Here is a 72089-nt window from a genome sequence, read left to right as displayed (position 1 = left end):
TTTTGTTTATTTTCTTGGGTATGTGTTCTAGTTGGTATGATTTTTAGCTCATCTATTTTTTGAAAAAAAATTATGAGCTATTAATTGTCATCACCTTGGCGTCGGCGTCGGCGTCCGGTTAAGTTTTGCGTTAAGGTCCACTTTTCTCAGAAAGTATCAATGCTATTGCATTCAAACTTGGTACACTTACTTACTATCATGAGAGGACTGGGCAGGCAAAGTAAGATAACTCTGGTGTGCATTTTGACAGAATTATGTGCCCTTTTTATACTTAGAAAATTGAAAATTTTGGTTAAGTTTTGCGTTTAGGTCCACTTTTCTCAGAAAGTATCAATGCTATTGCATTCAAACTTGGTACACTTACTTCCTGTCATGGGGGGGACTGGGCAGGCAAAGTTAGATAACTCTGGCGTGCATTTTGACAGAATTATGTGCCCTTTTTATACTTAGGAAATTTAAAATTTTGGTTATGTTTTGTGTTTAGGTCCATTTTATTCCGTAAGTATCAAAGCTGTTGCTTTCATACTTGCAACACTTACTAACTATCATAAGGGGACTGTTCAGGCAAAGTAATGTAACTCTGACTGGCATTTTGACAGAATTATGTGCCCTTTTTATACTTAGAAAATTGAAAATTTTGGTTAAGTTTTGCGTTTAGGTCCACTTTTCTCAGAGAGTATCAATGCTATTGGATTCAAACTTGGTACACTTACTTCCTATCATGAGGGGACTGGGCAGGCAAAGTTAGATAACTCCGGCGTGCATTTTGATAGGATTATGTGCCCTTTTTATACTTAGAAAATTGAAAATTTTGGTTAAGTTTTGTGTTTAGGTCCATTTTATTCCGTAAGTATCAAAGCTATTGCTTTCATACTTGCAACACTTACTAACTATCATAAGGGGACTGTGCAGGCAAAGTAATGTAACTCTGACTGGCATTTTGACAGAATTATGTGCCCTTTTTATACTTAGAAAATTGAAAATGTGTTTAAGTTTTGTGTTTAGGTCCACTTTATTCCTACAGTATCAAAGCTATTGCTTTCATACTTGCAACACTTATTAACTATCATAAGGGGATGGTGCAGGCAAAGTTATGTAACTCTTACTGGCATTTGGATGGAATTATGGGCCCTTTATACTTAGAAAATTGAAAATTTTGTAAAGTTTTGTGTTTTGGTCCATTTTACCCCTAAAGTATCATAGATATTGCTTTCATACTTGGAACACTCGCAAACTATCATAAGGGTACAGTAAAAAGACAAGTTGCATAACTCTGGTTGTCATTTTTACGGAATTATGACCCTTTTTTGACTTAGTAACTTTTAATATATGTTTAAATTTTGTGTTTTTCGATCCACTTTACTTCTTAAGTATCAAGGCTATTGCTTTCAAACTTCAAATTCTTTCATGCTATCATGAGGTTACTGTACCTGGCAAGTTGAATTTTACCTTGACCTTTGAATGACCTTGACTCAAGGTCAAATTATTAAATTTTGCTAGAATTGCCATAACTTCTTTATTTATGATTAGATTTGATTGATACTTTGACAAAACTACTCTACCTAACATACCACAATAGACTCCACCCAAACCATCCCCCGTTCCCTCCCCCCCCCCTCCCCCCCTTCCCCCCCCCCCCCCTGGGGTCAAGTTTGACCCTGCCCCAAGGTCACAAAATTGAACGAATGCTTATATAAGGCCTATTTTGTGAACACTTTAAAAATCTTTCTGTCCATAACCGCATGGCATAGGGCTACCAAATTTGGTATGTAATGACATGTAATAGTTATCTTCTTAGTTTGTTCAAACTATGCCCCTGGGGTCAAATTTGAAACTGCCCCGGGCTTATTTTGTGAAAACTTGAAAAAAAATCTTGTCCATAACCATTGGGCCTAGGGCTACCAAATTTGGTATGTAGTGACATCTTATAGTCCTCTACCAAGTTTGTTCAAATTATGCCCCTTGTGTCAAATTTGACCCTGCCCGGTGGGTCACAAAACTGAACATATGCTTATATGGGGCCTATTTTGTGAAAACTGTAAAAATCTTTCTGTCCATAACCATTTGGCTTAGGGCTTCCAAATTTGGTATGTAGGGACATCTAATAAACCTCTACCAAATTTGTTCAAATAATGCCTCTGGGGTCAACTTTGACCCTGCCCAGGGGGGGGGTCACAAAATTGAATAAAAGTTTATAAAGTGCCTATTTTGTGAAATCTTTAAAAACTTCTTGTCGAAAACCATTAGGACTATGGCTACCAAATTTGGTATGCAGTAACATCTTATGGTCCTCTACCAAGTTTGTTCAAATTATGCCCTTTGGGTCAAATTTGACCCTGACTCGCGGGTCACAAAATTGAACATTATATACGCTTATATCTTGCTTATTTGTGAAAACTTTAAAAATATTTTTTCCTTAACTCTTAAGGACCTAGGGCTACCACATTTTGTATGTAGTGAGATATAGTAGTCCTCTACAAAGTTTGCTCAAATTATGCCCCTGGGGTTTAATAAATTTGACCCAGCCCAGGGGGTCACAAAAGTGTACATGTGCTTAAATAGGGCCTATATTTTAGTATTTAGCCATAACGTTGTTTTAATTTAAAAAAATTAACAATGTGCATAAAAATTTCAACCTATTTCATGTTAAACTTATAGGTATGACTGAAAGCAGTATTATTAAGCTATCAAAAATTATTATTTTTAGCATACAAGCAACTGTAACTGACGAGGCTATATAGACAGATGCTGAAGTACCAAAATGTTCACAATTCAAGCCAATATATATGTACTATCTACTATGACAAAAGCTTCTATTTATAACACATCTTATAAAGAAGTTTCCTTATGTTAGATAAATATATGATATTTGTTTGTTTTGAGTGAATATGAAACATTTATTTCAATGAGAAGTGAGAAAATTGCAATATTTTCGCTAGCCCATGGCACTAGTGAAAATATGAAAATTTTGTACTTCGATGCAAAGCTTGGTCTATTCAGGTAGTTATTGCAATGTTTGTGTTATTGCTGGAAAACCGGACTACTATTTAACAATAAACAGCTTATATTAAGGGTGTCACGGTACTCCGTGGGACGGTATATCGTAATAGTCTCCCCTCGGTACGGTTCACGATACGCTTCTAAGTCCGTACGGTACGGTACGGCTTTTTCCATGACGCATTCAAGGGAAGTAAATGTAATTCGCCCAATTAAAGGCGGAAGTTGAATTGAAATCACCTCGAGCGAGCTTCTAATAAAAATATGGAAGCATTTTGTGTTATCAGTAAGAAAGTGGTAGGTGTTTATTTCATATAAACATTTGCTTACATCACGACTTTAGTCGCTACAAATTTCCTAAGCAGGAGCTGTAATTATGTGATTCCGCTGAGAATTTTGCAAATTCTTTGAAACCATTAAAATTAAATTTCAACGACTCAAAAATGTGCTGTGTCGCATACGTCACGAAACAATGTGCAATATTTTACTGGTTCTTCGAATTGCCCTTGGAGTTTTTTACGGCACAAGCAAAGATAGCCAGTTTTACTAGTTGGTAAACACATTTTATTTTTAGCTTAAATAATCTATCGAAGTAAAAGAAACATAAAGCAGTCCGTATTTTTTAAACATATTAATAATTTCGTGTTCATATTTAATCAAAGTTTTAGATTTGTAAATAATAATAATTAATTGTCAATTCGTGTACTTTCATTACATTATAATATATGGTATTTTGTATATTGTGTGACACATACGTAGAAGTCTTAAATAAAATTGAAAAATGGTTTTAAATAGTTTGTATGTTGTTTCCATCTGACGATACGTATCGCGATACGTATTGTATCGCACACACTGTACCGCGATACGTATCGTATCGTAAGGTGAGCGTGTCGTGACACCCTTAGCTTATATGCTATATTAAATCAAATTGTTGTTGGCAGGATTAGAACCTTTTAAAAAATTTCTGGTCTATTGCCTTTACCACTCGGCCATGATAACTTCACATTAGGCCCTATTAAATGAGATATATATAAGTAAACATGTAAATGGAAATAACCGATCATTTACGATCATTGCCGATCTTCAAAGAAATCGCGGGAAATCATTACAGGTGCGCTACCTTAAGTATATTAATATTTTCATCAATAGAGATTTAGCATAAAACAGGACTACTACATTATGAAGTTAACTTTGACTTTTCAATGCCAATTTTAAGTTTAAAACACCGAAATTGTAAAATGTATAGAAATATTTAGTTGAATTTGCTATGATAACATTAAAACCGTAATAATTTAAAGTGACCGTCAACCACAAACGATGAAAAAAAAAGTTCTAAAATACTGTATTCTTTTGCAATTATTAGTTTATATTGATTAAAATATCAAACAACATTCTCTTGAAGATGACATTGGCTTCTATTGTTTTACTCAACTTGCTAAACCAATTGTGTAATAGCACCTTCGTAGCTCCGCCTTTTGAATGTTTTACTGAGATCAAAGGAGGAGTTAACGGTTAAGTGCTCTATACGATGCTCTGATATAGAACATGTGAATCACGCATGTTCAGTCCGAATAATTTGCCAGCGTAATTGACTTATCGCCAACTGTCAATCAGATTCTTACCTAAATATAGATCTAGCTATGAATAAATCGTGCGTGCTGGTTACTAACAACTGTCCGCCATTTTTTAGACAAGTAGTATGCCTAGTTCTTATTTATTCAACACGTTTCATTTATTGTGATCAAAAAAATAGGAAAAGAAATATAAAGAAAGAGTGTAAATAAGGTTTATGTAACTATGGTCATAACCTTTGCAATATTGAAGATAGCAACTTGATATTTGGCATGCATGTGTATCTCATGGAGCTGCACATTTTGAGTGGTGCAAGGTCAAGGTCATCCTTCAAGGTAAAAGGTCAATTTTTTCTAAAATAGCTGCCATGCGGCTTCAAAGCGGCGCAGTAGGGGCATTGTGTTTGACAAACACAGCTCTTGTTTTTAATCATTTGAAGTGTCTGAAAACTAAGAGTTATTACAGTAATCTAATGTTCAGCTACAAATCGTATTTACTGCAGACCAATGTTTTAAGTAATCTGGATGTCACGTGCACCAATAATCACTTGACAGCTCACATCATTTAACTGTCCACTTGTATCAGACCAATGAATGTCATTTGAAGCTTAGCTTGGTGTCTGGTCGGATCTTATTGTATATTTCTACACTTTTAACACAAATTTTAAAGTGTTGTTTTAACACTTGTTCAACAACATTACGCTGATGTTTCATTTCATTGTAATTTAAGTTTGCTGAAATTTCATTATTAAACATGGCAACATTTTCTGTGGGCTCTGTTGCTGAAGACCATGTTGTGGATAAAGAATATTGTTGTTCAATCTGCGAAGAGCATAATAAGGAGATAAATGCAGTTTTTCACTGTAAAAAATGCAATACATTTTACTGTGGACAATGTATCAAGTATCACAGAAAGCATGGTCTGTGGTTTAATAAACAATGTCCTTATGGAAAGGATGAAATAATGAAGTGGCCACTTTCTAAGAAAATGGAGCATTATCTTAGAACATGTGATATTCACAAAGATGAACAATTAACTAAATTCTGCAAGGACCACAGTCGGCTGTGCTGCTCTAAATGTGTGATATAACTCCCATTTATACAAATCATTATTTTGTTAATTATTCCAACCATGGTGGGGATAAGCATGTGCAAAGTAGCAATTAAAGAAGATATTTTATTAAATACAAAGTTTGTTATCATTCAAAGAAATTTTCCGCCATTTCAAAAAAGGGTTTGTCCATGTATCATTCATTCAAAATTTCAGTTACAATAAAAAATTATGCCCGATTCTTCGTGTTTATTTTTAAGTAAGAACAGCGTCTAGTGCGTGCCTATCAAGTAACATGTTAACGTATGTGACAGACGTTCCATTTGGACGTCAATTACATCATTTTTGAGATAAGAAAATAGAAACATGTCCCACAATTAGCTTAAATTTCAGAAAATAATTAATGTTTATGTTTATGACACATTTTATGTTCAATATTAGGAAGAATTAGATTTGTGGTGGGAATGGTATGTGGACGGAAATGGAATATTGTTTGTTAGTTTCCCAACAATTTTAACCTAATGCCCCAATTTTGGACTGAAAAATTAAGGCATGAGTGTTAAATAGATATTTATGCCCCCCTTCGAAGAAAAGGGGGTATATTGCTTTGCTCATGTCGGTCCGTCTGTCGGTCTGTCGGTCCGTCCACCAGGTGGTTTCCGGATGATACCTCAAAGAACCCTTAGACCTAGGATCATGAAACTTCATAGGTACATTGATCATGACTCGCAGATGACCACTATTGATTATGAGGTCACTAGGTCAAAGGTCAAGGTCACATTGACCCAAAATAGTAAAATGGTTTTTGGATGATAACTCAAGAATGCATACGCGGCCAACAGGGCGAACTCTGAACAATATAACTGAAGCAACTGGTCTGTAATCCTAAATCTATGATTATCAGTCCATTGAAACATCATCCTTTGAGTAAAATAAAGTGGATCAGTAAATTATTATCAGAATATGATTTTTTTGTATATTTTGTATATTAAATATTGTGTTAATGTTTAATTTGTTTGATTCATATAAATAAAAGCAGGACAGGGGAGGTAATACCCTATTATATCTTTCTTATATACAGGGGAAACAAATGCAATAAGTTAAAATTTCATGTTTAATGAATAGAGGATATCACCTCCCTCCCAATTTTTTTAAACATCATGTAATAAATTACCACACCCCACATTAACCCCCCCCCCTCTCATTCCCACCCGCTACCCCATCCCCATTTGTTTTTTTATGTCCCCCACTATAGTAGTGGGGGACATAGTGTTTTTGCCCAGTCTGTTGGTTGGTCTGTTGGTTGGTTGGTTGGTTGTTTGGTTGGTTTGCGCCAACTTTAACATTTGCAATAACTTTTGCAATATTGAAGATAGCAACTTGATATTTGGCATGCATATGTATCTCATGGAGCTGCACATTTTGAGTGGTGAAAGGTCAAGGTCAAGGTCATCCTTCAAGGTCAAAGGTCAAATATATGGGTCAAAATCGCTCATTTAATGTACACTTTTGCAGTATTTCAATATTCAAGATAGCAACTTGATATTTGGCATGCATGTGTATCTCATGGAGCTGCACATTTTGAGTGGTGAAAGGTCAAGGTCAAGGTCATCCTTCAAGGTCAGATGTCAAATATATGTGGTCAAAATCTCTCATTTTATGAGTTCTTTTGCAATATTGAAGATAGCAACTTGATATTTGGCATGCATATGTATCTCATGGAGCTGCACATTTTGAGTGGTGAAAGGTCAAGGTCAAGGTCATCCTTCAAGGTGAGAGGTCAAATATATGTGGACCAAATCGCTTATTTTATGAATACTTTTGCAATATTGAAGATAGTAACTTGATATTTGGCATGCATGTGTATCTCATGGAGCTGCACATTTTGAGTGGTGAAAGGTCAAGGTCATCCTTCAAGGTCAAATATATGGGTCAAAATTGCTCATGAAATGTCACTTCTGCAATATTGAAGCTAGTTTAAACATCTAATAAATAACCCCACCTCACATTATACCCCCTCTCACTCCCCCCTACCCCCCCCTACCCCCACCCCCCATTTTTAGCTCATCTATTTTTTGAAAAAAAATTATGAGCTATTGTCATCACCTTGGCGTCGGCGTCGGCGTTGGCGTTGGCGTTGGCGTCGGCGTCCGGTTAAGTTTTGCGTTTAGGTCCACTTTTCTAAGAAAGTATCAATGCTATTGCATTCAAACTTGGTACACTTACTTACTATCATGAGGGGACTGGGCAGGCAAAGTTAGATAACTCTGGCGTGCATTTTGACAGAATTATGTGCCCTTTTTATACTTAAAAAATTGAAAATTTTGGTTAAGTTTTGCGTTTAGTTCCACTTTTCTCAGTAAGTATCAATGCTATTGCATTCAAACTTGGTACACTTACTTACTATCATGAGGGGACTGGGCAGGCAAAGTTAGATAACTCTGGCATGCATTTTGACAGAATTATGTGCCCTTTTTATACTTAGAAAATTGACAATTTTGGTTAAGTTTTGTGTTTAGGTCCATTTTATTCCTTAAGCATCAAAGCTATTGCTTTCATACTTGCAACACTTACTAACTATCATAAGGGGACTGTGCAGGCAAAGTTATGTAACTCTGACTGGCATTTTGACAGAATTATGTGCCCTTTTTATACTTAGAAAATTGAAAATTTGATTAAGTTTTGTGTTTAGGTCCACTTTATTCCTACAGTATCAAAGCTATTGCTTTCATACTTGCAAGATTTATGAACTATCATAAGGGGACGGTGCAGGCAAAGTTATGTAACTCTGACTGGCATTTGGACGGAATTATGGGCCCTTTATACTTAGAAAATTGAAAATTTGGTTAAGATTTATGTTTTGGTCCACTTTACCCCTAAAGTATCATAGATATTGCTTTCATACTTGGAACACTCACAAACTATCATAAGGGTACAGTAAAAGGACAAGTTGCATAACTCTGGTTGTCATTGTTACGGAATAATGGCCCTTTTTTGACTTAGTAACTTTTAATATATGGTTAAATTTTGTGTTTCGATCCACTCGAAGTATCAAGGCTATTGCTTTCAAACTTAAAATACTTACATGCTATCATGAGGTTACTGTACCTGGCAACTTGAATTTTACTTTGACCTTTGAATGACCTTGACTCTCAAGGTCAAATTATTAAATTTTGCTAAAATTGCCATAACTTCTTTATTTATGATTAGATTTGATTGATACTTTGATGAAACTACTCTTACCTGACATACCACAATAGACTTCACCCAAACCATCCCCCGTGCCCTCCCCCCCCTCCCCCCCCCCTAATTTTTTTTTTTTTTTTTTTTTTTAAGATCATCTCACAAATGACCACCACACCCTCACACTATACCCCCACCCCCCCCCACCCCACCCCCCCCACCCCACCCCCCCCTCCAATTTTTGTTTTTGATTTTTTTTTTTTTTTTTTTTTTAAGATCATCTCACAAATTATCACCACACCCTCACACTATACCCCCCCTTCCTTTTTTTTTTTTTTTTCGCTTTTTTGGAAGATAATGTAATTAATGTCCACAACCCCACACTATACACCCCTCTTCACTCCACTCCTCCCTCCTTTGTGATTGAAAATGAGAGTCCCTTCACCTTTAAAAAGAAAATAGATGAGCGGTCTGCACCCGCAAGGCGGTGCTCTTGTTTTAAACATCTAATAAATTACCACACCCCACATTATACCCCCCTCTCACTCCCCCCTACCCCCCCACCCCCAATTTTTTTTTAAACATCTAATAAATTACCCCACCCCATATTATTACCCCCTCTCACCCCACCCCCTCTACCCCCACCCTACCCCCCACCCCCACATTTTTTTGTAAACATCTTATAAATTACCCCACATTATACCCCCCTCTCACCGCCACCCCTCTACCCCCCCTCACCCCCCAATAAACATTTTTTTTTTAAACATCTTATAAATTACCACACCCCACATTATACCCCCTCTCAATCCTCCTTACCCCCCACCCCAATACCCCGGTCCCCCCACCCCCACCCCCCCCCCCAATTTTTATGCCCCCCTTCGAAGAAGAGGGGGTATATTGCTTTGCTCATGTCGGTCTGTCGATATGTCGGTCTGTCGGTCGGTCCGTCCACCAGGTGGTTGTCAGACGATAACTCAAGAACGCTTGGGCCTAGGATCATGAAACTTCATGGGTAGATTGATCATGACTTGCAGATGACCCCTATTGATTTTGAGGTCACTAGGTCAAAGATCAAGGTCACGGTGACCCGAAATAGTAAAATGGTTTCCGGATGATAATTTAAGAATGCATACACCTAGGATCATGAAACTTCACAGGTAGATTGATCATGACTCGCAGATGACCCCTATTGATTTTGAGGTCACAAGGTCAAAGGTCAAGGTCACGGTGACCCGAAATAGTAAAATGATTTTCGGATGATAACTCAAGAACGCTTTTGCCTAGGATTATGACACTTCATAGGTGCATTGATCTTGACTCACAGATGACCCCTATTGATTTTCAGGTCACTAGGTCAAAGGTCAAGATCACAGTGACAAAAAACGTATTCACACAATGGCTGCCACTACAACGGACAGACCATATGGGGGGCATGCATGTTTTACAAACAGCCCTTGTTTTTTAAAACATCTAATAAATTACCCCGCCCCACAATATATCCCCTCTCACCCCCAACCCCCACCCCCCCCCCTAATTTATTTTTTACACATCTTATAATTACCACACCCCACATTATACCCCCTCTCACCCCCTGTCACCCCCCTACCCCCTACCCACCCCCCCCCACCCCCCCAATTTTTTAAGCATCTTAATAATTACCACACCCCACATTATACCCCCTCTCACTCCCCCTACCCCCCCCCAATTTTTTTAAAACATCTAATAAATAACCAAACCCCACATTATTAATGTGGGGTGTGGTAATTATAGGATATTTAATTTTTTTTAAACATCCTATAAATTAACCACACCCCACATTAATTACCCCCTCTCACCCCCCCCCCCCTATCCCCAACCCCCCCTCCCAATTTTTTTAAACATTTATAAATTGCCACACCCTACATTATATCCCCCTCTCAACCCCCTACCCCCCACCTCCCCCCCAAAAAAAAATTCTTTTTTTTAAACATCTAATAAATTTACCACACCCCACATTATTACCCCCTCTCACCCACCCCCTACCCCCCCACCCCCCCCCCAATTTTTTTTTCAAACATATTATAAATTATCCCACCCCACATTATACCCCCCTCTCACTCCCCCCCACCCCCACCCCTCCCACCCCCACCCAATTTTATTTTTATTTTTTTTAAACATCTTATCAATTACCACACCCCACATTATACCCCCTCTCACTTCCCCCTTGATCATGACTGGCAGATGACCCCTATTGATTTTCAGGTCACTAGGTCAAAGGTCAAGGTCACAGTGACTCGAAATAGTACAATGGTTTCCTGATGATAACTTACATTAGGTCAAAGGTCAAGGTCACAGTGACAAAAATGTATTCACACAATGGCTGCCACAACACCTGACAGCCCATATGGGGGGCATGCATGTTTTACAAACAGCCCTTGTTAGATTATCAATTATCCAGCCTGATAGCTCAGTTTGTCATTTGTAGTAATCAACAACAAGTCTGATTATTCTTCCCTTGTCAAAAAAGTGAGCAAAATCCGGTTATAACCCAGTTTTAAACTTGGTTTAACCCTGCGGTATTGGCACCGAGCTAAAAGCGAGTCTTTTAAACACACTTTTTGCTTACCGACTTGGTTTTATCTGAGTTGAATCTTGGTTTAACTCGCTTAAAGCCAACATAGTGGTTTTTTAACCGTCTTAAGTGGGTTTAAAGTGAGTTTTTTTCAGGCATCTGTGTTTAACTCTGCAGCGGGTTTTTCAGACACGCTTTTAGCTTACCGACTGGGTTTTTTAGCTTGCCGACTTGGTTTTTTCTGAGTTAAATCTTGGTTTAACTCGCTTTAAACCAACATAGTGGGTTTTTTAACCATCTTAAGTGGGTTTAAAGTGAGTATGATTTTCTACAAGTTGGTTTTTTGAGGTTTTTTAAACATGCTTAGACCAACTTCTGTCTGTGGAGTTGGTTTTAAGTGGGTAAAAAGTGTGTTTTTTATGTGAGCTATAAGCAGGCTAAACACGGTTTTTAAGTGAGCGAAAAGTGAGCTGAAAGCACGCCTTTGTTAGTTTTTTTCACAGTGAAAACATGCTTTTAACTCGCTTTAAACCTAGTTATTAACAGTATTTTATCTGTGAAAAAAACAAAAGAAATTTGTGGGTTTGGGTAAGTTGATTTTTGTGGGTTTTAACAGTGTTTTAGTGAGTTTTTTTAAGAAAGTAGGTTTTTTGTGAGCCTTTTGTGGGATTTTGCAGTGTGAAAAAAATAATTTTGGACTGATATGTTCTAGAAAAAATGGTTTTTGTGAAGCAATTACAACAGTTCATTATAAGCCCCATGTGGTTAAAAGGGAAAAAAACACAATGTGTACGAAAATTATGTTTATATGACAAAAATAGTACACCGCAAATTTATACAAACAGATTATTTTTACAATACATTATAAAATAATAGACATTTATGGAAGATTTTAAAGCAAAAGGTTGACCGCAATGGACCACTGCGGTTGGAGTATTTAGACCGCAGCTGCTGCAGAGACCTGGATCTCAGCTGTTGGAGGTACCTGCACCGCAGTGGAATGAGGAACCTGGATTTCAGCTTATGGAGGGACCTTGACGGCATACAGTGTTGGGACCTGCACAGCAGCTACTGGAGAGACCTTGACTGCTAGGGGACCTGGAAAGCAGCCAGTGCAGGGAATTAGACCTGATCTTGGCGGGTGGAGGGACCTGGAAAGCAGCTGGTAGAGACCTGGAAAGCGGGCGCTGGAGCGACACGTAGTTGTACCATTGATGCTGCTTGTGTCCTTCTCCTCTTGAGCATCTCTTATGCCAGTTGATCTGCAAAGGATTAATACCATATCACTTTCAAAAGGGCAAGGCATTCTTCAAACATGTTGATTGGTTATGTTTTCGTTCCACTTAACTATGAAATATTGCTGTTATGGTAATCTTGTTGCTTTAATAAAAATAAATTTAAGTTATTTGCTTGTTGTTTTTGTTTGTTTATTTTTGAAATTTTAATCCCGTGATCACATGTGACTTAGCACTTTTCATCAATTATTAAAAGAAATTGCGTTTGGTAGAAAATGCAGTTTGAAAATGTACCAAGATGCGTGGTCTCATTTGGCTGTGTGGTCTGGTGGCATTGTAAATGCAATAACCTGTATAGTTTACCTCTCAACAAATCGAGCTTTCTTGGTCAAGGACAGGGCGAGGTTTTCCCAATCTTGTTCCCCTCAAGTTTGCCAGCTTGTGCAGGGTAAAAACCAGGTTTAAAAGTCCATACATCAGGCAGGCGATGATGCACATTCTTTCCAAAGGATCTTCCCATCGATGTCAATTTTGCCTTGTGGCAAGAGTTTAACCTTCAAAATTAAAATATATAAGTTCTAATTAAGTATGAGGGAAAGAAATCCGTTCAGTAATAACCAGAAATAGATATAAATAAAATTTTAGATGACAATAACCATGAAACACAACCATAATTATTCACTGCACACAACATTTACACTTTTTATACGCCCGTATAAAATACGGGACGTATTATGTGAAACCCCTTGGCGGGCGGCGGGCGGGCGGCGGGCGGGCGGCGGGCGGCGGGCGGCGGGCGGAAGGCATCACTTTGTCCGGACTCTAATTCAAATTGTATTCATCCGATCTTCACCAAACTTGGTCAGCAGTTGCATCTAGTTGATATCTAGGCCAAGTTCGAATATGGGTCATGCCGGGTCAAAAACTAGGTCATAGGGTCAATAAGTGCATTTTCAAAGGGGCCACTTTGTCCGGACTCTATTTCAAATTGTATTCATCCGATCTTCACCAAACTTGGTCAGCAGTTGCATCTAGTTGATATCTAGGCCAAGTTCGAATATGGGTCATGCCGGGTCAAAAACTAGGTCATAGGGTCAATAAGTGCATTTTCAAAGGGGCCACTTTGTCCGGACTCTATTTCAAATTGTATTCATCCGATCTTCACCAAACTTGGTCAGCAGTTGCATCTAGTTGATATCTAGGCCAAGTTCGAATATGGGTCATGCCGGGTCAAAAACTAGGTCATAGGGTCAATAAGTGCATTTTCAAAGGGGCCACTTTGTCCGGACTCTATTTCAAATTGTATTCATCCGATCTTCACCAAACTTGGTCAGCAGTTGCATCTAGTTGATATCTAGGCCAAGTTCGAATATGGGTCATGCCGGGTCAAAAACTAGGTCATAGGGTCAATAAGTGCATTTTCAAAGGGGCCACTTTGTCCGGACTCTATTTCAAATTGTATTCATCCGATCTTCACCAAACTTGGTCAGCAGTTGCATCTAGTTGATATATAGGCCAAGTTCGAATATGGGTCATGCCGGGTCAAAAACTAGGTCATAGGGTCAATTAGTGCATTTTCAACGGCGCCACTTTGTCCGGACTCTAATTCAAATTGTATTCATCCGATCTTCACCAAATTTGGTCAGAAGTTGTGTCTAGATGATATGTAGGTCAAGTTCAAATATGGGTCATGCCGGGTCAAAAACTAGGTCACGAGGTTACTTAGTGCATTTCAAGCATTTAGCATGGTGTCCGCTCTCTAATTGAAGTAGTTTTCATCTGATCTTCACCTAATTTGGTCAGAAGTTGTGTCTAGATGATATGTAGGTCAAGTTTGAACATGGGTCATGCCGGGTCAAAAACGAGGTCACATAGTGCATTTCAAGCATTAAGCATGTTGTCCGCTCTTTAATTGAAGTAGTTTTCATCTGATCTTCACCAAATTTAGTCAGATGTTACATCTAAGTGATATCTAGGTCAAGTTCAAATATGGGTCATGCCGGGTCAATAACTAGGTCTTGAGGACACTTTCAAGCATTGAGCATGGTGTCCAAAACCCTCGAACGGGCGTATCTTGTGACAGTTTGGCACTCTTGTTCATGTGTAAGTTTATCTATTTTTGCTTCAAAATGTGTTGTTTATCCTTTAAATTGCAATACAATAACTTATCCATTTACATTTCCCAGTGACAATACATAAATATGATAATGATCATAATTAATTCAATAAACTAAATAAAAAAAGGGGTAAAGAAATGACAATACAAACCTGTTAAAACTGTTCTTCAGTATTCCAAAAACAACAACAGGCAGTTCAACCTCCTTTCCAACCAACTTATTATTGATTTCCACATTGCAGTAAAAAACACATTGTTTTCATCACACAATACTTCATGCTGACAGAATTTCAAGACATTTTACACTACCATTATAAGTCTTTCACTTCTTTATATTAATGTTGCTGAATTAAATTTAGCTCAATATTCAATTGCTGACACCAGCTTATTTTTCAAAAGTTGTTGTTTTCAAAAAGATAACTTCCTCAGTGCAATAGCCAATCAAAAGCCTTATATCTTATTCCACACAGCCTTATCTCTAGGCAAACCCCATCAGTAGCCTTATCTACCCCTAGATAATCAGTACCCTGTTTAGCTCTGAATGCCTGACAGATTGTTATCTGTTTATTGTTAGTGGTGTGAAATAAGGGTGTTTTTAGGTATTGTCTTGTTATTTTGTTGACAGTTTATGTAACACAGGTCATGTTTGGCATTTTATTATTTTATTGCAAATTAAGAAAATGGATATGATGGTATCATATGCAAATATCAAAATCTTGCATAACTTATGTACAAAAATAAATAGATTATTTCCAAAATAATGTTTCCAATACCATAATTATTTAAATATGCAGATTAACAAGTAAATACTGTTTTAAACAAATATAAACAATCATATGAGATTGTTTTAAAAAAATAAAAAATTAAGACATAAAACAATCATAAGATATTGTTTATAATAAAAACAAACATAAAGAAAAAAATCAAAGTGAAACACAAACTCTTTCATTTTTATGTATAAAACTAAGCTTGACCATTGTTATAGTTTTTGTCAGTGATACTTGTTGTCCATCTGTGAACCTGTGATGTTCTGAAAGAGCCATTTTCATCCAATATTCCGTAAAAATTATGGGGAGCACACAAATGTACAATAGGGACAATGGCAAACAAGCTGTAAAAAAAGCCCCTTTACAATTGACTTGTTTTATTTATGGCTATAAACATTAAACAAAGACCCAGTTGAAGAATTATTGTTTCATTGATGAGTTATATTAATAAACAAAAGACCAACTTGTTGAAAAGTGTGTTAAAGTGAGTCTTTAAGCCTCGTTGCAGCTCTCAACTTATTTACAAAAAGACCAAGTTAAACTCGCTTAAACCCACTTCTGTTTAAAAAAAGACCAACTTCTGTTGTAAAAGACTCGCTTATAAAACAAAAAGACACACTTAAACACACATAAACCAACTCATAAATAAAAAGGCTCACTTTTGACACAAAAAAAACCGACTTCTTACAGAAAAAAACTCGCTTAAACACACATCTTCTTAAAATAACCAACTTTAAACTCAGTTAAGCACAGTTTAGCGCACATAAAACTCACTTTTATTAGCAAAAACCAACTTCCGCTAAGAAAAACTCAGAAAAAACACAGTTTTATGTTGGTTTAAGTGTGTTTTGGTATGAAAGTGGGTTATTTTTTGACAAGGATTGGGTCCATTACTCGCCCGGCCTCATAACTTGTGTGGTCATGATGTCAAATTATACTACAGAGATTATCCCCTTGCCGGTACCTCTGACTTAAATAGTGCAGTAGGCAGTTATTAAAATAAGTATATGCACTGGTTAATGGTTTACCAGCTAATCCATGAAAAGTATGAGTAGCTTAATTCCTGAAATACTGATGAAAAAGGCTTAAAACCCAAACAAACAAATACAACAAACACAGAATCATGAAACCACTTTGCTAAAAATATTTGTGCACACTTTATTGCACTTAAATTGCATAACACTTTAATAAATTATATTGATCAATTTTAAATTTTTAAACATGTTTTTTGTTACATGATTATCTGTAAAGTTGAATGGAAGCCATTCAAACATGCTTCATTGACGCTTCTTGGCCAGGTGTTAGTGTGTTCTCATCATATAATATTTTTGTGCACATAATGCCATTTGCACATTATTGTAAGCAATAAGAAAACAGCTCCAAAGAATAAACATACTGCCTTATATACAGGGACAAGCAAGCAATATATTGATGTGTGTATCTGCTCAACATTGATTTAATGATATATAAAAACTTCACACTCAACAGTCGGTTAGCAAAATGAAATGCTGCATCCCTAAAATTATCATGTTGGCCAATGCTCAACTAGATTTCATTAGTTTTGGTACTCTGTCAGGACATTTCTCTAATATTTTATTGGCTGTTGAAAGGTCAACAAAGATCATAACCTGTCAAGCATACTTGATTGTTGCAAAAAGACTTTTCAAAACAATTAGACCCTTTGTCCAACAACCTGTCAAAACTTGTTTGACCAATGTATAACTTAATATTCTTGTTATCTCTAGCACAACTCATATTTTAATCAAAGTACTCAAAGTACTGGTTGGGCCATTTTGCTCAAATTTTGTGGTTGTTAAAACACTTAACACCGTGATGCCAACCAATCACCTTTTTTGAAGAACACAGATGGAACTAAGAAAGGGTGACAGGCTTTCAACATTATATGATTTATTAGCTATTGGAGTTAAATGAAAATACTGCTTTTTAAAGCAAGTAATTGTCGTATTTGCCAATTGATAGCAAAACTGGGAAGATATAATACACTTACCCAGTTCCAAACTTGACATAGATTTGATAAATAGAGGATATTTGTTGGATTCGATGAAATATCGATTTTATTTCACGAGTGTTCATATAAAATAATATTTTCACAAGTGGCGCAGCCACAAGTGAAAATATGTATTATTTTATGATCACGAGTGAATTAAAATCGATATTCCATCGAATCCAACAAATTTTCTTTTTATACGCCCGTATAAAATACGGGACGTATTATGTGAAACCCCTTGGCGGGCGGCGGGCGGGCGGCGGGCGGAAGGCATCACTTTGTCCGGACTCTAATTCAAATTGTATTCATCCGATCTTCACCAAACTTGGTCAGCAGTTGCATCTAGTTGATATCTAGGCCAAGTTCGAATATGGGTCATGCCGGGTCAAAAACTAGGTCATAGGGTCAATAAGTGCATTTTCAAAGGGGCCACTTTGTCCGGACTCTATTTCAAATTGTATTCATCCGATCTTCACCAAACTTGGTCAGCAGTTGCATCTAGTTGATATATAGGCCAAGTTCGAATATGGGTCATGCCGGGTCAAAAACTAGGTCACGGGGTCACTAAGTGCATTTCAAGGATTAAGCATGGTGTCTGCTTTCTAATTGAAGTAGTTTTCATCCAATCTTCACCAAATTTGGTCAGAAGTTGTGTCTAGATGATATGTAGGTCAAGTTCTAATATGGGTCATGCCGGGTCAAAAACTAGGTCACGAGGTTACCTAGTGCATTTCAAGCATTAAGCATGGTGTCCGCTCTCTAATTGAAGTAGTTTTCATCTGATCTTCACCTAATTTGGTCAGAAGTTGTGTCTATATGATATGTAGGTCAAGTTCGAATATGGGTCATGCCGGGTCAAGAACGAGGTCACGAGGTCACATACTGCATTTCAAGCATTTAGCATGGTGTCTCCTCTGTAATTGAAGTAGTTTTCATCTGATCTTCACCAAATTTAGTCAGATGTTACATCTAAATGATATGTAGGTCAAGTTCAAATATGGGTCATTCCGGGTCAATAACTAGGTCTCGACACGGACTCTAGATTTCAATATACATTCCGTGGTCTCGAGGTCACTTAGTGCATTTCAAGCATTGAGCATGGTGTCCGAAACTTTCGAACGGGCGTATCTTGTGACAGTTTGTCACTCTTGTTAATTTATGCTTTTTTACCGTTTACTTACATTGTAAAAGAGTTTAACTAGATAGTTTCGCTGGATTTATTACGTTATTTTGTAAAAAACATTACGTCATTCCCTATTAAAACAGTGAAAAATATTGATATATTTTTCACTGCTATTTTTCACTGTTTAAAACAGTGAAATACCAGTTTTATTTCACTGATATTTATCTATAAACCACCGCAAAGCATAATATAAAGACAAGCATTGCAGTAATTTCTAATTAGTACAGTAAGGTTTATGGATCGTTATTGTCTAAGTACAAGGGCCGTGTGTGTCAAAGTATAAAGTAAATCCATTCAGTATCAAGTAAGATACGGCAAATGTTAGTTTTTCAGCAATTGGATGCTAAAGGTCAATGTCAGCCATGGATCAAGCTTAAAAAATCAACAGAAAGGTATTGTCCAAAGGGGTGTTCTGTCAAAGAATTAAGTAAATTCATTCAATAATAGGGAAAAAAGTATTATCCAACGTGGTCCTCGAACCCAAGACCAGTCGTCGAAATTCGCACTAGTCCGACAGCAAAAAACTAATATTTTTTCTTTCGGGCTTGTAGGAAATCCAATATTACAAGGAGACGTGCTTGTACAATTCATTAAACATAAAACGAGTTCCACTTTCATTTTCAATATGTGTAAACAAAGTTTTGAGCCCCATAAATCAACAGCCGCTTATGTTTTAACACACTGCGCACACGTGCTGGGCAATCAGCCGATAATTGGATTACTGCGCATAAAACGCATGGTTTTGTGGTTTCCGGATTACTATTATGTAAAATAAATGTTTTGCGTTGCGTTCGGGACACAGAGTTGATGTCATTCAAGTACGTCGTTGAGGAATGCGAATCTGAGGTAACTGTGATTGACGCATTTGTCAACTGGCTTTTTGTGGAATAACCTGGCACTTAATTGCTTATATTTTTTCTGGTGGTTCAGGTCTGCTCTCTCTTTCACATGGATATATTGTAGTGAGCTGGTTTTTAAGTACAAAAATTGTTTACCTTTTAAATACTTGTGTGTACAGTGACATTCGGTTGGTCTGGTGTTTTTACAAACATAATAAGTAGAATATGCATATGAATCTGATAATACACAGACCCACTAACATATAAATCAAACCATGTTTGTAATTTACCATTTTTGACCAAGAATCCTGCCACTGTTCTTTCTTGTAAAGTTGACTTGAAAACGGTCCGCTCGTAAACACACTTTTACTTCAATTATCTATGTTTAACACTGAATGTTTATAGCTTAAAATAACTCTCCGTGCAAGTTGAGTACACATATTTCGCGAATCTATGCTTGTTATACGTATATCTTCATTATTTGTATTGTTATTTGTAATGTTCAGTAGTAATCGGCGTGTGATTTTTCCACTGTCCGCCATCTTGGAATGTCGACTTGTGGGTAATTTTTGCATAGCAACACACAGCGATGTAAAAATAAATCTCACCGGCGCTATATTTAAGCTTTAGGTAAGAAAGCTGCACTATTTTTAGCAGACGTTAGGTCATTATTTAGTTCATATAGTCTGTTTTAAGTTGTTTTGTCATTTAAAGTCTATTTTATTATTTATAACTGTTAAGCGTGCGAGCGTTCCTTAATTGGTCACGGCAGTTATTGTGACCCGTTTTTGGTCACACTGTGACCAATATTTGGTCACAGTGACCAATTTCTGGTCACAGTGACCAATTTCTGGTCACAAGTGGAACGCCGCGGCTATATAAAGTGACCAAATTTTGGTCACAGGATTCATTCTAGTCAAAACCTTAAGGCAGGCAACATCCACGCCAAATTTTTTCTTAAAAAGTACTTTTTCTTTTCGTGAGTAATTTAAGTAACTTATAATAACAGTAATACCTTTGTAAGCAGATAATAAAGCGAACATTTAACATTTTTCATTTAACTTGAGAATTATTTAAAGTATTCAATCTATTTTTGTTATGATCGTTGGCAAGTGTCATTGTTCCTTAAATTCGACGAAGTCCCGTTTACGAGTGTAATGTCCATTGTCAAAAATATCTTTTTTGACGTGCAGTTTACCGTCGCAAGATTGAAAGTATTGTAAAACCTTAATAAAGGTTGCAGGTCATTTTGTTGTTGGAAATATAACATTTTGTTGAGTTATTCGTGGAAACTGAATAAAAGTTGTATGAAGTTGAATCGGACTTTGAGTTAAACATTAACCACCATTGATAAGGAGCGCACTAACGGAGCGTAACAATATGGGATACATTTCTGCTAATTTTTTACCTAAACGTTATGTACATACTTATAATTGTGATTTGATTGAAAACCATGTGTGAAATTAATTTTTTCTTATTTCAGGATCCGAAAGAGGCTGGCTCAGATGACGAGGAAGCTAACTTGGATGAGGATGAAATTAATAAGAGATTTGTATTGTATTCTAAAGATTGAATTAATGAATGCTTCTTTGGATGTTTTATGTTATGTTTATCTGCATTTTTAACAAAAATGTTTGGGCTAGTAAAATCTGACTAGGGCTTGTTTAAATTCCCATAGTACTAGCCCGACTTGCTTGTAGATTTAAATCTGAATTTCAATGACTGCAAGACCACAAGTTCAACATTCTGGTGCTCTACCGACTGAGCTAGCTGGGCGGACACATTCGGTCCCACAATATGTATTAATAAAAAATCAAACAATTTCCGATAGCTTTGTTATCTTCTGATTGGTCAATTTTTGCAACGGAAAATACCAATGTACTTTGTCACAGTGTTTTTGTGGCGCATTAATACTAATACCATGCGATCGGAGCTATTTTGTTTGTGAATGCAGAATAGGGGATGCAAAGTGGTTTGTTGCAGTAATGGACTTATTTCATCGGTATACGTATATTATGTTACCTATGGGGCGAAGTGCAGAAGGCAATCACCCCAAAAAACTGTATTTTAGTTGTTTTTACACACATTTACATAAAATAATACGTTATGTAATATATTAAAATAATATATAACTATATAATTGATTTAATACCAATCTACAAAGACTAGGATCTCACTTAATAAATGGTACAAAAGGATTTTTTTTAATGTTTATGTTATAGGTTTATGAGGCATCGAATAAGCTTTTCATCATAGTTTATTATGTTGTACGCTTAATTAATTTTCAATTTTTTTTGTCAACACACTCACCTCTTGGACTGCGTGTGCCATTTGTTTCATAACCCATAGCTGTGTTTGATTGTTGTAATAAAGGTTATTTTAGTAGAATGAGGTTGTCAAGTATGTCACATGCACCTGGTGACTTCAAACGGTAAAAACTATTTGTATTTTTTTTAGAGCATGAGCACAACAAAAAATTGAAGAATGTGAACAAACAACAATATAGCTGATTTATAGTAAAATGCTGCAATTTAATAAATTTTTCTGTCAAATACAATAACATATAGGATTTTGTCTTTAAAAAAAGCAAGTGGAAGGTTGGACCAATTCTTGCTAAATGAATATTGTACCACTTAAACTTTGTCGATCATGGCAAAAGTGGAGTGTAACCGTGGAGTTAAAAGGCGGGCTTGAATTCTGACTAGAAGATTTGCTTGTTTCTCTGACAATATTTTACACTGAAGCAGTAATTTTACGTCCAGCGTTGTGCTACAGAAGTCATTTTATGAAAACGTGCTGTTTTCTGGTTGAAAAAACTTTTTTCCACTAAGTAATTGGTCTTTTTCAGACGACGTCATATATTTTCGCGAGTCCGGAGAAATTGCCTCCCTTTGATTTTCTGACTGATAGTGATAGTGATACTTTATAACAGTGATTATTAGTGACTATAATATTGATTATAAAAGCAGTGCATCTTCTTCTGTTGACATTCTGCACAGGTATATACTATTATAGACACCATTATTATACTCGTGTATACGTGAGAACTTGTCAGACTAGATTACTGTTGACAATGGAGGCAGCACAAAGTAAAGACTATGTTGACAATATTATGACAATATTATGTCTGCCTCACAGCCAATTCCTAAGCATTCTGATTGTTCAGTGTCAACTTCGACCTCACGGAAAAGACATTCTTCAGATACGCCTCTTGACACAGTTTTCAGCAAGAAAGTAAAATAAACCCAAGATGAGACTGATAGCGTTATGGCATCCGCCAGACGCACTTTGTATGGGCAGACACCTAGCAAACCATGTGTTGAGGGCCAAGTAATAGGCAACAGTGGTATAGCTGTAATTTTGCAGAAACTAGATAGGTTGTCGGAAGAAGTTAAAGAAGTGAACAGATCCCTGACTGACCGTATTGACACTCTTGAGAATGAATTAGAGAGAAAACTTACAGAAAAACTACTGGATAAGATGGCACAAAGTATAGACAGACGTGTGAACAACGAGATGAATAAAATTCATAAAAGTCTTGATGAGAGAATCGACACTTTGCGTGCTGATATCACTAATGAACTTGATACATTGTCAAGCCGAGTGAATTCAATGACGGATGTTCTTCAGACTGACCAGATTTGTGATAGATCATTAAACTTGGTTTTCCGTAAAGTGCCAGAAACTGTTAATGAAAACATTGTTGATAAAATTAACACTATCATAAAGGACCACATGCACGTCAATGATGTCAAAGCTTCATCTGCCAAAAGACTACCTGTTCGTGGAAATGACCCAATGATCCCAGGCATTGTAGTTGCTACCTTCACAGACAAGGAGCAGCGGTCAAAGATTCTGAAGGCTAAGAAACAATTGAATAACTCCATTTTTAAACAAGTTTTCGTGCACGAAGATCAGTCAAAAGAGGAGCGACTTGCTGCTGGGAATCTTCGAGCTATGGTGAATGCTGTAAATAGAGGCCAACATCTTTCCATACGAGGAAACCGTGTCTACACAAACCAAGTGAATCGTGGTACCCATAATAATGGTACAAACAGTGCAAACAGTGGCGCCCACAATGGTTCAAATAGTGTTAACAATGGTGCCCATAATAATGGCACAAATACTCAACCCAGCCCTAGTGGTCCAAGACAGACAGGTCAACGAGGTGGAGCACAGAGTCAGCGTGGATTCAGACCAAGAGGACCAAGAGGCGGCTACAGAAGAAGTTAGGTCACCTGCGGGTTCTGGAACATTAATGGCTTTAGTGCAGACCTCAATAGTGATAACTATATTATACGCCAATCATGTATTGATAAATTAGACATTGACATTATAGGCATCAGTGAAACTAAACTTACAGGACAGAATGTTATAAACTTACCAGGTTATTTATGGTTTGGTAATAATAGAAAACTTACGCATGTCAATGCTAGGACAGGGTCTGGGGGTGTTGGATTTCTTGTAAAACAACATATTGCTAATTATTTTTCTATTAATATCGTAAATGACAGTTATGATGGTATTTTATGGTTAGAATTTTCTGATAAGTGTACTAATTATACTTTCTATGCTTGTGTTTGTTACTTGCCACCAAATAACTCCTCAAGACAGGTTGATGTTTGTGATTTTTATGACACTTTGCTTACTAATGTATATGAATATCAAAACTCTGGCACTGTTTGCATATGTGGTGACTTCAACAGTAGAATTGGGGAGAATGAGGATTATATTGTTGGTGTTGATGAGATTGCTGTGAGAGATGTTGTGGATTTTACAACAAATTCCTATGGTGATAAACTTATCGATTTTCTTATTGACAGTAACATGTGTGTTCTTAATGGTCGCAACTTTGTTAAAAATGATTTTACCTCGGTGTCCATAAAAGGCTGTGCAGTGGTTGATTATTGCATTATTCACCATGATAATCTTCATCTGTTTCAAGATTTCAAAGTCACACGAAGCACGGAAATTTTAAATGAGCTACATGCTCAATTTGGTATTTTACCCTCATCTGTTCCTGATCATTCTATTTTGTCATGGACGTATATTTTAAAAGGCCAGGATCAATTTTATGCACATAATTGCTGCACTGATGACCATCAATCAGGTCATAATGCCTCATATGATAGATTTAATGTAGATAATATTAATAATGAATTTCTTACGGCAGACAGTGTGATCAAGTCATTACATGATACTGTTTTTAAATTAGAACAGAGTATCAGATTGCAAACAGATGTCGATTCAGCCTATATTGATATATGCACTGTTATTAGAAAAGAAATGTATAGCAAACTAGAATATAAAAAAGTTAATATGCTTTTTAGTAAAGATAACAAGAAAAGAAGAATAGGCAAACCGTGGTGGAATGAACAACTGTCTAACTTATGGAATTCACAATGTAAGGCAGAAAAGGATTGGTTAAATTGTAAAGAGGCCAATGCCAAAAATCATCTCAAATACTTATTTGTAACGGCAAGACGTGCTTTTGACCGTGAAGTTCAGAAAAGTAAACGGGCATACTGGGTCTCATTTCAAACTAATCTCGCCTCTCAATGTGAAGAGAATCAGGTAGAGTTTTGGAAATCCATTGGAAAAATTGGTGTTGCTCAATCCAAAAATAAAGCTATCCATTTAGAAGTGGTCTGTGATGATGGCTCTATTTCAGATAATATTGACACAGTTTTGTCAAAATGGAAGAATGATTTTAGCAGTCTGTTTTGCAACAGTAACAATTCTTTTCAATATCAAACATGGTTAGGAAATAGCAATGTTGGGAACAATCTAAATTGTGAAAGTTTAAATGAAAATATTACTCTATCTGAAGTATGGAAGGCCATTACTAAAGCAAAGTGTGGCAAAGCATGTGGTAATGACTCAATACCTGTAGATGTGTTTAAAAATGATGTCTGTGTTTCTTTTCTACATATTCTTTTTAATGTTTGTTTTAACTCTGGCATAGTACCATCTGAGTGGGGTAAAATAATTATAAGTCCCATTCCTAAATCAAGTACAACTGATTTACGAGACCCCCTGTCCTACAGAGGCATTGCATTATCCTGTTCCATGTATAAATTATATAGCTCCATTCTAAATGACAGAATATCACAATGGTCTGAGGATAATGATGTCATTGTTGATGAGCAAAATGGCTTTCGGAAAAATAGAAGTACAATTGATCATTTGTCGTCTCTAACTAATATTATTGAAACAAGAAAGCGTTTAAGGCAGTCTACTTTCTGTGCCTTCATTGATTTTAAAAAGGCGTATGATTTCGTAGAAAGAGGCATTTTGTGGAATAAGTTGACTTCAGTGATAGGTGTTAATGGAAAAATTGTCATAGCTATCAAATCGTTATATAATAATGTAACATCATGTGTACGAATTAATGGCCTTTATACCGAAAAGTTTGAGGTTCAATGTGGCCTTCGACAAGGCTGTGGCCTGTCACCGCTTCTTTTTAATCTGTTTATTAACGATCTAGCTGTTGCAATTAAAGCCCTGGATAAAGGAATATCCATAAGTGATAATGAAAAACTATGTATATTACTTTATGCAGACGACATTGTTCTTATCTCTGATAATGAGCAAGATCTACAATCTATGTTAAATGTTTTAAATACATGGTGTTCTTTCAATTGTATGGTTGTGAATCATGATAAAAGTCACATAGTGCATTTTAGACCTAATTGTAGAAATAGAACAACAATCTCATTTACATGTGGTGACTACAATTTGCAAGTTGTGAACAAGTACACGTACCTTGGTATCCTATTGGATGAGCATCTAGATTTTGGTGCCACTGCTAAGTGTGTGGCACAAAGTGCTGGCAGAGCGCTGGGTCTTTTAATTGCTAAATGTAAATCAGCAGGCGGTTTGCCATATAAAGTATTTACCAAATTATATGATACGACTGTCTGGCCTATAATTTCATATGGTGCGGCCATTGGGGCACTAAATCATTTTCGTGTATTAATGCAGTAGAAAGTCGAGCTATTCGATTCTTCCTTGGTACAGGCCGATACACACCTATAAATGCTTTGTATGGCGACACTGCCTGGCAACCACCACATGTTAAACAGTGGAAATCTATTGCACACCATTGGTATAGACTTGTTAATATGGACAGTGGTAGAATGAATCAAAAAGTATTTTTATTCTGTTCCGTCAAAAGTAGCAGAACTTGTAAGAATTGGCAGTTTGAATGTAAAACTCATTTTAATGATATCTGTTCGTTAAATCCATTGAATGACTGTAGAGACAGAAACCTGAGAGATTTCTGTGAACAAGTGTTGTCCCACACCATGCATAAATATGTTAGCATATGGACAAATAATGTTAATGCTGAAGTTGGGCCATCTGGTAGGGGGCGTAATAAACTTAGAACGTATAGACAGTTTAAAGAAACATTTGCTGTAGAAACGTATGTTACATCTACACTACCCTTAAGGCATAGATCTGCTCTTGCTAAGTTTAGATGTGGAACTGCTCCACTTAGATTAGAGACTGGAAGGTATGAGAATATTCCCGAAAATCTGCGTATCTGTCCATTATGTAAGCTAGATATTGAAAATGAATCTCATGTTTTGTTTCACTGTGATGCCTACAACTGTGTTAGGATTGACCTTATCTCTAAAGCTAATGAGATAAACAGATCTTTTAACTCGCTCTGTGATAATGATAAACTAGTGTTTGTACTTTCAAATGAAAACATGGTAAAAGTCAGTGCCAAGACCTGCCATATGATCTTAACTACACGAACACAACTCTTGTATAAATAGCATTTTAAGCCTTCTCTTAACTTTTAACAAGACCTATGTTTTATCAGATTTTAGTGATGCTCACATATAAATTTGTAAATTATCTGTTAATGAGTTCAATTAAAAAAATCCTATATATAATGTGTGTGTGTATATATATATATATGTATGTATATATATATATATATATTTATATATATATATATAATATGTAATCTCTCATGCTGTTTTAAATTTGTCAACTGGGGCTCATAACCTTAGTATCTGGGTGTCTAGTTGATTTTATAGTGTATATATATATATATATAATATGTAATCTCTCATGCTGTTTTTAAATTTGTCAACTGGAGCTCATAACCTTAGTATCTGGATATCTAGTTGATTTTATAGTGTATATATATATATAAATGTTATCTCTCATGCTGTTTAGAAACTACATGTGTTTTAATTTGTCAACTGGAGCTCATAACCTATCTGGTTGTTAAGTTGATTTTATTTTATGCTATGCTTATGTTTTTGTTTTGTTTTTTGTTTTTTTTTTTAGTTAATTTTTATTATTAGCCGGATTTTTTTCGAAAAAATCTCGGCTTATAGATTGATGTTGTCGGGCGGGCGGGGGGGCAGGCGGGCGGGCGGGCGGCGTGCTCGAAAATGTTAAAGTTCTTATTTCATGGTATAACTTTGGTATGCTTGGACCTAGAGTCTTCAAACTTGACATGAAGGTTGGCCAGGATTAACAGATGACCACTGGTCATTTCAAGGTCATTCATTTGAAGGTCAAGGTCACTGTGACCTTCAATATAAAAAATGTTAAAGTTGTTATAACTTTGGTATGCTTGGACCTAGAGTCTTGAAACTTGACATGAAGGTTGGCCATAACTAGTTAGTAACCACTGGTCATTTCAAGGTCATTCATTTGAAGGTCAAGGTCACTGTGACCTTGAATGTAAAAATGTTAAAGTTCTTATTTCATGGTATAACTTTGGTATGCTTGGACCTAGAGTCTTCAAACTTGACATGAAGGTTGGCCAGGATTAACAGATGACCACTGGTCATTTCAAGGACATTCATTTGAAGGTGAAGGTCACTGTGACCTTCAATATAAAAATGTTAAAGTTGTTATAACTTTGGTATGCTTGGACCTAGAGTCTTGAAACTTGACATGAAGGTTGGCCAGAACTAGTAAGTAACCACTGGACATTTCAAGGTCATTCATTTGAAGGTCAAGGTCACTGTGACCTTGAATGTAAAAATGTTAAAGTTGTTATAACTTTGGTATGCTTGGACCTAGAGTCTTGAAACTTGACATGAAGGTTGGCCAGAACTAGTAAGTAACCACTGGACATTTCAAGGTCATTCATTTGAAGGTCAAGGTCACTGTGACCTTGAATGTAAAAATGTTAAAGTTCTTATTTCATGTTATAACTTTGGTATGCTTGTACCTAGAGTCTTCAAACTTGAAATAAAGATTGGCCAGTACTAGAAGATGACCACTGGTCATTTCAATGTCATTCATTTGAAGGTCAAGGTCACTGTGACCTTAAATGTTAAAATGTTAAAATTGTTATAACTTTGGTATGCTTGGACATAGAGTCTTCAAACTTGACATGAAGGTTTGCAAGCACACTTAGATGACCACTGGTCATTTCAAGGTCATTCATTCTAAGGTCAAGGTCACTGTGACCTTGAATGTAAAAATGTTAAAGTTCTTATAACTTTGGTAGGTAAAAAAACTTTGTTGTTCATGTATATGCATGCATTCAAAACATAACACAAGGTTTGCTCATGCCTTGAAAAGTACTTACATTTCATTTTGACCTTTGAACAATATTTCAGTAATTTAAGTATTGCATTGACAAAAACACGAAAGGTACTTTCCTGTCATTTAAATAAAAAATCCGGCTTCAATGCGGTCATCTCCGACCGCGGAACTCTTGTTTTTTATTTCTCTATGTATAAAGTATTAAATACCTATGTTTTAGATAGAGAGCTGTCTCTTATAACTCTGTACTGAGTGGCAATACACTTGTAATCTATGAATAACTTGTATGTGTATATAGCTGTCAAATATGTGTATTGAAGAGACGTTAATAAACTATTAAACTGTTAAACTGGCAATTGGGCAGACTTTTTTTGGGGACGTCTGTACAATTACACGTACTAATTGTTGGTCAGAAACTGATCCACATGATTTTGTGTTTGTTAATATAACTTTTTCAAAAACTGTGTAAAATGTTTCATAGACAGCAGTCACAATTAATAGTTAACGTTATTTTAGCACACTTGCTAAAAGTTTGACGTACATGTAGTTGCCAGAATGGTTGAGTGTGTATTGTGAATGTTAAAGTGCGTGTAAGCTGTCTGCATCCACCTGAGCTTTTGTGGACTGTAACTTTTTTTTTCATCATGAAATTTGAATATGTAACACCACAAATCTTGAAAATGTTTACATTTTATTTTTAATAAAAAAAATCTTGAAAATTGACAGTGTTTTCAATATTATATTAACTCAGGTTAGTTGAGCCTGTAGAGATGCTTTTGGACATTAACTGAATGCTCCAATTTGTTAACAACAACAAATTTTTGGTTGATTCCTTTGGAAACCTTCCATATGGGAATTTGAGAAAGCCCTTTCGGGAAAATATACCTTTTTTTATGTCCCCCACCATTATAGTGGGGGACATATTGTTTTTGCCCTGTCTGTTGGTTTGTTTTGAGTGTTTGTTTGCTCCAACTTTAAAATTTGTAATAACTTTTGCAATATTGAAGATAGCAACTTGATATTTGGCATGCATGTGTATCTCATGGAGCTGGACATTTTGAGTGGTGAAAGGTCAAGTTCATCCTTCAAGGTAAAAGGTCAAATATATAGCTTCAAAGCAATGCAAAACACATATGCTGTTTGGTAGTTAGAATGGCATATAGCAGTCGCAGTCTGTATAGCATTTTGTCCATCCATCTGTCTGTCAGTCTGTACATCTTTCCATCAGTCTGGCATTCTATTTCTGGAAAAAAAATGCATTTTAAACAAGAAATATCTTTAAAAAAGATATACGGCGTAAATAGTTTAATGAATGAGATCAAGAATAGCGAATGTCTTTTTCTGTGCAGTTCTTAGCTGCATCACACGCAGTACGGGATGTTACGCGGAGTTTTTGCGGCTTATTTTACATTATAACATATGTTAACCTATAGATACAAAACAGAAAACCAAAAGAAGAATGGAAGTGAAATTTAAACATATGAGTCAACCGGCCACACGAGAAGTATCCGTATTTATAGGCGCGTTCTTCGAACAAACCTGTTTAAGAGGTTTGTCGGGCATTGCTATTTGATTCGATTATTAACAGTATCGAGAATCATCGTGCTCATGCTTAAAGTGATATTATGGGCATTTTGCACTGTTGAATTGAACTGAAAAGAACTGAAAAGAATTAACAGGTCAAAATAGTTAGTTAAAATGTGGTTACTGATCAATTATCTGCAACTCACCTTGCTACCAGTTGTTTATAAAAATAAAAAATTATATTCGATATTCTTACGTGACCCACCCAGTCCTGTAAGCCGAAATGATCCGTAAAACGATATTGTGTCTTTATGTCGTATGAACAAATCTGCACTAAAACTAAATTTAAGTTCAACTCGTAAACGCCTGATCAGTTGTCAAACGAAAGTACGGTTGATATTCAAATGCATTATTTTTCTCTTTCTGGTATATTGTTTTAGTATGTTGATGCTGCATTAATTAATATAAGTGTATATGAAGTAGAAACATCAAAAATAATCAACGGTTGCGATAGACACCTATAAACTGTTACATGCTCATAATATCACTTTAGTACATTAGGCAATATGGTGGAATAATTATTGTTAAATTTATCAAAAATAATATTTATCATTGTATTGTTGAAAACACATTAAGAATCTATTATTGACATACCATAATTATATTGCTGAATATCTTCATTTAACATATTTCTGGTCTAAAGAAAATTCGAGGTCACCTAGTTCACGGATAGCGTCTTTATTATATAACGATTATTTTACTGGCCGCGAACTCCGGTGATGACCTGTATATAAACTCTGAATGTCCGCGAATTGACCCGAAAACTCGCGAATTGAAATGCAATGCTTTAAAGTGAGGCCTCGCTTCCGCTGCTCTTTATACTTTTACATGTTAACATGTTGACAGGAATATGGAAGTAAGTACTAAATATGAGAACATAGCCTTTTAAGTATAAACGCTTTTGCGCTGGTAATACTCTGAAAATAAAAGGTGTACGCACAAACTGTATTGATGTCGAGAATTGAGTGTAAAACTGTTCTATCTATTAAGCCTTTTCATTAAAGATAAAATTGTTTCATACAGTAAAACAGTGTTACAAAGACGCGGATATGTTTCCAATGTTCTGGTGGTATACTCAAATCAGCCAATGGAATAAATGAAGTGTATTCATTCGTACCTAGCCGCGGGAAATTTTATTTGAATTTTATTGGACACTTACAAAGGTCAGGCTAAGGTGAAAAGCTGGCTTATGCAGCTTACGCCGAAAAATAACAACTTTCATGCATTTTTATGCCCCTATTTCGAAGAAGAAAGGGTATATTGTTTTGATGGCTGTGATGTCGATAGACCTGTCAGTAGACCAGTCTGAATGTCGGCAGACCAGTTGGCTTGATACTTCACATGCGCATTGGCCTTAGACAGTAGATGACCCCTTTTGAAATTGGGGCCACTAGGTCAAAGGTCAAGGTCACTGTTACACACTAAGTGTGAAATCGTTTCGGATCAATAACTCTTCAACTGATTCACCGATTTGATTGATACTTCTCATGTGCATTGACGTTGGACAGTAGATGACCCTAGAAAAATTGTGGTCACTAGGTCAAAGGTCATGGTCACTGGCACAATAAGTGGGAAAAGCGTTTCTGATCAATTACTCCTCAACGAATCAACTGATTGGCTTGATACTTCCCATGCTGTTTGGCCTTGGGCAGTAGATGATCCCTATCAAAATTGGGGTCACTAGGTCATAGGTCAAGGTCACTGTCTCAATAAGTGTGAAAATAGTTTCTGATCAATAACTCATCAACGAATTGACCGATTGGCTTGATACTAAACATGCGCGTTGGCCTTGGACAGTAGATGACCCCTTTTGAAATTTGGGGTCACTAGTTCAAAGCCTGTTTGGGGGGGGGGCATATGTGCATATGTCTCCTACCGCGTAACACTTGTTTCCAATGCTTTTAGATACTGACAATATTTTTTGTTGTGCAAGTCTACCTGCATGACTTTCAGATCAAGGTCGAGTTTTGTTATGGTCCATTGTAATCAGCTTTGAAATGTTCTCGTTACTTTGTCGAATATAAATGCGCTGTATCTTTGTCATGATGTTATCAATTGCAATATAGCTGCTGTGCATATTTGTATTGCAGTTAATTTTTAACAAACACAGCTCTTGTTGAGATTTGGAAAAAGGGCCAGGTAACTAACGGTCCCAGATTTTAACAAAAAAACACCTTTTTTCAGAGCTGAAATGTCAATGTCTTAGTGATCAAAAGTAAAAATGTTGAGAAATTCAACTGAAACCTAATCACTTCTAATGCTATTTATTAATAAATTGTTGCAAATGTCCTCCAGATGGATTAGGCATTACATATGCAAGCCTTCACTTTTTGTTTAAATAGTAAGTTCATGCTAACAGGGCAAAGATCAAACATGTATGTTCGAGATTAATTATTCGTTTAAAATAAGCTTGACATGTTTTTAAGAGGTATCTAAATACATTACCAGAAATTCTAAGCATAATGAGGATACAGATCGGAACACATAAAACCAATTTTGTACATTAAAATCGAGATTAGCAATGTCCTACCTTTACAGAAAAAAAGTTTTTACAGGGGTATTAAGGCAAGGAACTCTTCTTAGCAATTTAATTGATTTGATCTTTACACTTGTGTTTACCATTGTATCTTTAGCAATTTATTGTGCACCCGGTAGGGTGGCATATAGCAGTTGAACTGTTAGTCCGTCTGTCTGTCTGTCAGACTGTGCGTCCGTCCGAAAACTTTAACATTGGTCATAACTTTTGCAATATTGAAGATAGCAACTTGATATTTGGCATTCATGTGTATCTCACGGAGCTGCACATTTTGAGTGGTGAAAGGTCAAGGCCATCCTTCAAGGTTAAAGGTTAAAAAACAATCCAAGGGAAGTAACAAGCTTTAAAGGGAGATAATTTCTATTTTTACATCATTTGGCAGGTACAGATCATTTTCACAAGGGAAGTAATATTTTTTAAAGGGATATAATTTAAAAAAAAATAAAAACTGCACAGTAGGGGGCATTGTGTTTCTGACAAACACTTCTCTTGTTAATGTATGAATATCTCTGAGCCTGTGGTATATTAAAAAAAAAATTAATCTTGATTGTTATGACGATTTTATTATAGAAATTGTGTTTTTCAGGCAGTGCAATCAATTGAAAGTTCTTTCTGAAGTCAAAATGCAGTCATCAGATTTAAAGAAATTGTCAGTCAGAGTTTCAAATACTCTTTCAAGACTAAAGAAGCTCCAGAGGTATAGGGAGGACAGCAGGAAGGCTATGCGGAGCTCCTATGCTGAATTTGAGCGAAACAAGGTGAAGAAAATGCGACTGAATATACAATCTTTCTTAGTCCAATGTGACGACACCTCCATTAATGAAACATTTGAAAACGTGGAATATACAGTAGATGTAATTCGTCAGAAAGTAAATTTATTATTAACAGAATTTGAAAATAGCTCTATTAAAGCGCAGAGAAAACAGCTGACACTCAAACAAGCTCCTCTCATCAGTTTGATCAAAACCTGCATCAGACATCACGGTGAATTGTTGCGACTCCATGAAGCCATGCAGAAAGTGAAGTATCAACCAGAACTCTCCTTAATAGCCCTTTACAAATGTCTGGACAAAATACAACAGTGTGAGATATATTTGAATGAGAACTTTTCAGACGAGTTGTTCTCTGTGAAAGGGGTGTCTAAGTACAAAGTGAGAATATCTAGGGATTTATATACATGCAACATCAATGCGGTATGTGCTCTCCCAGATGGGCAAGTCTTGGTTGCAGACTGGAGGAATCGCAGAGTCAAGCTGCTGAACCAGCAGTACCAGGTGGTGAGTCACCAGGTGGTGAATGACAATGCATTGGACATGTGTCTTATCACACCCAGTGAGGCTGCAGTGGCTTTGGACGATAATGAGGTCCAGTTTATCACTGTCATCCAGAGCAAGCTAGTTCCTGGCAGGAGGCTTCAGTTACAACATAACTGTTATGGTATTGCCCACTACAAGGGAGACTTGTTCATCTGCTCTAAAACTGCCCTGTACAAGTACGCACTGAGTGGGACACTGATCTGCAGACTGTATGAGGATACATCAGCTTCTTTTACAGGTAAGAATCATGGTGGTTTCATCCTGATATCATCAAGAATATGTATTACAAATTATTGTGAAACTTAATATTTGTAAAATGTGATTGTGTCAATGAATTATAATAACAGCAAGAAAGTTGTTCTCTGTTATGGATTTATATATATGAGTAATGCAGTATTTTGACTGTCACTACATGACATGTCTATAAATAGAAACTGAGTTCCTGGCAAAGACACACTTTCTGACCTATCATTCAGTTTTGTGGTTGTCAAATTACTGTTCATATGCAATATGTTTTGTAAATAAAAATAAATTATGATCATATAAAATGGATACACTTTAAATTGCTGAAGACGGATATTAAGAAGTTTTCAAATGTACATTGTATGTATGTAATTATTATTATTCATTTTAACATCTTGCTTTTGTTGATAGAAAAGCGTCAATATTTTTTTCGTTTGAAAAATTATTGTTCTTGTTATAAACACTTTGCATACGTAACTAAAGTCTTAACACAGCACATGTATGAAGTATGTCTGCTTGTGTAAGTTTCATGTATGTCAGTACATTGTTATCACATGTGTACAAGGGTTGGAAATCTATTATTGCTGCATATAGTAACATTCATATGCACATGAATGTTGAACTGTGTAATGATTTTCATCTGTGTAATTGTTTCCATGTTTGCCATTGTACGTTACACTTCATTTCTACCTCACCAGTCGCATTTCAACATATCACTTTTACACAATAACACTGAAATTTATTGCCACACATAACTATTAAATAATTCAAATGTATGCATATGTTAACATATGTTTATTGTCTATTTATAACAACCAACACATATGTAATACAATATCACTGCAGTATGTTTAATAAGATTATTTAACATTTACAGTAATTCAATATCTTGATGTTACTCTGTTTTGCAGTATACAAGTGTGCTGTGAGTCCCACAGGAGACAGGCTGTACATCACCAGCCCTGACCAGCACAAGCTTCTCACCCTGGCCAGGGATGGCACACTCCTGGCTACATACACAGACTCAGCACTAGATGGCCTATATCATCTACATGTGACCCCTGCAGGCCAGGTGCTGGTCTGTGGATACTGGTCCAACACTGTACTACAGGGGGGCTGGGAGGGAGAGAGTAAGCTGGCTACGCTGGCTACTCAGAAGGATGGAGTGTGGTACCCAGGGTCAGTCTGCTACTGCAGCACCACATCATCCATCATTGTGGGACAGGATGGGGACAACATCCTGGTGTTCAGAGTGGAATAGTGTGTACATGTATGTATTAGTTGTTGTAATTAGTGATTAGTATTTTAATTACAATGTGTTGTTTAGCATACGAACATAGTAGTGTGTGATGTTACAATACAACATTAAGTGTGTAGTTAAAGATACAAATGATTTATGTGAACATATTGTTATCTGATTACACAATGTGAGGGTTTTTGTTGGAACATAAGATGTAATGCATATTATGTTATGTTGTCTTAACATTTGTGTCATTTTGGTCCTAACATTTAGTTCTTGTAAACTTTGCATGAAAAAACAAAGCATTTCAACTGAAAATTTAATATTTCTACATATATGCACATGTACATAGCAACTGAGGCTATTTTTAGACTTTCATTTCTATAAACACCATGCCATGTAAGAAATGTATATGGATGAATACTTTTTTAATAAAATATGAAATTGTTTAAGTAATCTTTGGAGGAGTATATATTGATATTTTACGCAACGTTTACAGAAAGGTTACACTTGATGTGAGATTTATTAATTTGCCATATTTTATGATGTTGAACATGTCTAATTGATTGTTATTACATTTATATCAGTGTGTGCGAGTCCTAAATATACATACAAGAAATACATCAAGCTATTCTGCTGCTCCAGTTGCTGCTGAGTCGGGACAATGATGCTGAGGATGTGGGGGACAAGCATGACGCAGAAGGTAAAAGAGACGCTTTGTCAGGCCTTTTCTTGGCCACTTTGGGAAAAAATGCAATTTTGGGATTTTGAATTTGTTTTGTGCTAAAAGTCCATTGATTTAGGAAAAACACATTTAATATAAGTTTTAATTATACTTCAAATTATAGGAATAAAATCCTATTATAATAGTTATAAACTTTGTTAGATATAATTGAAATATAATTGAAATATAATTCTCATAAGGAACAGCATATAACACGCTTTGGGTATGGGTCCGTTAAACAGACCCAGGAAAAGCCCTGCTTGTGTATTTCCTGTTTATTAAGGTGAGGTGGCAAAGAATGGTATGAATTTACATAAGGTAAAATATCCTTTTAAATTGTTTGTTTATTGTAAAATCATATATATTCGTCCGCATGTTATTTCGTGGTTAAAAAAAGACTTTCATGGACGTGGTAGTTAATGCATGACTTTCTCAGTTTGGAAACAATAAATATGGAATTTGTGTAAGTTATTTTCCAGTGTGTTTGTATTTAATTTGTGGATCGTTCAACCCTTAAAATCAATAAAAAACTAGAAATGGCGCGGCAGAGGCCAACGCGTATCCCCACGCCGAATGTTTGACCTAGGTGTGCCCCAGGGTTGGTAATGGGGCCATGCATAGCTGAGATTGACCGTATTGTCATAAGAGAAGTTCATCATCAATTAGAAGTGAATTGGTGTAGAAATAAAGAAGTTATAGTAAAAGGCAATTTTGGGTGGGTGTGACATATGTGGGCAGGGCGCCCCAGGGTTGGTAATTGTGCCATGCATAGTTGAGATTGACCGTATTGTCATAAGAGAAGTTCAGTATCAATTTGAAGTGAATCGGTGTAGAAAAGAAGAAATTATAGTAAAAGGCAATTTTGGGTGGGTGTGGTCTATGTGGGCGGGGCCCCAGGGTTGGTTATGGGGCCATGCATAGTTGAGATTGACTGTATTGTCATAAGAGAAGTTCAATATCAATTTGAAGTGAATCGGTGTAGAAATGAAGAAATTATAGTAAAGGCAATTTTGGGTGGGTGTGGTCTATGTGGGCAGGGCCCCAGGGTTGGTTATGGGGACATGCATAGTTGAGATTGACCCTAATGTCATAAGAGAAGTTCAGTATCAATTTGAAGTGAATCCGTGTAGAAATGAAAAAATTATAGTAAATGGAATTTTTTGGTGGGTGTGGCCTATGTGGGCGGGCGCCCCAGGGTTGGGATTGGGGCCATGCATAGTTGAGATTGACCCTAATGTCATAACAAAAGTTCAGTATCAATTTGAAGTGAATCCGTGTAGAAATGAAAAAATTATAGTAAATGGAAATTTTTGGTGGGTGTGGCCTATGTGGGCGGGGTGCCCTAGGGTTGGGAATGGGGCCATGCATGGTTGAGATTGACCGTATTGTCATAAGAGAGGTCCAGTATCAATTTGAAGTGAATCGGTGTAGAAATAAAGAAGTAAATGTAAAATAACCTAAAAAAATGAGTGATAATTTCTGACGCGGCCCCACCCCAACCGCTATAACTTTTGACCCAGGGGTCAGATCAAAATTCCAAATAGTGCAGGGTCGCACATATGCTCATAGCTACCATGTGTGTAAGTTTCAAGGTTCTAGTGCTTTTAGTGTAAGAGGAGATAGTGGCCAGGACGGACGGACAGACAGACGGACGGACGGCGGAGATAACCACAATATCCCCACCTTTTTTTCAAAAAGCGTGGGGATAATAATGTCCCGCGAATAATAGTGTTTTTGCAGTGTATAAATAAGTGATGTGTACGAGAATGATATGATATGATTTCACAGAAGGTAAAATGGCGTCTATTCTTGTGTATATCGTGTTTTCAGTACAACTTATTTTACTTGATGATCAATAACTCAAACCCTTCTCCAGCTAGATGCTTTCCAACTTAACCGATACAGACACCTCAGAAACACAACACCGCAATAATTTCTGTCATCCCCATGCAGGCCTTGAGTTTTTGTAAAGCTGTAAGATATTTAATTAAGCCTATTTGATTGGAATCTATTCCATCTAATGCCGTATAGAGTCTTATTGCGAGGAGGTGTTAAGTTTTCATTGAGTATACAGTGTTGTTTTTTTAGTCAAAACAGGCCCCGTCACAAAGGAGCATGATTTTCATAAAACCACCATTTTTTCACAGGATATTATGCGTTCTTGTTAGTTTCATGGAATAAATGCGCTTTCTTTCATGGAGTTAACGAATATTGAAAAGTGTAAAGAAAAATAATTAAATTGGAAAATTTGTATGGGAAAATAATTAAAACAAGCAAATTCGTTGAATTGATAGCACACGCCAATATGCTTCTGGACACAAAAGTATTATATTTGACACTCAAAACAACAATGTTTCAAGATACAAAGGGCCAAAACTCTGTTATGAACAGATGGTGTACATTGCCATTTGGCGTGCATCATCCTTTTATCCATATATATTCTCATTTCATGTTTCAATAAAATCGGCCAAAGCACTTCAAAAATATGGCTCCGGACACACAAAAAGCATTTTCAAGATACAAAGGGCCATAACTCTATTATTAACTGATGATGTACAATGCCATTTGGCGTGGATCATCCTCTTATCCATATGCATACTCATACCAAGTTTCAATGAAATCCACCAAAGCACTTACAAGATATGGCTCCGGACAGACGGGCGGACGGACGGAAAGACGGACGGACGGAAGGACTGGCAGACAACGCAAAACAGTATCCCTCCGCCTATGGCCTAGGGATAATAAAAAGTACAGAATCTCGTATTGAGCACATCTAAACTCACAAATTCGCACTGAAAGAAGCCCAAACACGTTTTAATAATATTATATTTCTTCTTCGATAAAGCATATAAGAAGTTTACAGTATATTTACTGTATTCTGTTATATAAGTTAATATTATTTGCTCTTGAAAGCCCTTTATAAATTTAAGCACCGACAATGGAAGCCATATGTCTTATCAGGCATTATTATAATAATTTTCATTGTTCAAACATTTCTACGTAAAGGATCAATCTGAAGCTTGGCATGCACATTGAGGATAGATGAAAAATGATAAGGAAGTGCATATTTTTTGCGTTTTAAACAGTTCAGGTTGTTTTATAGGTTACATTATACTAAATAATCGTTTCATGTAGGGCTGTACTGACTAAAAAAATCATATTTTACTTGAAGCCATGTTTTACACTTTAGACTGGTGTTCTGGCTTTATCTCTTGGATATATTGGAAGGGAAAGAAAAGGTGCTCAGTATTTAATCCCTGACATATGATAAAGTTAGAGACTAAAGTACAAGTTTGACCTGAAAACAGTTACATTGCACTAGAAAATGGCCGCAAAATTTAAGGCGCAAAAGAAGTAGAGTTTGATTTGAGTAAAGTTAATGTTTGGTTTTAACATGACATATCTTTTTTATTGCTTAAATTGATTCAACTTAGAATGAACTTTCAGTAAAAGTTTGGTTATGGTGGTCTCTATGTTCAAAATGTTGCATTTATTTTCTCTTTAAGTTGACGCTTTTACATTGAATTATATAGGGAAATCATTTAGTATATTGTGGCCTTTAATTAATTAAGCTTACACTAACAAGGGAGAGAACTGTCAATATGTACCAGCAGTGAGTTGTTGCCATTAAATTGTTTCATATTTTACTAATTTGTAATATATCTTACAACTTTTATGACATGATGGTTTACTTTGGAACTGTTGTCTAGTGTGAATTTAAACAGAGTTTAACACCAAAGACCTGTAAAGGCATGGTAAAAATGGTGTGTGTGTTTTTGTAACTTTGGGAATACATTAATATGAAGTTGTTGCCTCCCATTTATTATTATCCCCCGCCATAGGTGGATAGATATTGTTTTGGCGTTGTCTGTCCGTCTGTCTTTCCGTCCGTCCATTCGTTCGGAGCCATATCTTGGAAGTGCTTTAGCGGATTGCATTGAAACTTGGTATGAGTATATATATATTGATAAGAGAATGATGCACGCCAAACGGCGTTGTACACCATCTGTTTATAACAGAGTTATGGCACTTTGTATCTTGAAAAAATGCTTTTTTGAGTGATAAATATAACACTTATGTGTCCAGAAGCATATTGGCAGGGGATATCAATTCAACGAATTTGCTTGTTGAAACTTGTATCAACAGTAAATCCTCTGTGAATGAATTGTAAAAGTTAACCGTTTATGATTATGAGAACAATAAACCTTTTATTACTTTTAACAAGATGATTTTCCATTCTTTTTTGTTGTTATGCAGGAAAAAACTGGCTTAAGACATGAGCCACGCTGTGGAAAAATAGGGCTTAATGCATGTGCTTAGATTGTAGTCCCAGATTAGCCTCTGCAGTCCACACAGGCTACTTAGGGACAACAATTACCTCTTTAAAGGTATGTTTTGTTGAAAATAAGTATCTTCTTTTGTGAAAATCCAGTATCGTCAGAAAGTGTCCTCCCTGATTTGCTTATGTGGATTTTACATGCTAAAATGGGACGAAAGCTTCTAATATTGATGAGCGGCAATTTGGCTTATAAAATTACACTGAAAGTTAAGTAAGAATAATATCTATGAATTTACAGGTTATTAAAGCATTAGCCAACACTTTTAATGTTTTAATACGAAATGGTTTAATTGCATTAATTTTCATTAATTGCTATTTAGGACAAGGCACCAATGAAATGCCAAATTAGAAATTCAGATAATTATGTTTTGCTGTTGAAAACCTTCACATCCAATCAAGAGGCATATATGTAGTGTATTATACATTGTAATATAAAAATGTGTTACATGTTCATATCCCCCAATCTAGTGTTGTTGTTTTCAGGAGAGCACCAGCATTGATATCGAGTTGGCCAACCAACAGCACCAGTCCGGCCTGCAGGAGCCCCAATACAAAACGATCCTTTCCCTCCCCTGATCCCTAGCTCCTCCCACTGGACCTCCGGCTTCAAATGGTCAGCATCGTTACACAAGTCTGTTCTGCAATAAATCCTCAGCACGTCAAGTTTTCACGCGCTGTTATGAACAACTGAAATGTCTGTGTCGAGATTTTCCCAAGCAAGCCCGAGTAGTTTTGTTTAGCTCTAGTGCCCGAGTAGGATGAGTGTTACAGAAGCGAGACGTTATAGCAGTACTTATGGTAACGCTAACAGTTAACGCTAACAGTTAGTTCTCGCTGTGGACATCACGAAGAATCTCACGAAGAATGAAACGTTGAATAATTTGTTTAATTCTTTATAAGACAGCTATATATTCAGCGAGGAACGGGAGCAAATCAAGGAACAATCGAGACGATTCATTCAGAAGAATATCTGCTGTAGATAGGACAGTAGTAGCGTTACGGACTGTCCTCAGCGCACAATATATTCATGTGGTGCACCTCAGACGCAAATTCCCCCCATTATTGAAAACAAGTTGCTAAAAGTAAACACGTCCGGTTTTGCACTCCGAGCCCAAACGGCATCGCATTGAATTGAGACTAAAGGAGGCTTAAAAACATGACACCAGTTTTGTTGTAAGGTACGCCCTTCGACTCTCAACCCGAAGTTTATCAGAACTCAAACTTGGCCCTTAACAATATCTGCAAAGCCAGCATATCAGCTCAGCTTCTGAGCTTCAGGTGAGACCTTACAGTGTTATTAATTTTGTCAAAGATTGGGCCTAAATTCAGCCCCATTCCTCAAAAACTCTTTAAAAAAAATTAATATTTAATACTGGTTAAAATTTACAATGCAATATTTGCCAAAAAAAGTGTTTGATAGGTTGCAACAATGATTTACTTGCCTTATTAAGCTGTATAAGTTGAAACTTAGTACAATTAAAATACAAATAAAAAATTCTAAATTGTTAAGTATTTGTGTTCACGTATAACTGATTATGATCTAATATGATTTTTATTTAAATTAGAAGCCGGATGTTTACAAAGACAAAATCACTATACTGCTTTCATATCTTTATGCACACACTTTCAACGCCAGTGACTAAACTTTACATCTAAGGTCTGTCTTACAAAAACAATGGCATAAATGTAGACATCAACTAGTATCGATTCAATATCACGTACATATAATAGATTTAACCATAATAGGCTATAATTACTAGTATAATGGCCCCTGGTAGCAAGACAGAGTATCATATACTTAATTCACCATACACTTTCATCTGTTTTTGCATTTCTGTCTAATCCATAGGCAATACGTGTTTGATCAAGTACTCATATACGTACAGTATTGTGTCTTATGACGTGTTGTATTGTCTAACATTTAAAGTTGTTTAGTCTCGCGTAATAAGTTGTGCACATTTAAATGTGTACAGTCTCATATTTTAAGTTGTTTAGTGTCATGTTAAAAGTTGTTTTGTTTTACAATTAAATTTGCCAAGTATCACATTTAAACTTATGTAGTCTTACATTTTAAGTTGTTAATTCTCACATTTAAAGTTGTTTAGTTTCATAATGAAAGTTGTTTTAGTCAAAACTATTAAGTCTCGCACTTAAAATTACTGAAGTCATGCCTGTTTTTGTTTTTTTATGCCCCCGGTAGGGTGGCAAAATAGCAGTTGAACTGTCTGTCAGTCCGTCAGTCTGAAAAATTGAACATAGGCCATAACTTTTGCAATATTAAAAATCACAATTTGATATTTGGCATGCATGTGTATCTCACGGAGTTGCAAAATTTAAGTGGTGAAAGGTCAAAGTCATCCTGAAGATAAAAGGTAAAAACAAACAAATCCAATGGAAGTAACACGCTTAAAAGAGAGATAATTTATATTTATCATTTGGCAGGTACAGATCATTTTTACATGGGAAGAAATATTTGTAAAGGGGTATAATCAAAAACAAAAATATATAATCAAAGCGGCGCAGTAGAGGCATTGTGTTTCTGACAAACACATCTCTTGTTAAAAAAAGTATTACACATTGCTATGAACTGTACTTTACTATGTATTTTTCGCGGTTTAAAACCCAAAATTTTCAATATTAAGTTTTTTGGGCATAACATTTTGATACAACGCTATTCTGAGTTCTTATTGGTGAATCATTAATTGCGATATTCTAAATATCAATTATAGACGCAACGTTTGGCATAAAAAAAGCAGGTGTGTAAAGTATTTTGTTGCAGGGCAAATTCATTTGTCACTAAAACTTAACCAATCGGGTTTTAGTTTACCTTCTATTTTATTTTCAGCAAACACTTTAAGCCGCCAAGATAAAAACATTGTTGAAGTGAAAGTAGATGACTATCCTGACCCCTTCGCTTAAGTAATTCAGCACAAAAACGTCTTGCGTCAGAGTAGCAAACCTCCAAACATCTTCTCCCATGTTGGCTACATCAACACTTCTTACAGCGGAGCCTTGACGAGTTTGACTTCCGTCCCAGCATCGATGTTGCTTAGCAACAATTCAATGCTGGGAATTGACAAATTGTTCCAGACGAGTCGCTTACACAGAAACTACTTGATCCAACAGATAGAGAAGGCGTTGCGTGACTTGTTCCTTATTGCGACTGACCTCGATAAGTTGCTCTCGAATAATGTGAACCTTATGCCAGTATGTGATTGACGCCATTTAACAACAGTTGCTGTTGAGAATTCCCGGGTTTGAGGTGGCAACTTTGGCGTCGGGACTCGCTCCTTCTCTGTCTATGGCCCGGTCGAAGCAGCAGCAGCAGCAGCAATAAGAACAACAAGTAGTATCTGAGCGGTGCTCTGGGATACGGGGCTTCATGTATGTGCTTAAAGTGTCATCCAAGAATATCCTGTGCAGATTGCACATACATCAAGTCCTATTAAAGTGTCATCCCAGAATATCCTGTGCAGACTGCACATACATTAAGTCCTATTAAAGTGTCATCCCAGATTAGCCTGTGCAGACTGCACATACATTAAGTCCTATTAAAGTGTCATCTCAGATAAGCCTGTGCAGACTGTTCATACATTAAGCCCTATTAAAGTGTCATCTCAGATTAGCCTGTGCAGACTGCACATACATTAAGTCCTATTAAAGTGTCATCTCAGATTAGCCTGTGCAGACTGCACATACATCAAGTCCAATTAAAGTGTCATCCCAGATTAGCCTGTGCAGACTGCACATACATTAAGTCCTATTAAAGTGTCATCCCAGATTAGCCTGTGCAGACTGCACATACATTAAGACCTATTAAAGTGTCATCCCAGATAAGCCTGTGCAGACTGCACATACATTAAGTCCTATTAAAGTGTCATCTCAGATAAGCCTGTGCAGACTGTTCATACATTAAGCCCTATTAAAGTGTCATCTCAGATTAGCCTGTGCAGACTGCACATACATCAAGTCCAATTAAAGTGTCATCCCAGATTAGCCTGTGCAGACTGCACATACATTAAGTCCTATTAAAGTGACATCCCAGATTAGCCTGTGCAGACTGCACATACATTAAGTCCTATTAAAGTGTCATACCAGATTAGCCTGTGCAGACTGCACATACATCAAGTCCTATTAAAGTGTCATCCCAGATTAGCCTGTGCAGACTGCACATACATTAAGCCCTATTTTCCAAAAATGAGGCTCATATAGTTCACTTAACATCAGTCCTTTTTCTGCCTGATTGAAGAAAAGCTCCTAACATCAAATGTGAATTATTCGTTTTTAAATTGATCAAACTTGGTTAATAAATAATAAATAAAAGTTGATCTGATATCAGTTTTAGTCATAGAACGTCAGAACATAGTTTTGTCTATTTTTGGGCCAAAATTCAAACCCTGAACCAAAAGTGTCTCCTTGCATAATTAAAATATCTGCTTAAATCGAATTGTTGAATTCTTCTTAATTTGAGTAAAAAAATATTTAATTGCATTCAGCACATTTAAAAATTATTTTCTTCATTTATTTTCAATATTTAATTTAATTCCTGCATTTTGTTTTAAGAGCCTGTTCCTCCTGGTCCAGGACCTTTGGACAAATGTTCAAATAGTACTACCCACAGGATGAAGCCACTCTGAATCCGGGGCTCCATACTTTCTTGGCCAGGGGCCAAGACTACCTCGTCAATAAGGTATGTTGGTAATGTAATTTACCATGTATAATAATGTGTAGTGTTTTACTCCAAATGTCAATGAAAATAGTTTGTGTGTGTTTAATATTAATAAAACTCTATTCTTACTGCTAACTAAAACAAATCATTTATGTAATTGTAAACTATTTATAATAGCTGCCATTTGTATTGCCTTGAAAGGGCTTGGTGGGAGTGGGAGCATACAAATTTGTCCTTGTCTGTAATTCTCCCTGTCCTTCCTTTCATCCTTATTTAAGTCCCAAAGGGACATATAATGTTTGTATTAAGTGTTTAGTTTATATCTCATTTGTATGAAGATCCATCAAACATACTTTATTTCTTAAATATATTTTTAATCAAACAACATTGATTGACTTCTAATATAACTGATGCCATTATTGAGAATAATCAAAAAGGAACATTTGTTTGCTTTTGGGGTAAGACAGTCAATTATTGTTTTCAGTGGAGTGAGGAAGTTTACATGTTTCCGCAGGTGCTCGTAAACATATCTATTTTCTTACTTTGCTGAGAAAAAGAATTCACAGTATTACCCCAAAAGCTAACAAATTTCCCATTTAAGTTAAATTTACAAGGACTATTAACCCATTTATGCCTAGCATCTGGAAAAAAGGCCTTGGTCAGCAGCGTAGACCTGATTAATAGAATAAGTACAATAAAAAAATATTAAATGTTTAACCAGATGGTTTTCCTTCTTTTTGTTATGCAGCAAAAAAATTGGCTAATAGATAAATAAGCTGTGATGTGGAAAAAAGGGGCCTTATGCATGTGCTTAAATTGTTGTCACAGATTAGCCTGTGCAGCCCACACAGGCTAATCATGGACAACACTTTCCTCTTGAAGGTATTTTTTGTTGAACAAATAATCCTCTTTATGAAAATCCAGTCTAGTCAGAAAGTACCCGCCCTTATTAGCTTGTGTGAATTTCACATGCTAATCTGGGACGACACTTTCTAACATTAGTGATCCGCATATTGGCTTATGAAAATACATCTCTGAAAATGGAGTAAAGATAATAGATATAAATGAACAGATAAGTATAGCATAAGCCAACACTTTTCTTGTTTTTATACAAAATGACTTAATTGTATTTATTTTCATGCTATTAAGGACAAGGAACCAATAAAATGCCAGATTAGAAATTCATGTTGTTGAAAACCTTTCCAGCCAGTCAAGAGGCATAATTTGTGATAGATTGAAAAATAATTTGCAACAAGTTCCTATCACCCACTGTGTTGTTGTTGTTTGAAGCAGAGCACCAGCATTGATATCGAGTTGGCCCAGCAACCGCACCAGTCCCGCCTGCAGGAGCCCCAGTCCAGAACGACCGTTCCCCTCCCTTGACTTCTAACTCCTCTCCCTTGACCGCCTGCCTCAAAAAGTCAGCATCGTTGAACAACTCCATTCTGCAGGAAATTCTGAGCATGATTCTGTTCTGAACAAACGCAATGCCCATGTCACGTTTTCCAAACATAAGCCGGGGTAGTTTTGTTAAGCTAGAGTTCCGCGTGGGCCTGAAAGGGACAAGTGTTACAGACACGCAAAGTTATAGCAGTAGTTATGGGAACGCTAACAGTCAGTTGTTGCTGTTGGACATCACAACAAATATCATGAAGAATAAAAAGTTCAATAACTTGTTCCAATCTTTATGGGACAAACAGAAATTGAACGGAAGAAAATCAAGGAACAATGAAAGCGTAAGCTTTCCTAGTGGGATACATCTGCTGCTGATAGTTTGAACAACAGTAGGGTTACGGACTGCCCCAGATTGTCCTCTCAGCGGCCTGAATATCATAATAGAACGGACTTTTGGCAATATTTCTGACAAAGAAAGGCAATAATGACTTGGTTGTGAATACCCAGAGCACGATACATCCATGCTGACAAAGAACCCGGTAATGACTTGGTTGTGAACACCCAGAGCGGGATACATCCATGCTGACGCAGTAAGGCAGTAATGACTTGGTTGTGAACACCCAGAGCACAATACATCCATGCTGATACAGAAAGGCAGTAATGACTTGGTTGTGAACACCCAGAGCACAATACATACATGCTGACACAGAAAGGCAGTATGACTTGGCTGTGAACACAGAACACAATACACCCATGCTGACACAGAAAGGCAGTAATGACTTGGTTGTGAACACCCAGAGCAAGATATTTCCATGCTGACACAGAAAGGCAGTAATGACTATGCTGTGAACACCTTGAGCACAATACATCCATGCTGACACAGAAAGGCAGTAATGACTTGGTTGTGAACACCCAGAGCACGATACATCCATGCTGACACAGAAAGGCAGTATGACTTGGCTGTGAACACAGAACACAATACACCCATGCTGACACAGAAAGGCAGTAATGACTTGGTTGTGAACACCCAGAGCAAGATATTTCCATGCTGACACAGAAAGGCAGTAATGACTATGCTGTGAACACCTTGAGCAAGATATATCCTTGCTAACTCATAAAGGCAGTAATAACTATGCTGTGAACACCCGGAGCATAATACATCCATGCTGACACAGAAAGGCAGTAATGACTATGTTGTGAACACCCAGAGCAAGATATATCTATGCTGACACAGAAAGGCAGTAATGACTATGCTGTGAACACCCAGAGCACAATACATCCATGCTGAAACAGAAAGGCAGTAATGACTTGGTTGTGAACACAGAGCACAATACATCCTTGTTGACACAGAAAGGCAGTAATGACTTTGCAGTGAACTCAGAGCACGATACATCAATGCTGACACAGAAAGGCAGTAATGACTTGGATGTAAACACCCAGAGCACAATACATCCATGATTACACAGAAAGGCAGTAAAGACTTGGTTGTAAACACTAAGATATCCATACATCCATGGGGTGTGCCACAGACGAAAATTACGCCCACCATTTTGAACAAGGTGCTTAAAGTGAACACGTCTGGTTTTGTTATGAGCACTTAGCACTCCGAGTCCAAAAGGCCTCACATTGAATTGATGCAAGAGAAGGCTTTGAAAAATAACAGCAGTTTTGTTGTGTGGTCCAGTACGCCCTTCGACTCGCAACCTGAAGAAAGCAGAACTCAAACTCGGCTCTTAGCAATATCAGCAAGGTCAGCATGTCATCTCAGCTTCTAGAGCTTCAGGTGAGACCTTACAGTGTTAATTATTTTGTTGAAATTTTGGGGCCGAAATTCAGCCCCATTCTTATCTCAAAAAGTCTATATTTATGATAACTGGCTTAAGTTCTCAATTCATGGTTTTCCAGAAGAAAAAGAATGTTTTGATAGGTTGCAACATTGAGTAAATCAGAACTCAAATTCCGCCTTTGGCAATATCAGCAAGGCCAGCATATCAGCTCAGCTTCTTGAGCTTCAGGTAAGATCATACAGTGTTATTCATTTTGTCGAAGTCGGGGCCAAACTTGAGTCCCATTCCTAATCCTAAACAGTTTATTTTTTCCATAATTACTGGCTAAAGTTCTCAATTCAAGGTTTGACCCCAAACAATGTTTTAATAGGTTACAAATTGAGTTTGTTTCCTTATGCAGCTCTATACCGGTAAGTTGAACCTCTATAGTTCAATTTATCTTGATAGCACTTATTCTCAATTTTTAAATTATATTTATCAAAATCTACAACCGTTTTCCCAATTTAATTCAAAACACTATGATTTTTTACGAATTGTCCCAATCCAAAAATGGTTAAAATTAACTCTGACCAGAATTAACCCCTAGTTATAGCACATTTTAAAGTTTTTATCAAAATAACTGGCTTATTTATACCCCCACAAACGAAGTTTAGGGGGTATATAGGAGTGAACTTGTCTGTCGGTCTGTTGGTCTGTCTGTCGGTCCGTATTAAGTGTCCGCTCTCTAATTCAAGTAGTTTTCATCCGATCTTCACCAAACTTGGTCAGAACTTGTATCTACATGATGCCTAGGCCAAGTTAGAACATGGGCCTTGCCGGGTCAAAAACTAGGTCACGATGTCACTTAGTGCCTTTTAAACATTCAGCACGATGTCCGCTCTCTTATTCAAGTATTTTTCATCCGATTTTCACCAAACTTGGTAAGAAGTTGTATCTAGATGATCTTAAGGTAAAGTTCAAACGTGGGCCTTGCCGGGTCAAAAACTAGGTCATGGGGTCACTTAGTGCATTTTTTAACATTCAGCATGGTGTCCTCTCTCTTATTCAAGTAGTTTTCATCCGATCTTCACCAAACTTGGTCAGAAGTTTTATCTAGATGTTTTGAAGGCAAAGTTCGAACATGGGCCATGCCAGATCAGAAACTAGGTAACAGGGTCACTTAATACGTTTTACACATTGAACATGGTGTCCGCTCTCTATTTCAAGTAGTTTAAATCAGATCTTTACCACACTTGGTCAGAAGCTGTAACTAAATGATGTGTAGGTCAAGTTCGAACATGGGCCATGCCGGGTCAAAAACTAGGTCACGGGGTCACTTAGTGTGTTTTAAACCTCACCGTGTTGTCCGCCCTCGAATTCACATAGTTTTTATCCAATCTTCACCAAAATTGGTCAGAAGTTGTATCTTGATAATGTCTAGGTCAAGTTTGAATATGATTCATGCCAGGTCAAAAACAAGGTCAGTGGGTCACTTACTGCATTTTCAACATAACAATGTTGTCTGCTCTATAATTCAAGTAGTTTTCATCCAATCTTCACCAAACTTGGTCAGAAGTTGTATCTAGATGATGTCTAGGTCAAGTTTGAATATGGGTCATGCCGGGTCAAAAACTATGTCACGGGGTATCTTAGTGAGTTTTAAACCTCACCATGTTGTCCGCTCTCTAATTAAAGTAGTTTTCATCCAATCCTCACCAAACTTGGTCACAAGTTTTATCTTAATGATCTCTAGGCCAAGTTAGAACATGGCCATTCCGGGTCAAACTTGGTCAGAAGTTTTATGGAGATGATCTTAAGGCCAAGTTAGAACATGGGCCTTTTTTGGTCAAAAACTAGGTCAAGGGGTCACTTAGTGCGTTTTAAAAATTGAGCATGGTGTCCGCTGTTTTTTGTGAAGATGGCATGCAAAATATTATGTGTCAATGCGGCATGTGGGGGTATTCGTCACGTCTGTGACAAAGCTCTAGTTTGCTTATTTCACTAAGTTTTATTACTATTTTGAACTCACATCTATTGTTTCTTATTAAATGCCATACAGTTGTATTGTCTCACATTTAAAGTTGTTAAGTCTTAGGTATAAGTCATAAACTTTCACATTTAAAGGTGTGCAGACTCACACTTAAATATGTAGATATTAACATTTAAAGTTGTGTTGTCTCACATTTGAAGTTGCTGAGTATCACATTTAAAATTTTGTAGTCTCACATTTAAAGTTCTATAGTCACATAATTAAAGGTGTACAGTCTCACATTCTAAATTGCTCAAGTAATGCCTGTTTTTGATTTACAAAAAATAAATAGTACACCTTGCTACAAACACAAAAATTCTAATTTCAAGTTGGTGCGCGTAAAACATTGATACTACGTTATCCTGAGTTCTAATTAGTGCAAAAAATTAATTGCAATATTCTAATTATCAATTATAGGCACAATGTTTGGCATTTAAAAAACAGGTCTGTAAGGTAAGGTTTTCAAGGCTTATTCATGTGTCACTAAACAATCCGGTTTTAGTTTACTTTCCATTTCCTTTTCAGTGAACTTTACTAGCAAACATGACAAACGTCATTGAAATGAAAGTCGATGACAACCCCCTTCTTGCACAAATACTACAACTTGCTTAAGAAAATCAGCATGAAGACGTCTTGCGTCAGACTACCAAGCCTCCTATCAATATCTCCTCCCATATTGGGTACATCAATACTTCCAACAGCAGAGCCTTGGTGAGTTTGACTTCCGTCTCAGCATCCATGTCGCTTAGCAACAATTGAATGATGGGCGTCGACAAATTAGGCCGGACAAGTCGCTCAAACTGAAACGATCTGATCCAACAGGTAGAGCAAGCGTTGCGTGACACGTCCGTTAATGTGACTGACCTCGATATGTTGTTCTCGAATAATGTGAACCTTAGGCCTGGAGAGCAGTATGCGATTGACGCCATTCAACAACAGTTGTTATTGGCAATTCTCAGGTTTGGGGTGGCGACTTCAGCGTCAGGACTTGCTCCATCTCTGTCTATGGCCCAGTCCCAGCAGCAGCAGCAGCAACAAGAACAATAAGTAGTATCTGAGCAGTGTTCTGGGATATGGGGCTTCATGTATGTGCGTAAATTGTCATCCCAGACTAGCCTGTGCAGATTGCACATACATTAAGTCCTATTAAATTGTCATCCCAGATAAGCCTGTGCAGACTGCACATAAATTAAGTCCTATTAAATTGTCATCCCAGATTAGCCTGTGCAGACTGCACATACATTAAGTCCTATTGTTTCCCAGAATGAGGCTCATATAGTTCACTTTACATCAGTATTTTCCGTTGTCTGCCTGATTGAGGAAAAGTTCATAGCATCAAATGGGAATTCTGTGTCTTTATATTGATCAAGCTTGGTAAATGAATGCAAATAACACTGGATTTAATATAAGTTTTAATCTTAGTATGTCAGGGCATAGTTTGTCTATTTTGCGGCCGAAATTCAGCTCCTGAACCAAAAGTTTCTCCATGCATGAAAACTTTTCTATTCCATTTTAGTAAAACAATTATTTAAATGCTTTCAGTACATTATAAAATTATTGTCTTCATTATTTTTCGATATTTATTTAAATTCTTGGAATCTGTTTTAAGAGCCGGTTCCTACAGGACCCGATGCACTGATTATGCACATGTGACTCTTGTACGCAGCTGAATAAAAGGCTCTCTGGTCAGCTGGACCCGGACGCCAAGGGACACTTCCTGCCCAAGTACCGTGAGGCAAATGCTCAATGAGTTCTACCCGAAGTGTGCAGCGTCTCTAGACCTGTGGCTCCAGACTGTCTTACCCAGGGGCCAAGATTACTTTATCTGCAAGGTACATTGGTAATTTATCATGTATAATGTGTGATGAGTTTTTTACTCCAAATTTCAATTTAAATAGTGTGTGCGTTTTATATATTGATTAAACTATATTATAGCTGACAGTTATTATGATATTGGTAATATTTATAATAGCCGCCAATTTGTATTGCCTTGAAAGGGCGCAGGAGAGGGGCGTAAATATTTGTTCTTGTCTGTTATTCGCTCTGCCCTTCCTTAAATCCGTCCTTATGTCCGTCCCACCTTTTTTGAGTTACACGTAACTTAATAAATATTTTAAGAAAGGGATAAACAATTATTTAGTAGGCTAGGTTTGTATCAAGTGTACAACATATAGAAGTATAGTATCTAGTGTTTTATTGTGTATCTCTTTTCTATCAGAAGTCTTCAAATTTAATGTATTTCTTATTATTGTTTAACTCAAACAAAATTGATTCAAATATAACTAATGCCATTTCAGAATGCATTGAATTATTTGGTTTACAGGGAAACATTTCTGGGATGCCCTGAGATCTTTTTTTTCTGTTTTCAGAGGCCTCATACTCACAGGTTCCCCAACTACAACTCAGCCACAACATCCTAATCGGAAAGTCCTGTTGCCATGGCAAAACGGGTAACTTTGGCAAAGCATTCAGGAGACCCTGGCTTAACAGCCTTAGACTTTAGATGTAATCAAGTTTTAACAAATAGTTAAAACTCAATGCAATTTGGGGTTTCTGCTCTTCAATTAAGAAGACCAGTACAAATTATTTCATTTCAAGGGTTCATCAACAACCTTATTTGACTATTTTGAAATTCGAAGAAGATGCAACAGTGTCACGCTAATCCCTGACATTCAGACTTGAATTAAAAATCCAGAGCTTTATTAAAGCACATAATAACATGGAAAACACACACTTTTTCAGCAGGTTCCAATATATCTAAATCGTTAACTCTACAAAGTCAGGTTCCATTTTAAATGTAAGTATGTTTATAAAATTGCCATTGATACCTAAGAGGGGTCACTGATGTTTGTAGCTTTGCATAAAATGTTGATTTGTTTTGTGGAGATCCGAACATCTGGTTTAGAGACTAATTATAAATTATGAACTATTGGATTATAATTTTAATGGTTTACAAAATCACATGTAAATACAAGTGTCCATAGCTTGTGTATTGAGTGCATCGGGAATTTCCCATATGGATATTTCCCCGAGAAGACTCCTAAGTGATATGTTTTGGAAATTAACACATTTAAATATATATATTTTAACTGAATTGAGCAAACATTTCTCAAACTGAGTAATTGTGATCACCCTATGTCATTGAGCGTGCTGTGTGCTGCTTCAACTGTCAGCTTGTTTAAGAATCTAAAGGCCTGAATGTTTATTGAATCTTGATGAAACTGGGTCAAAATGTTCTGACATTATCAAGGCAAAAAGTTTATTTTGACAATAGTTAGCCTGAGTTTAAATCAAGGCCACTTGTGTAACAATACACTAGGTCTCACATCTCAATTATCATGACTCAATCATGATCAAACATGGTCAGAATGTTTATCTTGATATGTTATAGGTTTAGTTTGAATCTGTCACATTGCTTCCAAAAACTAGGTTACCAGTTTAAACCTTAAAACAAACTTGGTTATCACCCACTAACAATCACACATTAAGTCATCAATTTTATACGTCCAGAACCCACTAACAATCACACATTAACTCATCAAGTTTATACCTCCCGAACCCACTAACAATCACACATTAAGTCATCAATTTTATACCTCCCGAACCCACTAACAATCACAATTTACTCGTCAATTTTCATTTTTATTATTCCATTCACAAGTTGAACCTTTATGTCTTTTTGTTGGGTTTCTATGTCCATTGCGAAATGAAGTCAATATTTACACCATTTGCCATTCATACTAAATTCAAACAAAAATAATAATAAGTTAGAGGATTTTTATGTTACAACTTATGTTCACTTTGTGTTGTTATTATAAGAGTTAAAAGGTAGCTTTAAAAACATGAATTAGCCTTGCTCTGGGAAACGCAATCTGCACAGGCTAGTCAGGGAAACCACTTACCTCTGGGAAACGCAATCCACACAGGCTAGTCAGGGAAACCACTTACCTCTGGGAAACATAATCCGCACAGGCTAGTCAGGGAAACCACTTACCTCTGGGAAACGCAATCCGCACAGGCTAGTCAGGGAAACCACTTACCTCTGGGAAACATAATCCGCACAGGCTAGTCAGGGAAACCACTTACCTCTGGGAAACGCAATCCGCACAGGCTACTCAGGGAAACCACTTACCTCTGGGAAACACAATCTGCACAGGATAGTCAGGGAAACCACTTACCGCAAAATCTGGATTTTTATAAGAAAATGCTTCCTTAAAAACCAAAATATCAATAAAGGCAAAAAGTGTTGACACTTATTAACATCTGCTATCCGTTTCAAAATAAGTTTTATCGGATCATGATGAAAATGTTCAATAATGTTTTTGGGCATAATATCTTTTACAAGTTTAGTAATCAGCCAGATCGCATTTTCTTGTTTAATGAAGAACATAGACCGTTAAACATATCTAACATTGTACACACGATCAATGTGAACCAGACCGTTAAACATATCTAACATTGTACACACGATCAATGAAAACCAGACTTCTAACCGGGAGTATTTTGTTGGTTTTCGTTCTTCATGTTTTTGGTGTGTGAAATGTTGGAAAAGTTGCGACTTGACTAAGCATTAATGCCACCAGAATTAATGCAATTGGCGTAAGTTTCATGACAGTTCATACACTTAAGTTTGCTGCTCATGTTACAAAACTGTGTAATGCTTTGTACAATTTATATCATATGTCTAATTTTGTCACATGGTTACTTGCCTTAAGTAAAGGACATTCTAAGTGATGAATAGAATTATCTCTTGCTGATGCTACTGGAGTTTAAGTTTGTTGATATTTTATTTTACAGGACAACTTGTCAATCAACATGGAACAGTTCCCAGAAAATTATGACCATCTAATGAACTGTGTAACTGCACCAAGCGTGACCCTTCAGGAAAGGGGCTTCCATGCCGAAGGTCAAATTGGTACCGATCTGGGCTCAAGCAGCAGCCTCAGTCGCGGGGGGCAGGTGATGATGCATGCATAATCTAAATAATCTATTAACATTCCAATCTCACAGTCATATTACAAAAACATGACCTGCAGGGTGGAGATGTGAATACAATGAGTATTAAATCCCACAAACCATGCAGAGGTTATATGGGAGTCAATGTTCTGTAAGTTGGTCTGTTAGAGGGGCGTTTCGTCTGCATTTTATGTAAACATAGTTTTACCTCACTACATATGTATATGTCTACATTTCTAAAGGGAATCAGATGAAACTTCAATCATGTGAGCCCCATGAAGTCTGGGTTGAGGTTTAGTTATCATTTTGTGACAAAGCTCTAACTTATCATTGGCCAAGTAACTCTCTTGTATAATAATAATTTACTGTTTCTGTATTTCGTCATGCATGGATTTTCAGAGGCTGTGTTACTTATATTTTATTCAGAGGGATTATCTAATATTGTGCACAGAAGTGTGTTAATATTTGTGTATAAAAACAACGAAAGCAATAAATCCCTTGAACCACTTGTCATCTTTGATTACATTATAACAAATTATCCAATATAACTTATTTTTCAGTGGCCGTTGTTCAGTGTCAAGCGGAATCCGAGCAACCAAGCCACGTCAGCACAGCAGCAAAAACAGTTTCAGCAGCAGTCGTATACTAAACATCAACAACAGTGGTGCATATGCATTAAACTACGAGAGGTATGAATGCAAATATGTCTGTATGATATTAGTATATTCTCAACCATTTAATATTAACTAGTTTGTTTTGTTTAAGAATATATTTTAGCATATTGCTATATTCAAATTTGCTTTTATTATGTTTTATTTTTATGGCACTCTGCCTCTTCTAATCATGTTAAGGATGGCCCGCACCCTACCCCTGTACTGACCTGTGGGTCATGGCCCGCACCCTACCCCTGTACTGACCTGTGGGTCATGGCCCGCACCCTGCCCCTGTACTGACCTGTGGGTCATGGCCGGCACTCTGCCCCTGTACTGACCTGTGGGTCATGGCCCGCACTCTGCCCCTGTACTGACCTGTGGGTCATGTTAAGGATGGCCCGCACCCTGCCCCTGTACTGACCTGTGGGTCATGTTAAGGATGGCCTGCACCCTGCCCCTGTACTGACCTGTGGGTCATGTTATGGTCATATGGGCTTGGATGGTCATGGAAGTAAGAAAGTGTAGGATTTTAAAGAGACTTGTTCAAATATGTTGTGAGAAAGTTGACTGACATAAGTCAGTGACATAACTAAAAGAAATAAATACGCCAACACATAAAAACAGATTTACCGGTAACTACAAATTATACCAATATATTGCATTACATATTGTATGGTATTGTGATATGCTTTGGCTGCTTTTAATTTGATGATTATTTAAAGTAGGCTTTTTTTTAAATATACAAGCGTATCTTTGTTTAATATGTATTTTATTTTATTCCATGATCTTTATTAGTTCCGTTTGAATAATAATTGTTAAACATATTGCACACGTTTAAACCAATTTATGTAATAATATTCCATCTTTATCTGTAAATAAAGGGACTCTTACACAGGGCATTAGCAAGAACAACAAAAAACGCTCCTTTAAAAATTGCATACTCTTTCTCTGTTTGCAGAATATATGCAGAAAAACTAGTGTCTTATTGAATGATAAGGGATTTGATTACAGCTAAGAAATAATCTTTAAACGTTATCTGTAAAATGTTGTTTTGCCATTTGCAGTAAACAAGTTGACTGCGTAATGTGGCATCAAAGTCTGCAAGGAGAAACCATGCAATTGAGGAAGCCAGGAAACCATGTGATAATTTCAAGCAGCTTACCTACTCTTGTAAGTATGTGTTTTGTTTTAACGTACGCATTATTTATTTTTATTTGAGTACAGATTTATGTTATTGAAATAATAATTGGTTTCCATGCACAAATGAAAGATGTTATGTTTTTCACTAGAGTAAATATATAAACGCAAGTATTAAAATATAATATGTCTGAAGAATATCCACAAAACATGTGTTTGTCATAAATCATATTAAATTTATTGATAAAGATGCACACATTATGACTAGTTTTGTCCACCAATCTATAATTTAAACAAAGTTTGACGTTTTTTACGCACATTTCAATGACGTCAAACTGTGGAATCACTTATTTTAAGGAGATATCATTTTCGCGCACCCACCATGTCTCAGATTTATGACCAATGCCCATATTAATAGAGTTTTCAATTAACAAACAGGTGTCAGTTTGACAGGATTCAATACAACTAGGGTGTGTATATTATAACTGTTGTTTCATGCGACCCCTATTAGAAGTATAGCCCTGTCTAGTAAGGGCATATTCCGGAACCATCGTGAGCACATGTTTGTTGCAATAAACAGTTTTGTGTTAAGTTCAACTTTTCTATAAAGTATCAAAGCTATTGCATTCAAACTTGTTACACTTACTACATGTATCATGAGGGGAGTGGGCAAGCAAAGTGAGATAACTCTGGCTGGCAGTTTGACATAATTATGTGCCCTTTTATACTTAGAAAAGTGATATTTAGGTTAAGTTTTGTGTTTATGTCCACTTTATTTCTAATGTATCAACGCTATTGCTTTCATACTTGCATCAATTACTAACTACCATAAGGGAACTGTGCAGGCAAAGTTATTTAACTCTGACTGGCATTTTGACAGAATTATTGCCCCTTTTATACTTAGAACATTGAAAATTTGGTTAAGTTTTGTGATTTGGTGCACTTTACTTCTTAAGCATCATGGCTATTGATTTCGCACTTGGAACACATGCTCACTATCATAAGGGGACTGTGTAGGCAAGTTATGTAACTTTTTTTTCATTTTTGAAAGATAATGTAATAAAAGACCACATCTTCACACTATACACCCTCTCCACCCATCCCTCCTTCTGTTTGATGAAGTATTGAGATAGGTCCCTTCACCTTTACAAAAAACAATATATTAGCGAAGCTCTTCTTCTTCTTATACTTAACCATAAAAGCAAAATCTGTTGCAATTGGTGAATGTTCAAAAAGTGTTCTAGAACAATTTATATATAACCCTGGTCTTTCTTACACACCACTTGATATTTGTGTTTTGTATAAACACCATTGAAATAAAATTTGGTCTTAAAACCAAATGAAAGTAATTTATAACATCTACATAGTTTAATTTTATTTCATTGAACGTGTACACAGTTTCAAGTGGTACCCAGCTTCGATACATCCTGGGCACAAGGCGAGCTTTAGTTAAAATATGTGTGCTCGTTTATATGAAAGTTTATATCTTATTAAGACACTCACAATTATGTTACCGGGTTGAGCCAGTTTTTTATCCTTGAAAAAGCTAGTGTTGGCTTCAGTTTTGTTGTTTCATTTTGCACATGATTTACTTTATTTCCAGGAAACCCGGATAGCAAAGCATTGAGATTGTTCTGGAAGCATTTGTAGTCACAGCTCATTAAGCATCCCCCTGAAGCAGGACCCTCAGTCTACGGGTGAGTTTTCAAGCGATGTGTTTATTTTTGGCAAGCCCCTGAATTCAGAGATGGGTGGGTGCATGTAGATTGACCCTTGTTCGTCGATACATCCATCCAGCTGTACGTTCTAGTATAACCTCGAACCTCGAAAAGTATTGCTTCTTGTGTGATGAAACCAAATATATTTATTATCATGTGAAATTTCCTTCTTGTTTATTTGGATTCATGTTTCCTTTGACATAAGTAGTAGAGTTTTGACACAAAATTGGAATGTGGGTTCATGGTGGCCAAACCATTTTCTTACTTCATAAAAATCATCTGAGTTTTCTCAGAAAAACTCTCGCTGAATTCATGTTCTTGGGACTATCGTCTAGTAGGCCTTTGCTTATTGTCATTATTGATGAGGTAGTATTTGATAATAAAAAGGATCTTTATAAAAACCCAGTCCAAATTATTTGGTAATAAAGAGGTTATACTTTATCTAAAATAATTATTATTAATTATTATTGTATCAATAGTCCCAGGTCCATCATTTTGCTTGATTGGTCTTTGTCAGCCCGGGTACTACTTAAAAGTACCCCGGGTACTCTTAAACATACTACAATGTACCCAGGGTATGGAAAATGTACCCAGGAATACTAACGCTAAATTGGCCGTTGTTTGATCATTTTCTCAAGTTAGTTAGTATGTTCATATTTATATCAGTGTTCTGTAAAATTGCCCCAGTATAATCGAAACTCATACTCTCAAAGAATGTTGAGTCAGTTTTTTTTCAAAGATAATTTAGTTTCGTAATTCGTTAGCGCATTATATCACATCGGATTTTGGGTAGGAGTAAACCTCGAGTACAGTGAAATATTGGCTGGGTGCATTTAAGCGTATTTTCTGTACCCGGGGTATATTGTAGTATACTTGAAGAGTACCCGGGGTACTTTTAAGTAGCACTCAAATCCACATTGACCAATCGAGCCATCGTTTCATCTATGGATTCAAGTCATATAAGTCGTAACACCCTATGCAAGTTTTGTTTTTCGTTTGGTATCAAAAATAGACGGAAACACATTTACAGTATCACGTTGTTCTTTTTTTGCAGACGCCAATTGACGAAATAAAACTTGTCATTCAGCAACACAGCCAGTTGCAGCAGTTGTTACCATATTGACCCCAGTCAAAACTAGGAGCTCAGAGATAACACAGCCAGTTGCAGCAGTTGTTACCGTATGGACCCCAGTCAAAACAAGGAGCTCAGAGATAAATACTGTTTAAGATAGATATTCTCTACATTCCTCATGGTCAGGCAACACAGCCAGTTGCAGCAGTTGTTACCATATTGACCCCAGTCAAAACTAGGAGCTCAGAGACAATCAGCAACACAGCCAGTTGCAGCAGTTGTTACCGTATGACCCCAGTCAAAACTAGGAGCTCAGAGACAATCAGCAACACAGCCAGTTGCAGCAGTTGTTACCGTATGACCCCAGTCAAAACTAGGAGCTCAGAGATAAATACTGTTTAAGATAGATATTCTCTACATTCCTCATGGTCAGGCAACACAGCCAGTTGCAGCAGTTGTTACCATCTTGACCCCAGTCAAAACTAAGAGCTCAGAGACAATCAGCAACACAGCCAGTTGCAGCAGTTGTTACCATATTGACCCCAGTCAAAACTAGGAGCTCAGAGATAACACAGCCAGTTGCAGCAGTTGTTACCATCTTGACCCCAGTCAAAACTAAGAGCACAGAGACAATCAGCAACACAGCCAGTTGCAGCAGTTGTTACCAAATTGACCCCAGTCAAAACTAGGAGCTCAGAAACAATCAGCAACACAGCCAGTTGCAGCAGTTGTTACCATATTGACCCCAGTCAAAAGTAGGAGCTCAGAGATAGATCAACACAGCCAGTTGCAGCAGTTGTTACCATATTGACCCTAGTCAAAACTAGGAGCAGCAGTTGTTACCATATTGACCCCAGTCAAAACTAGGAGCTCAGAGATAAATACTGTTTAAGATAGATCAACACAGCCAGTTGCAGCAGTTGTTACCATATTGACCCCAGTCAAAACTAAGAGCTCAGAGATAAAAGCTGTTTAAGATAGATCAACACAGCCAGTTGCAGCAGTTGTTACCATATTGACCCCAGTCAAAACTAGGAGTTCAGAGACAATCAGCAACACAGCGAGTTGCAGCAGTTGTTACCGTATGACCCCAGTCAAAACTAAGAGCTCAGAGACAATCAGCAACACAGGCAGTTGCAGCAGTTGTTACCGTATGACCCCAGTCAAAACTAGGAGCTCAGAGACAATCAGCAACACAGCCAGTTGCAGCAGTTGTTACCGTATGACCCCAGTCAAAACTAGGAGCTCAGAGACAATCAGCAACACAGAAAGTTGCAGCAGTTGTTACCGTATGATCCCAGTCAAAACTAAGAGCTCAGAGACAATCAGCAACACAGCAAGTTGCAGCAGTTGTTACCATATTGACCCCAGTCAAAACTAAGAGCTCAGAGACAATCAGCAACACAGCCAGTTGCAGCAGTTGTTACCGTATGACCCCAGTCAAAACTAAGAGCTCAGAGACAATCAGCAACACAGCCAGTTGCAGCAGTTGTTACCATATTGACCCCAGTCAAAACTAAGAGCTCAGAGACAATCAGCAACACAGCCAGTTGCAGCAGTTGTTACCATATTGACCCCAGTCAAAACTAGGAGCTCAGAGACAATCAGCAACACAGCCAGTTGCAGCAGTTGTTACCGTATGACCCCAGTCAAAACTAAGAGCTCAGAGACAATCAGCAACACAGCCAGTTGCAGCAGTTGTTACCAAATTGACCCCAGTCAAAACTAGGAGCTCAGAGACAATCAGCAACACAGCCGGTTGCAGCAGTTGTTACCATAGTGACCCCAGTCAAAACTAGGAGCTCAGAGATAAATACTGTTTAAGATAGATATTCTCTACATTCCTCATGGTCAGGCAACACAGCCAGTTGCAGCAGTTGTTACCGTATTGACCCCAGTCAAAACTAGGAGCACAGAGACAATCAGCAACACAGCCAGTTGCAGCAGTTGTTACCAAATTGACCCCAGTCAAAACTAGGAGCTCAGAAACAATCAGCAACACAGCCAGTTGCAGCAGTTGTTACCATATTGACCCCAGTCAAAACTAGGAGCTCAGAGATAGATCAACACAGCCAGCTGCAGCAGTTGTTACCATATTGACCCTAGTCAAAACTAGGAGCAGCAGTTGTTACCATATTGACCCCAGTCAAAACTAGGAGCTCAGAGATAAATACTGTTTAAGATAGATCAACACAGCCAGTTGCAGCAGTTGTTACCATATTGACCCCAGTCAAAACTAAGAGCTCAGAGATAAAAGCTGTTTAAGATAGATCAACACAGCCAGTTGCAGCAGTTGTTACCATATTGACCCCAGTCAAAACTAGGAGCTCAGAGACAATCAGCAACACAGCAAGTTGCAGCAGTTGTTACCGTATGACCCCAGTCAAAACTAAGAGCTCAGAGACAATCAGCAACACAGCAAGTTGCAGCTGTTGTTACCATATTGACCCCAGTCAAAACTAAGAACTCAGAGACAATCAGCAACACAGCCAGTTGCAGCAGTTGTTACCGTATGACCCCAGTCAAAACTAAGAGTTCAGAGACAATCAGCAACACAGCCAGTTGCAGCAGTTGTTACCATATTGACCCCAGTCAAAACTAAGAGCTCAGAGACAATCAGCAACACAGCCAGTTGCAGCAGTTGTTACCATATTGACCCCAGTCAAAACTAGGAGCTCAGAGACAATCAGCAACACAGCCAGTTGCAGCAGTTGTTACCGTATGACCCCAGTCAAAACTAAGAGCTCAGAGACAATCAGCAACACAGTCAGTTGCAGCAGTTGTTACCATATTGACCCCAGTCAAAACTAGGAGCTCAGAGATAATCAGCAACACAGCCAGTTGCAGTAGTTGTTACCATATTGACCCCAGTCAAAACTAGGAGCTCAGAGACAATCAGCAACACAGCCAGTTGCAGCAGTTGTTACCAAATTGACCCCAGTCAAAACTAGGAGCTCAGAGACAATCAGCAACACAGCCTGTTGCAGCAGTTGTTACCGTATGACTCCAGTCAAAACTAGGAGCTCAGAGACAATCAGCAACACAGTCAGTTGCAGCAGTTGTTACCATATTGACCCCAGTCAAAACTAAGAGCTCAGAGACAATCAGCAACACAGCCAGTTGCAGCAGTTGTTACCGTATTGACCCCAGTCAAAACTAGGAGCTCAGAGACAATCAGCAACACAGCCAGTTGCAGCAGTTGTTACCAAATTGACCCCAGTTACAATTAGGAGCTCAGAGACAATCAGCAACACAGCCATTTGCAGCAGTTGTTACCGTATGACCCCAGTCAAAACTAGGAGCTCAGAGATAAATACTGTTTAAGATAGATATTCTCTACATTCCTCATGGTATTTTAAGCACAAACTCTGACAGATCTCATCTTTGAACTTTGTAACGGGCGAAAAATAAATGACCTTGTTCAGAATGAAATGGCAGAATGACAAAGCACAACAATTTAAGGGGAAACCATAAATTAATGTAACCAGCAAAGATGTGTTCAAAGCAAAACAATATGTCATGTCTTTGGGGACTGAATTTTGATGGTGTCATTCATTAAACATTGAATATTTTTGTTAAATATAGTTAAATATAATGATATAAAGGATATTTGATTAAGGCGTGTATGTTAATTATTACTTTAAGCACAAATATAGCACGTCTATCAATTACTTATGAAACTTGCACCTGATAATGATAAATGCATGAAAATTAAATTGTACTTAAGACATTATTTCATACGTTGAGCTTAAGAAAATTGAAAGCTGTTTAAATTATGCTGGTAACATTATATACAAAATATGTATTGGATTATATTCATGTAAAAAACAAGTTTCAGTTTTCTGTTGTAACATGCAATATAGAAGTATTATCAAGAATCGTGTTAAGTATGGCACTATTCGAAATGAATATTCATTAAATAAAGACAAAATCATTTAATCTTCTTTCAATTGTCAATTCTGTATGTACTACTACTACCTTATTTATTTGACTTGATATGGTTTGTTAAATTATAAGATAATGCCTCTTTATTTGGAAAGCTTTCAATGTTTTGAAACTGAGTATTTAAAAATGAATTATTAAAAGAATTATGAAAAATCATGACTGATGTCAAAGTTATGTTTGATTTTGCCAATTTTGTGTTGATATTTAATATACATGTACTTACATGCTCATAAGTGTTGACATTTGTTTTTGAACATAATAGTTTTTTATGTTTTATATCGTGTATATACACATTTACAAGTCCAAATTTTCATCCTCTCAATCACTCAGTAACTTTACCAACAATAAATGTTGGATCTCTGTATATAGGTAAATTGTGCAATTGATATATAGAGCAACTGCAACAAATCAGTCAGTTACAAATCAAGGCAGAGTGATGTAATATGCTGGCAATTGTTAAGTAGTGCAGTTGTCTCTTTTGTTCTCAGGTTAGAGCAATGTTGTTTGCTTCAAAAATAAAAACACAGTCTTCCTTGTAAGAAAATTAATGTGTTCACATCTCAACATAACAAGTAAATTCATAGAGAAAATCAAATTATTTACATGATATACTCGACAATTAGTCTAATGGAATTTGTAGAATAAAAAATAACATGTAATTATGACGATTATAAGTGAATGTTTGACACAAAATGTCTCTTCAGAAATGTGTATATTTTAATGATAAATCTATACATTGTACTTGCTATACTTTTTATAGTATATTTTATGAACGTGCAGCTGATAAGTGAATGTGACAATTTACGAGTTATGTTACAATTTGTTACACGTTGACATGGCCACATAAGCTGTTAATGGAGTGCATTCACTGCGGCCAGTTTCCAGAAATCTCCCAATTAAAAAACACCAGAAAATATCTTAAGATCAGATAGTTTGGTTGTTCACATTAGTTTTAATTTATTTATTGATTGTGTTATGCCTTGTACTCTTAATTTGTTATCAAATATTTAAGTTTATATGACTTGAAGAGACTTACATGTTTATTTTATTGATGTGTTTGTGCTGATTTCTTGCATTCTAATTAAAGAATATTCAATTGGAAAAAGAATATTATTATGCATTGAAAGTGTGTTGTTATTTTAAATAAAAATACTATGAAAATATAGTTCAGTCGTTTGATTACAAAGTTATTACAAAGGTGATCAAATGCTCATCAAGTGTAGGTGTTTGCATACGGACATAATATGTCTGTGCTTTATATGTATATAATGTAGATCCCATTTACCAGAACATATTTTGATGTGCTTAAATGTGCTAATAGCCTGATGAAATTCGTGTTGACTATGCGTTTTACATTTTGCCATTTTTATTTAAAAAATGAAAAACAAATGAATTGTCAGTGTAAATAAATACTGTATTGTTGTTCAATCAGTTAAACTATTTCACTGTTTTCATGCATATGTTCAAATCATTTTCATTTTTGTTCAATCTTTAAGATGCAACGCTTGTGTAATTTACTTTATGAAACTTATATATACACAAAAATGTAGTACAGATGTATATCAAATGACTGCTGTGGGCTTGTGGTAAACAGAAAACCATGCTTTAAATTGAAAAACCTTGTTATATGCCATGTTTTTCATTTAATAATATTAAAAGCACTCTTGAAATGGAACTTCTTGAAAATATGTTTCATTGTTTTGTAAAAATATCTTAAGTTATCTATTCTAAATTATCTATTCTTATATAAGAAATACAAATTAAAATTGGTTATTGGAAATAAGTCAATTAAAAGTCAAGGGATAATGATGTAATGTACTTAAAAATGTCAAAACTGCTATTGTCTCTATTTGTATTCTAGATATGTTATATCCTTAAACAAACAAATACAATGTTGTCTCCTTGTTGAATAGGTGTTGTGTACCTCTGAACATGTCAAGTCATTTACTTTAAGTATTTTAAACTAGTTCTCACTATCTACACCCATAAGTCACTCATGACTTTTGTGTAATAAACATTGGATAAATATATTTTTATATAATCAATTATAAGATAAGGTGAAAAGTGTATGTGCGTTATTAGTTATAAACATTGGATAAATATATTTTTATATAATCGATTATAAGATAAGGTAAAAAGTGTATGTGCGTTATAAGAAATAAACATTGGATAAATATATTTTTATATAATCGATTATAAGATAAGGTAAAAAGTGTATGAGCGTTATTAGTAATAAACATTGGATAAATATATTTTTATATAATCGATTACAAGATAAGGTGAATAGTGTATGTGCGTTATTAAATTCATCAGGTATGACCATACTGTGCTACAAGTTTTGTAATTGTGACTATTAAAAGTACATGATCTGCAAAAAATGTCACTTAAACAAATGTGTATATGTTTATCATTATTAAATTCTTTCCAACTAGATTACACTTGATAAGTTTCGGCTTAAAGCTGAAAAGTTATTGTTACATTTTATCAGCGTTGAGCTCAACTAGCATCCGTAGTGAATACTGTAAAATTTAAGCTTTCTCAGAATGAGTATGTTGAAAATATCTTGACGACGGTTAGAATCTGTGTCGCATGTGTCAAAAAACTAGAACTAAAGGTCAAATCTTAGAAAAAAACTTGTTTTCACTGCAGAGGCTTCTTTTATTAATCGATCTGCAGTCAACGTTCTCCGAATCCTTATATTGACGATATCTAGAATGAGTGCGAATCTGGGTCACGTGCATCCAAAAACTAGGTCACCAGATCATGTCTAATACGATTATTATCTCATTAAGGAATCAATATTGATGATACCACACCGAAGATGTGGACCATTGTTTCTTTAAATGTTTGCGTTATCAGGACGTTCGTGTGCAAATGTTTATAAACACGAGTATATTTCATCCAATTAGTGCATAAAAACTCATGTTTGGCATACAAACGTTGACCTAGGAAGAAAATTGTAAGCTCGTTCAAGAAGTTCAGTTATTAATCAAACGAACGAGACGATTTAAAGGGGCCTTTTCACAGATTTTGGCATGTTTTGAAGTTTTTCATTAAATGCTTTATATTGATAAATGTAAACATTGGATCTAAAAAGCTCCAGTAAAAAAAAACAAGAATAAAATAAAAACATGCAAAAAGAAGCCTTTAGCAGGGCTCGAACCAGTGACCCCCGGAGTCCTGGAGTAAAAACCAATTAGACCGCTCGGCCATCCTGCCAAGTATGTATGAGAGATGTATTTTGTACTTTATATAAGCAATCTTAGTAGTTTCACAAAATTACACGACAATAACAGAACTCTCCAAATTATTAAATCGGTTCGCGTTGCAACGCTTAATAATTTCAGGTTTTTAAATCGTCAAAGATGCATATAATGGCTATATTAGACAATGGTAAATGTTCAGTATTACTGTTTACTCACAAATATCATAACTAAAACGAAAATTTGCGAATCTGAAACAACTTTTTTCAATTTTGTCAATTTACCAAAACTTGAAAAGATCCCTTTAAGTGCATGCTGTTCTGGTTTTATGCTGTTTGCATGTAGTCATTTTCACTTTGCTTCTGAACAGAAAATGGTAAAAAAAAGGCCAAAACTAAATACTGTGCTAATAAGAAAAGTTCATGGAATATAATCCTATATAAAGATAAAATATGAAATCTGGGCTTAATGCATGTTTGTAAAATGTCGTCCCAGATTAGCATTAATGCATGTTCATAAAATGTCATCCCAGATTAACCTGCCCAATCCACAAAGGCTAATCAGGAAAGACACTTTCCACATAAACGGGTGGCTTCTTTTTAAGGATAAGTCCTTAAAACAAAAGTACATACAAGTGGAAAGTGTCGAACAGCAAAGGCCAATCTGAAACGACATTTTCCATATAGACTTGCTGATAATTTAAACTATAATTCCCTTGAAAAATTCCATACAAGCGGATAGTTTCGCATTGAACAGGCCAATCTTGGACCACAATTAACGCACATGCATTAAACCCGGTTTTCCCAAGGCGCGGCTCATATTTTTTAATCCAGATGTTCGACCATTTAAGTTTTAATGACCAACATTATACAATTTGCTAATAACATACGCATTGAAACTATCAAATAAAAGGTACTTAATATAATGATCCATCAAGTACGTAATATGATATACCAAGAAAAAAAATTGACTAGCAAGGGCTCTATAACTTCACTACGGAATAGATTTTACGGTTACTGACGCACGTAGGTCACCTTGTGACGATATTTCTATCTGAAATATGTATGAGTATCGGTGGTTTGGTACATCATAACATTTGAATAGTAACTAGCTATAAGAATATTATTAATTTGAAACAACTGAACTATTTTATGTTGCTGAAGATGAACAAATATGGACACACACAACCGCTTTGTATATTCGCCTTAGTTTAGTTTAGTCTAACCTATTTAGTTTAGCTCAATTGCATGGAAAGCCTTAAGCTTATTTGAAACGCTCCTGAGTCCATTTCCTCGGACTAGAACTAGTACTTGGTGTCTATGGGGAGATTTAAAGAACGATTCGACAGTGGGGATCGAACACGTGACCTCCCGATCTCGAGGCGGACACCATATCTACTACGCCACGGCGACTGTATGTTTGTTTATCCTTTTAATGCTTTATTTTGACTTCTTTATGAATTGAGTGTTAGCTATATGATGCTTTGTTTCAACATAAATTTAATAATTCGATATGTTGTTGTCCTATTGATTATCGTTTTGTTTTTAGCTCACCTGAGCGATAGCTCGGGGTGAGCTATTGTGATCACTCAGCATCCGGCGTCCATCCGTCCGTCCGTCTGTCTGTAAACAATTTGTAAACATCTTCTACTAAACCATTGAGCCAATTTCAACTAAATTTCACGTGGAGCATCCCTGGGTCATGGGACAAAAGAATTGTTAAAAAAAATTTGATCACATAACCAAGATGGCCGCCATGACCATATATGGTAAAAACCTTAAAAAATCTTGTCAGAAACCACTCATCAGATTTTCAAAAAATTTCACAGGGATGACCTTTGAAGGCTCCCCTGAAAAAGTTGTTCAAAGAAATTTGATTCGTCAAAAAACATGGCCGCAGGAGCTCGTTGAACTTTGCATGTTTATTCGTGTTTGCCTATTTTGTGAAAACTTTCAAAAATCTTCCACATTTTTTGTCCGATCCTTTCCAAATTTGCACAGTGTCTTTATATCAATGAGTACACGAACCCTACAAAAAATGAGCATTATTGGTCCATGAAGTACAGAATTACCTCCCCTTGAATTGAGAAAATGGTGTTTATGCAATAAAGTCCAAATTTTTCATCCAATTCTTTCCAAACTTGTTTATATATCAGATTAAAGAGAATAAAATTTTCTTTATTATGGTTTTTCTTTCATGAAAATCCATAAAGGATAAGTGTTATTAATCGTTGCTTAATTAATGAACAATGCGAATTATCGGTATTGACCTTATCGCAACATCCGGGCACTTGCGTCAGTTAGAGTTACATGCCCCTTGACGACGGTGAAAACAAAAGCGCTGTCGCCATTTTATTTGCATTGAAATATTTAACACTGCTCGCAATTTTCTTAAGTTAAGGCGCATCTTCGCGACCATTTTTTAGAATAAAAATACCCAGAAATAGAAATTCTTTCATAATAAATTTAATTTACTGAACGAACACAAATAAGGATGAAAACAAACAACCAATAAATTTTAAATATATGCAACATATAGTAGCTGATTTGAACCTCTATATTTGTTACCTTATTACCTTGTTACGTATTAAATAAATTCTCATGATAAATGTTATTGTTTTTATTTAATTCACACAAATTTCGACACTTTTTGTTTCCGCATATTAGGTATTTGAATGCCCCTACTTCATCACAAACGGATTATCTCGATATGATCGGATACTGTCCAGACAAAGAAAACACGGTGTCATAAAGCCAGCTGGGGACCTATACTTGGGGCTTTGCATAAACCACATGTGGTCATTAAACACAATTTATGATACCTCTATGTCATCTCTTGTCATACTTAGCAGTCATTTAAGCCAAATTTTTAATGCCGAAATAATTGAATATACAGTTGCTTTATAAAACACGTTGACACCTTAAATAAACATTTAATTAAATAAAATGCAATATTTTTCATTTGATTGTTTGCATCATTCTTAAAATCGTGTAAGCTTTTGTATTCTGGTGTTTAATTGCTCCTTTGTTTTGCATAATCCGATTATCTCGTTTTGATCAAATATTGTCCAAACTTAACTGACAAAAAGGTGTCATAAACCACACTGGGTGGTCCAGACAGTGTCATTTAACACGATAGATGCCACCATGTCTCCTCTTTCTGGTAGTATTAAGCAGTCATTTGGATGAATAATTAACGCCGATGTACTTAACAGTTGCTTAAATAAGATATGTGACATATGGTCAAATAAAAAGTCATGTCCTATTTAGATTATCAGAAATTTACACCGTAAAGATACTAGCCCGATTAATTTATTAAACTATTTAATAATTATAAAATTTACGTAAAAAACAAGTAACGTATTTAGTGTGTATCAGTTAATTAAAAAGACGTCATTCCGTATTAAGATTTTATGTTACGACAATAAACGATCGACATCATAAAAAAGAAATTACGTTTGACAGCAACGGGGGTAAATAATGTTTGACAAACAAATATTTATACAGATATATGTGTGTTAATTTTAATATTTGTCACTCGTACTCATTACAATGAACACAACTAAGGCTTTCAGTAAGTCATGTACCAGATTCCCTACGTATTTTCCAGCTTCACATTAGCATGATAAATTGACATAGTAGAAATATAATTATAATTTTCGAAGATGAATGAACCCTGAAAAGAAGGACAATACTCATTACATCAACATCTACAAGGAAACTCCCATTATTACAGAATAAACGAATTTTCCCGGTGTCTCAGTGAGAAAGTTAATCATGAATGTCGTCGTACTCGATCATCGGCCACTTGGTCGGGTCATCGAGCTTTCAATTTGTACGGACATTCATTAAGTCCAATTAGTTTTATTTTCCAATCATATCGGGCTTTCGAAGTGCAATCTAACCCTTCATTATAGTCAAAAGACATTTTAAACACCAATTACAGGACATTTAATTACCTATCGACTTCCCAATACGAATGCAATTGACGAAATATCAGCAGAGGTGCTCAATCAGCGTAGTAAATCAACCGTATCTAGGGCATTGTTTTTACCGTCGCTAAGGGACTGCCCCTTTTGTGACGTCATCGCGATAAGGTCAATTGATTTTTTTCCTGACATGCCGTCCCAGATATTAACCGCTTTCAGCTGTAGACTGTGCATCAATACATCGCCGTGTTATTGACCTGAAAAATTCATATGCAGTCGACATTAACACCGGTCATCGAGACAAATTACTGATGTGAAAACAAATCGTAGAGGATTAAATAAACAATTACATCTGATTAAAGATTAAAGATTGCTGCCGATTTAAATCAATTTGAGTACTTTTTGCGTATATTTGATGCCGAATGGGAAGCTGTGTTTAGACTTACGTTGAGAAAAATGGCAACGAGATACTTGCCTGTTGGTAGCCAGGGACCTATACAAACAAATAGGTCCCTGTGGTAGCTAAATAAACTTCAGCGTACAGTTTATTATGGGTGGCCATTCCCTGCTGTAGTCGACGGGCGGGTAGTGAACTGGTTGAGAAAAGTGG

The 72089-nt window shown here is 36.4% G+C and overlaps 1 protein-coding gene and 2 long non-coding RNA genes across 10 annotated transcripts; 2 read left to right on the top strand and 1 right to left on the bottom strand.

The window, feature by feature from the left end:
* Positions 1 to 12343: 12343 nt before the first annotated feature.
* On the bottom strand, positions 12344 to 15482 carry LOC127864342 (uncharacterized). The gene is made up of 3 exons (XR_008041792.1): positions 14857 to 15482; positions 12952 to 13142; positions 12344 to 12615 (listed from the first exon to the last, which is right to left on the bottom strand). It is a non-coding gene; the product is annotated as an uncharacterized LOC127864342 (long non-coding RNA).
* Positions 15483 to 35856: 20374 nt separating this feature from the next.
* On the top strand, positions 35857 to 64235 carry LOC127864330 (uncharacterized). 8 transcript variants are annotated; one of them, XR_008041782.1, is made up of 14 exons: positions 35857 to 35975; positions 36591 to 36648; positions 41492 to 42286; positions 43854 to 44392; positions 45572 to 45698; positions 46968 to 48855; positions 51393 to 51914; positions 52477 to 52699; positions 53237 to 53317; positions 55665 to 55826; positions 56384 to 56532; positions 57541 to 57646; positions 59217 to 59310; positions 60386 to 64235. XR_008041782.1 is itself a non-coding variant. In XM_052403984.1 (7 exons), exons 4-7 carry the CDS (start codon positions 53306 to 53308, stop codon positions 56774 to 56776), a joined length of 405 nt encoding a protein of 134 aa, XP_052259944.1. In that variant the 5' UTR covers positions 48892 to 49087; positions 51393 to 51914; positions 52477 to 52699; positions 53237 to 53305; the 3' UTR covers positions 56777 to 56783. The 8 variants fall into 8 exon arrangements, 2 of the variants coding, with proteins under 2 accessions (XP_052259944.1, XP_052259942.1); XR_008041783.1 differs by having other exon boundaries at positions 35858 to 35975; positions 55665 to 55773; positions 56384 to 56512; XR_008041781.1 differs by having other exon boundaries at positions 35858 to 35975; positions 55665 to 55782; positions 56384 to 56512.
* A 1392-nt stretch (positions 64236 to 65627) lies between these two features.
* On the top strand, positions 65628 to 66779 carry LOC127864341 (uncharacterized). Its single transcript, XR_008041791.1, has 2 exons — positions 65628 to 66405; positions 66480 to 66779. It is a non-coding gene; the product is annotated as an uncharacterized LOC127864341 (long non-coding RNA).
* Positions 66780 to 72089: the final 5310 nt, after the last annotated feature.

Source organism: Dreissena polymorpha, chromosome 1 (genome assembly GCF_020536995.1).
Source record: "Dreissena polymorpha isolate Duluth1 chromosome 1, UMN_Dpol_1.0, whole genome shotgun sequence".
NCBI lineage: Eukaryota > Metazoa > Mollusca > Bivalvia > Myida > Dreissenidae > Dreissena > Dreissena polymorpha.
This window is presented reverse-complemented; position numbering and strand designations above follow the sequence as displayed.

Coding starts and splice junctions, on each gene's coding strand:
- LOC127864330 (XM_052403984.1), top strand. Junction 55,827..56,383: donor GCCTCAGTCGCGGGGGGCAG/GTGATGATGCAT, acceptor CTTATTTTTCAG/TGGCCGTTGTTCAGTGTCAA. Junction 56,513..56,674: donor TATGCATTAAACTACGAGAG/GTATGAATGCAA, acceptor AATCATGTTAAG/GATGGCCCGCACCCTACCCC.